The sequence below is a fragment of the Lactuca serriola genome, chromosome 9 (assembly GCF_051521515.1).
Source record: "Lactuca serriola cultivar US96UC23 chromosome 9, Lser_US96UC23_V15, whole genome shotgun sequence".
Taxonomy (NCBI): Eukaryota; Viridiplantae; Streptophyta; class Magnoliopsida; order Asterales; family Asteraceae; genus Lactuca; species Lactuca serriola.
The window spans coordinates 40,760,911-40,832,999 of NC_136416.1; the positions used below are offsets into that span (position 1 = coordinate 40,760,911).

Sequence of the window (72,089 nt, forward strand, 5' to 3'; positions counted from 1 at the left end):
TGAACACTGTGCTCACGTCGTGAGCTCTAACACGGATGGAAGTTCGTTCCCAGAACTTCGGAAATTCATATCTTTTGCATATGAGCTTCGTTTTCGACGTTCTTTATATCTACGCATAGGTGAGATTATGCTCTACAACTCTCGTTTCCTTGAGCTTACCCTGGCTATTTTGGTGATCTTTGTTGGTTTTGAAGAAGAAGAAGGTTTGGGAAGAACAAATCAGAAGAATGAGCTTGTAAATCCAGATGTTTTGCACCATTTCTAGCCCATTGAAGGTCTAAAGTATGAAGTTTGATCATTACAAGCTGAGATCTTGGTTTAGGATAGAAATTGGTATCTTTTGGTCCCATAGTTTTGGTTCTTGGAGTATGAGAAAATCCATGCCATATGAGTTGTCCTTGTGGGCTCTTGGAAGTGTTTTGTGTTATAAAAATCATATCTTGATGGTCAAGCCTCAACCATGCAAGTGTTAGTAACCATCCAAGTGTGCTTATGGACTTAATTCATGGTTTGAGCCCAATCCATGCATGCAAAAGCATAAAGTTTGCAACTTTATGGCTTTAGATGTTAATATGAACTTGGATATAAGTTTCGGATGTTAGGGCTTATGGATTAAGTCATGGAAATGTTTTTGGGTTGGCAGACCAGTACGCCATGCGTACTCCAGTGTATGTTGCGCGTATTGGGCCAGCATCCCGACTTCAAATAAAAAATCAGCGTACGTTGGGCATACAAGCCAAGTACGCCATGCGTACACGGTCTGTGGGTTTAAATGATTTCTAGGCTCGTTTGGTGTTGGGCTTTGGACTTGTTTACGTTGGGCCTCGGACCCAACTGATTGTAGGAGGTTACTTTTGGGCCTTAGGCCATGTTGGGGGTTCTTGGGCCATATTGGGCCTTAGAGGCCTTATAGTTGGGTTTGGATACCTTTTTGGACTTCGTATAGATTTGCGCCTTGGAAAGAGGGAGACCCAATAGGGCAAGGCTAAAGGAGCCCATTTTCCTTAAGTCAAGAATTAGGGTTTTGGACTTTCGAGTTAGAGTATGGCCTAATTCCTAATTAGGATTTTATGTTTGTTCGTTAGGAAGAGGATTTCGCGAGTCATCCGTCGAGTGCGATTTTATGATGTAATGTGATGATTGTCTTTGTGATAATTGTCAGATATGCATGTATTTGCTTGATGACTATGTGATTCTTGTTATGATATTATGTGGTAGTAGTAGGGATGAAATAGACCCGATATTCGGTTGAAATAGATCGAAGGGGTAGGCAATCACCCAAATATGTTTGATAGTACCCAACTGAAATAGATCGAAGGGGTAGGCAAGCACTAAGATATGATTGACAATATGTTTGTTTAGTATGTAGTCTTTTGGGGGAACTCACTAAGCTTTGTGCTTACAGTTTTTAGTTTTATATTTTAGGTACTTCCAGTTCAAAGGGGAAGGGCCCGACCTGATCTCACCGTATCACCCTATGATTTTTTGCATTTAGAGATTTTGGGAATTTGTACTATAATAACATTTGCCTATGACACTCTGTTGACTATTTTGGTATTAGTGCCATATGAATTGAATGAAATTAAAAACACAATTTTATCTATATTTTTGGGCTATTATACTCGGACTCGAAATCTTAATTAAAAAGTTCGCTTGTTTTTGGACTTTCTCAAGGCGCTTATCAACTGTTAGATGTCATTGATTGTCAACTGTTATAAAAACATCACATTAAAACCAAACAAACATATATTTATACAAAGAAAACTTATTTAAATCATAAGTATCATATAAATCACTTCGATCAGACACACGAATTTCAAAAAAATGACACCAATCAAGCAAAACCAAACAAACATACATTTATACAAAACAAACTTGTCCTGAATCTATATAAATCCTAAGTATGCGCATGTAAAACACTAGCAAAACCACATTCATAGATGTATAATTGTTTCTTACCAATTCCAAAATCAAGAACACAATGTAATGAACTATAAAAATCACATAAATAGATGCTCAAAACCAATTAAAACAAAACTAGCAAACCTAACAACCTTTGCATTAACTACTTGCCCTAGAGACACAAACGAACTAAACTTTTGAAAAGATTCAAAATTGAGTTTATATCCAACAACTAATATGAGTTGAGATTGAAAAACGAACCTTCGTAGATGATAACAACAGGTGTAGCAACGACGATGTCGAAAGTGAAATGTGACTGTAGCAGCAATGATGTAGGAGGAGAAAGGGGAGGGCCCTAGCAGCAACAACATCAGAGGAGAAATGGGAGGGCTCTAGGATAATGCGATGACGAGCTTGGAGGAGACAACGTACTGAGGGAAAAGGCGACAATGTGATCGGATTTCATAGAGCAAGAGTCCACAGTGAGCTTCAAGTTCTTCCTTCTTTCACCGTTGAGACTAGAAAGAAACCACATAAAACTTTTTTCCAAATACGCTGGAATGTGTCAAGTGAGTTAGAATCCTGGCAAAGTTTTCACTTTTTACATTTTTGCCCCTAAAATCTTTTGAAAACTTGTTGACCGAAGTTGACCGATTAAAACGCCTAGCATCGACTAGCTCCGATTAGGTCCGGTTTTGGGTGTTGACTAACCCCAATTACCTTGACCGATTAGCCATAAACGTCATCGGTTGTAGTCCGCTTAACGCCTAGGCCGATTTTCTGCAACACTAGGAAAATCCAAACAAAATTCAGAAAGCATTTTATAAGAGTTTGTAGTGGTCGGGAGAATGCTTAGGGTATGAACGACATTGCATACAGCTTCAACCTTAAATGTTAGAAGAAGAGAAGTTTGAAAGAGAGACGTGTGAATGATATTATTTTGCGAATTATAAGTTCAACTTTATCATTTTGTAGAGACGTGTAAAAAAAATAAAAAAAATGCAACGTAAGCAAGAAAATAAATGAGGAGTTCTTGATTATTAAATTTGTGTCTATTATCACATTGAAAAAAATAAATGCATTTTTTCAACTGATTCAACACATATGTAAAAAAATGGAAAAAAAAAACATATTTAACATGTAAATGAAACAGTGACGGGTTGTTGAGGCTCTTGGGATGGTCGATGCAACCCCTCAAATTTTGAGCCACAATGTATTTTTGAAAATTTTTCGGGATAATATGAGTTTTTTGGCATGCAACCCCTAAAACCATGTGAACAACCCTTGAGATATTTTTTTGCGTCCGCCACTTAAATGAAACACTCATATAAAACAAGAAAAACCATCTAAAATTAAAACATAATATTTGTATCAATAAGGACATGTAGCAAGCAATGTCGATAAGTTTAACTGAATTAAATCAATGGAAAATGACTTATCCGGGTAATCATCTATGTCGTTTTGTTCACATTTAGACAATTTTTTATATACATTTGACCATTTAACTTATTATATGTGTTCACATATTACCATTATCATTGTCTATCTCAAGTAACAATGATAACATGTGATCACATTTAACAAGTTAAATAGTCAAATATGTACAAAAAACATAAATTGCCTAAATATAAACAAAACGAAATTTAATTACCTTGATATGTCATTTTTCCTACTTTTTGATATTGATTTTATTTTCATATTTTTTGTATTATTTTTTTTTCAAATGTTATTTTTAAAGTATCCATAATGTCCTATATATTAATTAAATATTAATTAATTCTAAACTTTACTTTTAATTAATAAATATGTTTTTGCTTTGTAAAATACTTTATATTTCTCTTTTGTTATTTAGCATATACAATATTTTTACAGTAAACAATATTTAAAAATAAACTTAAATAAATTAAATATATAACAATAAGTATGAAGAGATTTTTAAAATTGTAAAATGAAAAAATTACATATCAAATAAAAACCAAAAGAAATCTATATAATGTAAATGTTTTAAAATTATTACAACTTTTTAATACTTTATAATTAGAAGTTTATAAACTTTTAATTTTTTTAATACAACGTTTTAAACTAGTAATTTAACAAAAGTATTTTAAAATCTTATAAAAAAGTATTAAATTATCATACAAAATCTGTGAAACACTTCAAAAATACTACAAAAAAAATAGAAATAATTATATGAAAGTTATAAAAAAATATATGAAAATGTAAAAAAAAAAAAAAAATTAATAATAATAATAATAATAATAATAAATTTCAAAGCTTGTAAGAAAAATCTAAAACATTTAGAAAATATTTTGTTTAAAAGTGTTTGTATTAAAATTATATGAAAGTATAAAAACATTAAAAATATATAAGCAAAGTTTAAAATATTGTATTAGAAAACCTATAGAAAAAATATCATAGAAATGTTATAAGAAATTATAAAAAGTATTAAGAATATTGTAAAAGAAATTGTTCACGTTTAAGCATTTTTCTTTTTTTATACATATTTAATTATTTAACTTGTTAATTTGTCAAATATATACAAAAAAAAATTGTCTAAACATAAATAAGACGAAAAAATAATTACCCAATCAAGTAATTTTCCCTTAATCAAATACATGGGCAAGGGTTGGGTTAGTTGGGAGAGAACTAAAGTGGAGAAGATGATTGGTCGGATAAGAAAAAAAGATGATATGACTCGATTCAATGAAAAAAAAGGAGGAAAATAGTGTTAGAGTGTTTGGGGGTACGTTGGACGAGTATGATTAAAAATAAATAATAAAAGAGATTAATAAAATATTTTATAAGGGTTCGGAAAAGCCTAGCAGACGGGACTATCAACCCCTTTCTATTAAGACTTCGACACCATCCTTACCCCCTACGAAAGATTTAGCCCTATTTATTTATAAGAGGAAAGCTCCCGGGTTCCACATCTTAAAGAAGTGCATGACCAGATTGGAAGCACGAAGGTTCATTCGCAATGGGACAACTCACCCAACCATGATGCATGACAGAAGAGATCGAGTTTCGTGCCAGCAGCCACGGTAAGACGGGGGGGGGGGGGGGGGGAGGGGGGGCAAGTGTTCTTCGAAATGACTGGGCGTAAAGGGCACGTAGGCGGTGAATCGGGTTGAAAGTGAAAGTCGCCAAAAAGTGGCAGAATGCTCTCGAAACCAATTCACTTGAGTGAGACAGAGGAGAGTGGAATTTCGTGTGTAGGGGTGAAATCCGTAAATATACGCCATAAAATAATAATTTAGACTAAGTGTAAAACAAATTAAATCATATGGAGCAATGATGTAACAAACTATAATAGCCAAAAATGCCCGAATACAAAGTTCAATTAAGCTTATGTTATTTTATAAACTATATGGACCATTTTTGTAATTTATTCTTAGGTGGTATGTAACACAACGGGTAGAGTTTTTTGGCATGTTATTAAAGCAAGACAACTAACTGCATTGGAGGGGATACATCAACTTCATGGTCATACCTTTTCTAGGGATTTACACAAACATATTATTTCACACTTAACCTTTGGTCTTATGTTTAGACTTTAATCACTTTATTGATATTACCATCTTCTGTTACGATTCATATTAAATATTAATTTCTTCTGAATAAAATTTAATTTATTCTAATTATATATAACTATAAAATTTTACTTTTTTAGAAAAAAAATTTAATTGATCATATATTAAAACACCATAATCTTTTGTTTGAGCTCATCTGCATCTTAAATCTTAAAATGTACCTCTAAACTTACATGTACTTTAGTCTCATATAAATTATTGATTTTTTTTTTTTCATATTTTCTAACTTATTGTACGTATATAATGTAATAACGTTTTGCTCAGATTAGAGTTGTTCATTAACCAGGAAGCTTTGTTTAAATGATGTTTATGGGGTATACATTTGAAATATATTAAAGAGTTAATATCATAGAATAGAATTATATTTAGTAAATTAGATAGATTAACTTATTTTTTTACGCAGGATAAATCTTTTCACTTCAAAAACTTTTTTTTTGGAACGGGCTGAAAATTATAAAGACTCGCCTCAAAAACATTTATTAACTAGACCCAGGTCACAATTCAAAAATGGGGTTGGGTCTAACGAATTTTGAAGCAAGTATTGGGCCCAACGAATATTTGAGGCTTTGGACAAATTTTGTTACTTATGTCACTTATGTGCTTACTTATTATCATGTTATCATTGTTATGTATAGTATTAATACCAGAAAATATTATAGGGTTTTTTTGGATTAAATTTGAATTTGATTTTTTAAAACGATCTTGCATTTTTTTTCATTTATTCTGATTTGACTCTTTTAGGAGGTTTACCAGTGATTTTCATTTTTAGACAATTTTTTTCCTTAAAAGCCTAAACTTTTTTGTTCCAAAAAATCCTTAGATTTCATTATATTTTTCTGAAAAGAACCCTCAAATTTTTTCCGTTAAAATTTGTCAAATATGAAGGTTCTTTCTGAAAAAAAAAAAAAAAAGATAAATATATAAAGTGTTTTATACTATTAAGTATTAACTTTTATTATTATTATTATTATTATTATTATTATTATTATTATTATTATGGACAAATTTACCTCTTTTAGGGACCATATATTGACAAATCTATAGGTTAAGATAACAAGATATAGAATTGTTGTCCAAGTAGTGTAATGACCATTGTCTTGGTATTATTACCAGTATTTGATTATTTCATAAATTCTCGAGCCACAACCATTCATGCCCTTTATGCTACAAGCCTAGCAATTTTTTAGTATGACAACATTTTAAATACCGCTAAACCTCGACAATTACCAATGTACTTACAGAATTATTTTAATGTATAAAGGAATGGTACTCGTCTAACATGTTTCACACTCTAAATTTATCGTTAAACATGGATGGTGTTTAGAATACACTTGAGGTCATCTGCAATGTCTTTGGTACATATGTAGATGGCAATGATTTTGCTAATATAATCAAATAACATTTTAACAATGTTATGGAAGCATTATATAACAATAATAAATAAAAATAATACCCAAATCCCATAGCAAATTGGGTCTAAGTGAGGTTAGATAGATACAATCTTACAATCTTACGTTTGGACTCCAAGGTTGAAAAACTTCTTCCATAAAAGACGTCCGTACAAGATTGAAAGACTTCTTCCATAAAAGACTTCTAGCAAGAGTAAATACGCGTCAAATGTCAAACATGGTGGGAAACAAAATAGAGGGGATTAAAAAGTTGATACTAGCAATAGTATTGTAAATATAAATATAATAAATAAAAAGATAAACATTGTGTTGAGAAGCAAATATAGATAAACATGTAACTAAGAAGTATATTATTTTACTATCCTGCCTAAGCTCACATTTCCTTCTATGTTTGGTCATATGTTTGGTCATGCCCCCCAAAAGTTTCTATATCTTCAAAGTTCAAAGTCTAAGAGTAAGAGCATACGGTGTGGGTCATGTTGCTTCTTGTTGTGGCTAAGTTGGCAGCCCATAACGCCGTTATAACATCAAAAACACCCCCCCCCCCCCCCTTGTTGCATCTTGTTGTGGTGCTTCTTGTTGTCTCCGTGACAAGTAGAAACCTGATCACCTATTAGGTGCCAAATTATCTCTCTCTATCTCTATCCTCTTAACATGGTGTTATAACACCATGAACACCCCCCCCCCCCCATCTTGTTGCTTTTTGTTATAACATCACTTCAAGTTGCCCATACCATATGCTCTAAGCTTAAGGTATCTTCTCACTTCCTTCTTAGTGGTCCTCTCATCTATGACCTTGATTATACCAGTCTCCACCATTATTAACGTATTTGTCGGGTGTCTCCTTTGAGTATGCATGAACCATTTAAATCTCTCCCATGATTTGTTGGTCATAGTTATAACTCTCAACTTATTTATGATTACCGGTACCTTGTCTAACTATTTTTACATCATGTCCAACGAAGTATCTCATTTCCTCGAAGTCTTTTGTAACACCCGTTCTCTTGGTATTTTTTTTGGATTATTTAAGTTGAATTAATTAAATTGGGATTTTTCTTAGGGAGCGACGCGACGGGTTTATAAGGTGTGGCAGTGACCAGTTCGTGACACGATCTTTAATGAAACTTGTGACATGAAGGGCTTATGGGCCAAAACTGTAACATCCATGAAATTTTGAAAATTTTAAAACCTTTACATAAATCCAAAAACCATCATTTATTACACATTGTTTTCAAAATAGGTTTCACATTAGAGCTTTTTCCAGAAATCATAACACAAAATACGAGGAGGTGTACGATCAAGCCTCCGCCTTTCCGCGATCATCTGAGGTACCTGAAACATAACCAAAAATTGTAAGCCCAAAGCTTAGTGATTCTTCCCCAAAATACCACCACGTAAACATAACAGACAACATCATGCATAAATGAGCCTTCAACCTGACGGGACTGCCACGTAGGGCCTTCAGCCTATCTGGGCCGCTCCCGAGCCTTCAGCATGACTGGACCGCCTCGAAGGCCCTACAACCTATCCGGAACGCTCATCGGGCCTCCGTCCTGACTGGACCGCCTCGCAGGCCTTTAGTCTATCTGGGTCGCCCTGGGTCTGTTGGCCTTCAACACAAAGTAGGACCGCCTCAACCTAACCACTCACACACATGTCGGCATATACATAACTCAAAAACACATAATCAATCAACATGCAAGCACATATCATACAGATCAATAAGCATAGCATTATCCTATCTACCAGGATACCGATCTAACAGATCATAACAACATAACAACATCCTAAGATAACCAGGATAACAATCCAAAAGGGCCAGCATTGGTGCCTTCGGCCCATAAGTACAGTGAGGAAAACTCACCTCACAAGTAGTGCTGAACCGACAAAATCCAACTCCATAACTCAGCTCCAGACTCAAAAGCCTACAACCACCATATGACCATTTCTATCAAAACCTAGAAATACCCAAAATGCTCACAAAGTCAAACTTGGTCAACCATGGTCAATGTCAAAGTCAATAGTCAAGGTCAACAATCCATGTTGACCCAGCTCGTCGAGTGCACATACCAACTCGTCGAGTTACTGCAGTATCCAGAAAAGCGGGAAAACCGAGCCAACTCGCCGAGTTGTCAAGACAACTCGTCAAGTTTTCCCAGCTAAACTCATTTAGTCCTTTTTCATCCATTGTAACGCTTAAGAATGTAGATCTGATACCCAAGAGCTGGAAAACCACTTAAAGTTGCTAGCTTTACGTCCATGCATGTCACCAAGAGGCTTCAAAGCTCAAAGAAGGCTTAATAAGGGACCTAAAGCATGAAGGGGGCCTATAACTTGATAAAGCTTGAAACTTTAAGCCTAAAGAGGCCACAAAACATCTAGATCTGAAGTAATAACTTCATGAAATGCCTAAACCCAAGAATGATCCAAAAATGAGCCAAAAATGACAATAAACTTCCAAGGAAGAGATCTAAGCAATAGATGAGAAAGTTTTCGACTTTTTACCTCAAAATAGTAGCTAAAATCAAGGAGATTCTGGATCTAAAGCTTCCCCCTTCAAGCTATGCACCACCAACTTCAAGCTCTTCAAAAGAACCCCAAGAAAACACTCTTCAAGCTCACACACACTCAAATATGAGAAAGAAAACACGAGACTAGGGTTTATGGACAGAGGAGGCGATTAGGGGGGCCATCAATGGGGCTTAATGCCTTTAAATATGGTGCAAACCCCTAAAAATTAGGGTTTCTTAATTAGCCACCAACCCGTCGAGTTTTTCCTCACCAACTCGCTGAGTTGATCCAAAAAGATATGTTACCCAAAGACTTTCAACACGTTAAGTTGAGGCCATCAACTCGACGAGTTCCAAGGAAAATTTGCCCTTTTTAATTAAAATTCTCATACCTAGGAATCAGGATGTTACAAAAACCTAGAGATATCGGGATTTGGGCATATTTAAAGGCACAAACCCTTAGGGGTTCGTCATTTTCTTAGCCCTCATCATTAGAGAACATTCCTTAACTAACCCTAGCCTCTCTCCATTGATTTTTTTGAAGTTATTTTGGTCTTGGTGTGAAGCTTGAAGGTGAAGTTAGAGCACTAGGGTGAATTGTAGCTTCTTGCAAAGAAGATACAGACACTCAAGTTTCTTCTGGATATTTTGTAAGTTGTTTGTTTTTTCGAAGCGAAAAACACCAAAATTTTGTGGACGACATCTGCAATAGAAGAGGTGGACCAAACAGTTGTAGTCTGTAATAAGAAGTCTGTTTTTTTACATCTGCAGACTGTTGCAATAAACTGTAATTAACCATATAATAGTTAAAAATAATTCTAAATCAAATTTTTATTTAGTTTAATCATATGCATATTAAATATAAATATCATTGTGGTCCTATGATTTTTAAAGACGTTTATATAAATTAATTTAACATAATATTTGCTAAGTAACAATAAATAAAATTGGTAATTTAACGAACAACATGTTCATTTTGTTAAATTTTCAAAGACGATAGTTACTTTTCCGATTAACTTCAATAAAGTTGATAATTTTAGTGATTAACTTTATAATTTATTAATATTTGGTTATAGACAATGTAAAATAAAAATATATTTATATGAAATTTACCAAATGGTTTTGAAATTATGTAAAATATATTCAAATTGTTTAAAATATTCTTCATAAAATTATTAAAATAATAAACATGTTGAAAAAATGAAAACTAATCTATGTTGAATAATATAACTTAAAGTAAGGTGAGAAGTGGTGTGCAGATGAGGGTCCAGTGTTGCGCTACGTAGCACACGTGCAACCGTTTTTAAGTTAGAAGTCTTCTAAAAAATAAAAAGTTGTGAAATGCCAAGTATTGCATGTGTGCTGTGCAGCGCAACCAAAATTGGTTTTTCTTAAAAAACAAAAAAAAACCCTAGGTGTAAAGTTCCTTCTTTTATGTTTTTTCCTCTCTAGATTTGATGGTAGAATAAAGCTTAAGTCCCTTAAGTTGATGTTATTGGAGTTTGAGGAAATCCTGAACTTTGTAATGGCATCTCTTGGTCTTTGAACTTTTGTGTTTGGATAAAAGGACCTTACATGCATTTTTATGGACCATGCATAAAGATTTGACCTTTTGGAAGTTTTATGGACTTAGGGTTAGAGATCTTGCTTGATTGAGGCATGGTTATGGATAAAGTTGAAATATTTATCCATTAAGACCATTAGAAGATTTAGATTTGAAAGTTGGACTTCTGGACTTAAGGGATTAAGTCCTAAAGGAGGAGGTTGTTAAGTAAAATTCATAGCACGATTTTTGAGTGGACTAATGACTAATTTGTCATGTTGTGTTTAGTGGCGTGTTGGGTCAATGGTCACGGTGTGACTATTAACTTTGACCATTGAATTTTTGACATGTTTGGCTTTTGGTCAAACTTGTTAGATTTGAGACTTAGGCTGAGGTTTGACCTCTATCTAGTTATAGGTGGTTCGTGATAGTCGTTTATTCTTCTAAGACTGTTAGACTGTTATTGTTAGTTTTATGTGAGTTATCTCACTGTATTATGTGTTATAGTGTATATCCTTGTATGATGGATATAAGGAATGATAGAGTAGACTTGTATAATATTTTGTATGATTGGTTGTCCATATATATGATTCGTTCATATGTATGTATGAGGAGTTAACGACAAACGGCGAGAGGTCGTGAGCCACAGTTTGTATGCAATGTATATGCATTGTAATATATGGTATTTTGGGAAACTCGCTAAGCTTTTTTGCTTACAGTTGTGGATTAAATGTTTTTTAGGTTGTGATTCTGGCAGTGGGAATGCTCCAGCTTGACTGTGACGCATATGTATCTCCTATGTTTATGAATTTAGACTTCTGCAACTTTTGATATTTTGATACTTTGTTTTTCACATGATTATGGTTTTTCGTGGCTGAGAAAAATTGGTTCCTCATCTTTATGGAAAATGGTTGGTTCACTTATGTTTTTTTTTTAAAAAAATTGGTGTGAAATTTGGGACGTTACAAATTGGTATTAAAGCCCTGGTTTGAGGGATTTGGATGAACAATAGTGTGATTCAAAACTCAAACTAGGATCTGAGAGTTTTTACAAATCTTTTAGAAAAATAATTTTTATGAAAATGAGAAAATGATGTGAAGCCTTACCATGGCGTGTTGAGGAACTTTTGGGTCGCGTGTTTTTATGGACCAACACGGCGAGTTGACGGCTAGATGAGAAAACCCTAATTTTGGGGTTTTGCACCCTATATAATCTCTGTAAGTCCCATGGGGTGGTCTTTTATCAGCCTCCAACTCCCTATATCGACCCTTGAGAACCCTAATCATCTTTCCCTCTTATTTTTGAGCTAGTGTGGTGTTTTGGAGCCAAAGAAGGAAGAAGTTGGAATAGGGATGAGCAAATTGACCGAACCGGCCAGAACCGGCTCGAACCGGACCGGACCCGGGAACCGGCTTCGGCCAAAATCAAGAACTGAACCCGCCCGACGGTTCTACCGGTTCCCGGTTCCTACCGGTTCTTGTCGTGTCGTCAAATGTTGGAACCGGTCCCTGAAAAATAGCATCATACGGTTCCGGTTTTTGCCGGTTCTACCGGTTTTTGCCGGTTCCGGTTCCTACCGGTTATCGGTTCCAAAAATCCACATAAATAACGTCCTGGTTCGGGTCCGGTTCCGGTTCCAGTCGGTTCCCCGGTCCATATGCTCATCCCTAAGTTGGAAGAAAGAAGTAAGGATCCAGCAAGCAAGCCCTCATCTTTCAGTTTAGCACTCTTTTGTACCTTTGTAAGTGTCCAAGATCCGATTTTTATTCCTCTATGTTGCTAGATCTTGAGTTTTGTCCCTTTTTCTTGTTGTTATTGAGTGAGGGAAAGGTTGGATCTCATAAACTTAACAACTTTATGAATCTTCAGGTCTAAGTGACCTTGTAGACTCTTGGATTTGGTCTATAGTCGAGTTTTGATGCCATGCATGGAGTGTGGGTCATAAATCCCCATTTTGACCTATTTTGGGTTCACTACATGCATTGGGCATGCATGTCTATAAAGCACCGACTTTTGGGATGTTTTGGTGCTAGTATCTCTTTTGGAAAGGATGGGTTTCAGACTTCAAGGATTTAGTGCTTATGGGTTACGCCATGTGGTTGGGTTTTTGGACCCTTGAAGTAGTTCCAATGAATAAAGTTGGAAACTTTATCCTTTTTGTTAGCATTTGGGTCTATATCTGAGCCTTGGAGTCCCTGGAATCGAAGAATACAGCTGAATGTATTAATTTGTTGGAACTCGGGCAAACATGGCGTGTTTGCAAGCCAACATGACGTGTTGACTGGAGTTTCCCGATCGTATGAATGCTATCGAAACATAACGTGTTTGCTAGTAAACACGACATGTTGGGTCATCATGGAATGTTGACCTTGACCATTGACTTTGACTTTGACCAAGTTTGATCTTGAGGTATTTTGGGTATTGCTAGGATTTTGATGGAATTGGTCATTTGATGGTTATAGGCATTTGAGTTTGAGAGTTGAGATTCGGAGTCAGACCTTATCAGTTATTCTTGTGAGGTGAGTTTTCCTCACTATACTTTTGGGTCGAAGGCACCAAGGCCGACTTAGTGGTTTGATAACCTGATATTTTTGATATACCGAGTATGGAATAGATACGCATGCTAGTTTTGATGTGCTAGTCTGGTAGATCTATAGGACCACCTGTAATACTGTCTATATCTATGTTTATGATATTGTTGTAGGGTTTTGAGCATTCTAACACTCCTAAGGTGTTCATGTAACCCTAGAAACCTTGGATCTATGTTTGACTAAGATACATGCAAAATTGATTTTCCAAGGTTTATAATTCTATCTAGCATACATGTGGAACTTTTAAACATAAAAGTAAGCTAGAAAATATACCTTGTAGTAATTTGGATTCCTTGAAAACCTTGTGAGCCTAGCACCCCAAGTGTGATGCCTCAAATGTCTCATAAAACACCAAATGCTATTGGAATAAACTTGAGAAAAATGTCACATTACCTGAAATCGGCTAGCACTCTTCTTTCTTGCTTAAGTGCTGATTTTGATGAACATAATGATCCTTATATAGTGTGTTACAATTAGGGTTACACCATGTAAACCCTAATTGTCATGACCTTTCATTTCCATGACCCATAGGTTCAATAAACACCATGGAGCATCCTATGAGTTTTAGCCCAACTTGATAATCCATGGAGCATTAGCCCACTATACAAATATGAGTGATTTACACAATCAACCCATATATATTTAATTAGTCACTTTTTTGATCACTTAATTAATTCTAAATTAATTCTTAATCAGTACTAATTAAATAATATTATTAATATATTAGAACTTATAATATATTAATAAACCATAAGTGTTATTTCTCTCATTTTAGTCTATCCAAATGGATGATGCCATGCAACCCAAATGGACCATGCCAAACTGGGTCAACTACATACCAGAAATAGTTATGGACTTAGACACTTTATCCAACGGTCTCACACTTGGATAAGTCTAATAACTATAGCTGCAAGTATGACTTCAGGAACCGATCATCAATCGTAGCTCTTTCAAGGTCTCTCGGGAACTGAGATGATGATGATACATCATTTAAGATAAGTGATCATATAATCCTCTGTTCTAGATATCAGTTGGACAAATACATGGAACAATGTCTTACTTATTATCCAGCAGTTTGTTTCTCGATTTCCGATTTGTTTGACAAAGAAATTAATCGAACACATCAATTTAGTTCTGACCGGGCCCGGTACATAGGTCAAAACAAAATCATCGAGGGGCCCAGATATCGCTTCTAATCCAAGAAGAAACAGATAAACTTTGACTCATATGCTTGTTCTACTACTTGTTGAATCACACACAAAAAACACGTTTTATAACATCGAGTTACCAATGCGTTTTCGTACAATCAATGTATAACCAACTAATAGGCAACAAGTTATATCTCTAGGTTTGAAGAGTTATATGATATTACCGTCTCACGATCACTCGAGATAAATTTCATGAAGTGATACCAGTGAGCGTTGGTTGAATCCAATACTCAGAACTTATGAGCACTCATGAGTGTTGTAGCTATGCCCAACATCTTAGACCTCTACAAGCCAACCCATGACAATATATGAGCGACTGTGGAGAATTCGAATAATATGGTATACCAAACATAATTATTCTGGAAGTCAAAACATGCAAAATGAAATAATAGTAAACGATTGACAAAAGTTAGCAACACTTTACTCATAAATAAACACAACTTTTATTCATCATCTAATGTCAATTACAATTTACAAATTTTAGAGCTATCTAACTACTAAAACTAATATCATCCTTCAGCCCTATGCGCCTCACATGCTAGATATGCTTAACCCTACCCATTCCCTTCGTGAGGGGATTTACTGGGTTCTCATATGATGATACCCTCTTTGCCACGAGGAGTCCTTCTTCTATTCGATGTCTGATGAAATGGTATTTTCTTTTGATGTGTCTGGATCTCCCATGATCCTTTGGTTCTTTCTCTAAGGCAACTGCACTTTCACTATCACAGAAAATTTCCATAGGCTCCTGTATAGCCGGTACAACTCCAAGGTCTCCAATGAAGTTCTTCATCCATATTGCGTCTAGGGCTGCAAACGAGCCGAGCCGAGCTCGAGCCTGACCAGGCTCGGGCTTGGCTCGTTTAACTATTTATAGGCTCGAGCTCGAGCTCGGCTCGTTCGAGCCTTATGGTACAAAACTCGAGATCAGCTCGTTAAGAATTATATGGGCTCGGGCTCGGTTTGGGCTCGACTTGTATACGGTATACTCTAATTTCCTAAAATGGTATTTATTAAATTATTATTTATTTAATATATAAAAATAAAAATAATTTTTTTTATTATATATATGTAGGCTCGTTTAAGCTCGCGAGCCTAATCGAGCCAAGTAACAGAGGCTCGAGCTCGAGCTCGTTTAATAAACAAGCCTAATATTAAGCTCGAGCTCGGTTCGGACTCGTTTAAAATCGATCTCGAGTCAAGCTTTTAACGATTCGATCTCGAGTAGCTCATGAGTAGCTTGGCTCGTTTGCACCCCTAATTGCTTCCTTTGCTGCCTCGATTGCCGCTATATACTCTGATTCGCAAGTTGAATCAGCCACTGTCTCCTGCTTGGAATTTTTCTAAGTAATTGCTCCTCCGTTTAAGGTAAAGACCCAGCCTGACTGAGAGCGGAAATTATCCCTATCAGTCTGGAAGCTAGCATCACTATACCCTGCAACTCTCAAGTCATCACTCCCACCGAGGGTAAGGACCTAGTCCCTAGTCCTTAGTCCTCCGCAGGTACTTGAGGATATTCTTTACCTCAGTCCAGTGAGCCTTGCCAGGATTCCCCTGATATCTGCTGATCATGCTCAAAGCAAAGGCTACATCAGGACGAGTACAAGTCATAGCATACATGATCGAGCCTACAGCAGAAGCATAAGGTACTCGACTCATTTCTGCTATCTCAGCCTCGGTACTCGGGCTCTGAGTCTTACTTAATCTGGCGTTACTCTGAATGGGTAACTCTCATTTCTTGGAATCTTACATGTTGAACCTCTTCATCACCTTATCCACGGAGGTACTCTGACTAAGTCCAATTAGTCTTTTACTCCGGTCTCTCAGAATCCTTATCCCTAGAATATAGGCAGCTTCTCCTAGGTCTTTCATAACGAAACACTTCCCAAGTCAGGACTTAACTTCCTGCAGAGTTGGGATGTCATTTCCTGTGAGTAGTATGTCATCTACATACAGTACCAAAAAGCTGACTATACTCTCACTAGCCTTGACATATACATAAGATTCATCTTCACTCCTCAAAAAACAAAACTCTTTGACTTTCTCAACAAAACAAAGATTCCATCTGCGAGGTGCTTGTTTCAATCCATAAATGGATTTCTCAAGCTTATACACTCTATTAGGGTGTTTTGTACTGAAAAAATCCTCTGGCTGACACATGTAAACATCTTCAGCCAAACTTCCATTAAGGAAGGCGGTTTTGACATCCATTTGCCATATTTCATAATCATGAAATGCAACAATGGCTAACAGGACCCTAATGGACTTAATCTTTGCTACTGGTGAAAATATCTCATCATAATGGACTTAACCTTTGCAACCAGTCGCGCCTTATACGTGTGTACATTACCATCCATGTCGGTCTTATTCTTGAAGATCCATTTGCACCCAACTGTCTTACGACCTGGTACATTGTCAACCAAGTTCCAAACTTGATTGTCATACATAGACTCTATCTCGTTGTCCATTGCCTCTTTCCATTTAGTAGACTCGGGGCCTGCCATGGCTTCCGCATAGTTGTTAGGTTCATCCAGACTTACCAGTGTCTTATCACTGATAAGTGTCTCACCTTCCGGCCACATCAACCGTTTATCGGGGTGTATCCAGCAAATGATATTTATGCAAAATCATGAAATTTTTTGATTATAATACACCAAAAATGATTTTAGGAATTAGGATACCTCTTTTTATTAAACTTAAATGCTTTTATGCCATTTTCCTATATTTTAAAGTCTAAGAATATGATAGTTATCGTAAAATTATCGTGTTTTAACGATGATATATTATTCATTTGGTAAGTGGGAAATGCCGAATTCCGATTGCACCAACCATGAGGATTACCTGCTATAGCCGGTTGCCGGTGGCGGGGTAGTTGGCCAGAAGGGTTTGGTAATATGATGCGACCCATTGCCACGTCTTGCCACGTTGGAGCGGTGGTCGACACACAAAATAAAATTTAAATTCTCATAATGACCAAAATACCCTCAACCTCCTTCTCCTATTTCATCCCTTCCAATGCCTCCATTCTCACCAACCCCATTCAAATCCATCGATCAATGACGACGCCGTTAATCTCATTGATAACTATAGTAGCTATTATATGCGATTGCTGCCATACCCATTAACTAATCAATCTCAGTCTGAATCGAAGTTTCTGCCATGGCCCCCGCAGCCGGAAACGCTGCCGTTACTTCTAAAGCTCTTGCATTTGGTGCAAGATCTTCAAAACTGTCGGATGCCCATTTGAATTCGATCCGTTTCAGGAAACCCCTTTTCGGATTTCGATATAATATTGAACGGAAATGGGGGAATTTGTCACTGCAAGGTGGCGGCGGGAGGAACATGGAGGCGATTGTAGAGAAAGGAAGAAAAAGAGGGGGGTTGGTGAAGTGTACGGCGGAGGGTATAGAGAGAGGAATACTGACAGGAGGAAGAGGGCAAGAGGGTACTTTTGTTATGCCGGAAAGGTTGAAGGTGGTGGCGTTAATGGCATGCGTGATGTGTTTGTGTAATGCTGATAGAGTTGTTATGTCTGTAGCTATTGTTCCTCTTGCTGCCAAACATGGCTGGAGCAGTTCTTTCTTGGGCATCGTTCAGGTAATATATATTCTTGCCTCCTTTCCCCTTAGATGATTAGCTTTGACTTTTTGTTACATTGAATTCTTGATCATATTTAGATTATCACCATCCTAAATCAATCGATCATAGTTAATTATCACAACAATAAAGCTCGTGTAAAAAGGTGGAATCTTTAAAATCCAAGTGTCCTATCGGTTTCTGTTTTCAAGTATCAAATATCAGTGATATTGACCTATTGATTGTTGATTATGTTGAAATGAATTAGGATCAGCCCACAAAATGCATTTGCAGAAACTATAATTTTTCATGATTGATTCTAATTCTTTGTAGTTGATGAATATGCTTTAGTTCAAAGGGTATTGTTGACTTGATTTGTTAACTTGTATAGTTGTATGCCAACTGGATGAAAATGATGTAATTGATATTGTTATGAAAATCTAAGTACTACTTGAATGACAATATTTTGTTGCTTCTTTTCTTTATGCATTTCTCATATAAAAAATATTATCTAAACAAGAAAAAAAAAGAGAAGATCTATCTAATTGTTTGTGTAAAGGGTGATACCTCTTTCATTGCCTAATGAGTGTATGCCTTTTTCTTTTAGAAATTTTAGTTTTTGGTTGGAATTATTACCTCTTTTTGGTAGTTTAAAATTAAGGTATTAATATTGAGAAGAATGTAGTATTGGTATTAGGTTTGTGAATTGATTTTTATTTTTGTGGTTGTTGGACTTAAAAGAGATTGGTTGGCACCCACCTGAAAAGATTACAAGTTGGAAAATATATGGCCAAATAAGACATTAAATAAGTAAATGTTGCAATAAATAATATAATATGAAACATTTTAAACAACGAAAATTGTTGTGGTTCATATGATGTGAATTAGTGTGGTGAATGCCAATAGGGGCGGATCTAGGGTGGGCACATGCTCTTTTAAAATTTTGTGCTTAATATTAATTTTTTAAATATATAGAAATAATTGATAACTTTTTGTTGTACTTATTTTATGTATTAACAATATAAAACTTAAAACATGTTTATTGTTTTGAGTTTGCTCCCGTTTGGATTTCTTTCCTGTTGTACTTAATTTTATAGTGTTTTTCGGAATAAAAAATAAAATAAAAAATTGACTGGAAAGAAAAGAATTATTGTAATAATTGATGAAAAATATTGAATCTACCTAACCCTTGCATTGGATTTCAAGCATGAAAAGTCATTAGCAGCCATCTCCTATTGAATATGTTGACTAGACACATGTCAATATACTTTTCAAAGGACCAAAAACTCCTACTTACCAACCCATTTATGACATTGAGCCTTTGTGACTTTTGTTATTAGCTTGTTTTGTATCTTGCAAGTTGCAAGTTTATTTCATATTATTAGGGAAATCCAATAATCATAGAAAACTAACCAAGATTTATGTAATTATTGCATCAATAGTCTTCTTTTCTATGGGGATACATTTTTTCATCGGTTATTGGAGGAGCATTAGTGGACAAATATGGAGGAAAACGGGTGTTAGCTTGGGGTGTTGCCTTTTGGTCTTTAGCAACACTTTTGACTCCATGGGCTGCAAATCATTCCACAATTGCCCTTTTAGCCATGCGTGCTTTCTTTGGTCTTGCAGAAGGAGTCGCTCTTCCTTCAATGACAATTCTTTTATCAAGGTAAATAAACTATATTCTCTATTGAAATTTAAGTAATTAGAAATTACTAATTACAATTACTGTTTCTTAGGTGGTTTCCATGTAATGAAAGAGCGACAGCTGTTGGGTTATCAATGGGAGGATTTCACCTTGGGAATGTTGTGGGATTAGTGTTGACACCTATCGTCATGTCATCAATTGGGCTTTCTGGCCCTTTTATTCTTTTTTCAAGTCTAGGGCTTTTATGGCTAACAACATGGACACTTCGGGTCACAAATGATCCACAAGAAAGTCCTTCAATAAGCAAGTCGGAATTGAGGTTAATTCAAGCCGGAAAGTCTGATTCCGTTCCTCTGAAGAAGGGTGAATTCCCTCCTCTTCGATTATTGTTGTCCAAAATGCCCACTTGGGCTATCATTTTCGCTAATGTAACTAACAATTGGGTAAGTTTTTGCTTTTTGTTTTTTGATTCTTATATGTTTCAAGTGTTTATGAATTACAATGATGTATTTTTTTTTCTTTTATGGTTTTTAGGGATACTTCGTTCTACTCTCATGGATGCCTGTCTACTTTAAAACTGTAAGTGGCTAAATGACCATTTTACCCCTACACTTTTAACTAACGATTTTCACAATACTCATCAATTAAGTCAAAAAGCTCGATTGTTGATTTATGAAATCTTTTTATTTTTTTTTGGTGAAAAAGGTATTTAATGTGAACTTAAAGCAAGCAGCTTGGTTTAGTGCTGTGCCATGGGGAACAATGGCATTCTCAGGGTATGTTGCAGGAGCTGCTTCTGATTATTTAATCAAACGAGGATACTCTTTGACTTTTGTCCGAAAAGTCATGCAGGTAAATCTTCTTTTTTCTTTTGTCTTGTCTGTGTAAAAAGACTAAAATACCCTCCGTATCATAAATTAAATAAAGACGTAAATACCCTCTTGCAGTCGATTGGTTTCATTGGGCCAGGATTTGCTCTACTGTGTTTGAATTATGCAAAGACACCAGTGATTGCTTCTGTGTTCATCACTGTAGCACTCAGCTTGAGTTCTTTCAGTCAAGCTGGATTCCTGTTAAATATGCAAGTAAGATTAATCTTATTCTTTTTAAAAGCAAAAAAAAAAAATCAACAAACTTTGGACCCTAAATTGTTTCCTCTTTTTCCGATCTTTTTCTAGGATATTGCACCTCAATATGCGGGATTTCTCCATGGTATGTGTTTTCAACATCTTTAAATCGTTCATCATTTTATATTTGGAGATTATTTATTATTATTATTATTATTATTATTATTTTAACATTTGTTTATAAATAATTAGGGATTTCAAATTCTGCGGGGACATTGGCTGCAATAGTTAGCACAATTGGAACAGGTTACTTTGTTGAATGGCTAGGATCATTTCAAGCGTTTTTAACTGTTACAGCTTGTTTATATTTTGTTACAGCCATTTTTTGGAACCTATTTGCTACTGGTGAACGAGTCTTTTAGGTTTTTATCACAAAAAAAAAGTATTTTATTGGTAGGGAGATCAAGTTTAGTGGGATTCTTTTGTGATAAAATGAAGGGTGGAATGTTTTATGATATAAGTTGTAGGTTGAAAGGAAGAAAAGAAAAGAATATTTATTTAATCTTTGTGCAAAATGTAAAAGTTGTAGAGGGAAAAATTGGAAAGAATATTTGTTTCGTCTTTGTATTATTTTGTAAAATAATTGACTTTAAATAGTTTAAAAATTACTTTCAAGCCTGGTATTTATTATTATTATATTATTTTATACTTCTACACGTTTTGTTGATTGTCGTTGTCTTGATTGTAAGCTTAGAAAATTATATAAACCCAAAATAAACAATGAAACAACAAAACGTCAAGTCAAATCAAACCGAACTTGTTGGTTTAGTTTTGTTGACTAAGAGTTTAGGTTTATAGAAAGTAATGTTTGGTTTAAGTAATGATCAAACCACTTACAATTAAATTGGTTTTAGGATCACATTGAATTTATCAATAATGAACTATTTTATACATGGGAAGTGATTCGTACATAACATTTTTTTTGTCATACACAACAATTCATGTCAAACATTACTTTAAGATAACCAACCATGAAAATTGTCTCAGATCGGCCTATGTGATATATGGCACAAGATGCTAATTTTTTTTTTCACAATACTTAAAAAGTAAATAAATATGTAAAAAAAAGTTAGAAAATGAAAAAAATAAATCTAAAAAAAACATGCATAAGCTTATGTAAGAAGATATTGGGAAACAAATATAAAAATAGTTGTACATGTCGGTTTGAGCATAGTGAGTTAGTAACTGTTACAAGTTATCATTGAAATTGATTTTGACACATGAATTTATTAATAAATTTTAATAAAATACTTCTTTGAAGTATTGGATTGTTGTTTAAATACTCTTATTATATATGTGTCTAATTAAATATTACAATCTTTTTCCTAAACAAACCTTTACTTTTAGTAAGCGACCATGTCGTTTCGGTTCCAAACCCATTTATGTTTTCAAGCGGGACATGCATGTTGAAAACCAATTGGATTGAAATCAAATTGAAGCCAGAGGAGAATGAAATAAATACTAAATGGTTGTGCTATGCAGATTAGTTGAAAAAATAGTTTTTGCGTGATAAACTAAGGTGACATTGATAAAATAATAGTTTTGATAAATATAAATTGATATAAACTACATTTAGATGTACTGGGAAATAAACATATAATGATATATTTGGAAAACTTATGAAAAAATATCTGACTTATTAATAAGCTATCTGAAATAGTATGAAGTATCAATTAGTTATCAGTTATCACAAATAGTTTTTTAATAAGCTATACTGCTATAGTTTATAAGACCATCATGTATACTTACAACGAAAACATCTGTGGTCTATTTGGCCATGCACCACAATTGTGAACATCACTATATGTTTAGTGGTAGCTAGTGGTGGAAGAATTCATGGTAACTGTTGTGAGGAGGATGAACCACCACATCCAATGAGCTTCTTTCTCTCTCTATCTTTCTTTACATCTTAATTAATTTTTTTTTATTTTAATATTAAAAAAAAGAGGGATAAAAGGCTGGAGGGAATGGTGCCACCGAAACCGCACTTCCTCCCCGCCACATAAGCGTCATGTCATTTTTTACTACACAAGTGTGGTTTCTTGTCACACCAAGGGAGTGGTGCCACACTTTTATTTATTTTATTTATTTTTTTGTTTTTTTTAACTATTGTAATTTAATAAAACTTCTTTTTTAATGAAAAACATAATTTTTCATTACTTGAAAATTAAAAAACATTACATTGCATTACCAAAAAAAACGAAAACCACACACATGACATTTAAATAATCCTAGAAACTTAAAAAACACAAATAAAATAACTAAAACAAACTACATAAAGTCGTTCTCCGAGAACTCGTCTTCGGAGTCATCCGGTGGATCCAAATTAAGGTTAATGTTTTGAATCCCGTAAATGTGTTCCACCAAGTCATTGCGAAGATTGTAAAATGTTTCAGTGCAACGTATCTCTGTTCTCATGTTCATATATTCTTCGCCACAAATTTCTATTGATTGTGTCTCTGGTATGGTTTCTTCCTCGTCAAACGCACATATCGCTCTTCCTTCGTCTTCAATAATCATGTTATGCAATATGAGACATATATACATGATTTTTTGAAGTTTTTCTTCGCCTAAATAAGCTGTTGGTTTTTTCAATATGAACCACCGTTTCTTTAGAGCTCCAAAAGCACACTCAACATCCTTCCTAGCTCTTTCTTGAGAAGATGAAGAATATGACATTTTTGAAAGAGTGGTGATTTTTTTTTTAAATTTTGAGAGAGAGAAGAGATTGTATTGTGGTTAAAAACAAATGAATTGGATATGTATATATAGGAAAGAAAGGCAAAAAAATAATAAATCCGAACGCAAAGGACCGTCAACTGTCAAAAGTTGAACATCCAATCAGATTGCACGGTTGTTTTAGCTGCACTGCGGTTTTGGCCGCAGGAAACCGCACCCTGGGGGCGGTGTTTGCGGTCCACGTGGCTTCACTGCGGTTTGGAACCGCACCCCACACCGTATAGCCTAATGGTAGGTATCCCAACATTTTAGTGGTTGAATGTAGTGATGAGTTGAAACTCATCATTATAATCATTAGTGGTTGATATAAATGATGACCCAAGCATATTTAGGGAGTGTTTGGATAGGAAAAAAAGAAGTGTTTATTGCTTATTTCCACAATAAGCTAATTTTGAGTGTTTGGATAAAATCCAGCTTATTAAGTTAAATAAGCTAATTTCAATAGGCATCTCTCCCCATGTTTATTGTTTATTCCCACCATAAATAAGCTAATAAGCTAATCCAAACACCCCCTTAGTGGTCTTACACAATAGACAAACATTATACGACAATAAACTAAAAAAATAATAATAATAAAGTAAAAATAAAAAAGCTAGCTTATAAATGGCATAGCCTTAAATTTGAATTTGATTGTCGCTTACAATCGGCCTATAAACACATACTCATGTTTGTTTCGGTGAGAGAAAAACAAAAGGTAAAATAGTGCTATTTTAACTGTGGAAGTTGAGAAAAAAGGGTTTGGTTCCAAAATCCAAATTCAAAACGGATCTTGGTTGCTGGTTGGGTGGCTTTAAGACCCAAATCTAAGCTATTATGTAATTGTGTTCTTCTCCGCCTAGTTTCTTGATAGTCCGGTTTTTCTTTTAATAAAATTCTGTTGTTAAAAAAAAAGCGGATCAAACTGAACTAATTTAAAAAACATTTCCAAACAGTGAACCAAAAATATAGGATGCTGAGAAAATTACGTAAAAGAAAACATTTCAATTGGATGGAACAACTTAAAACTTACCCAAAAGTGTATACAATTTCTTAAACTGCTTACTTCAAACAAATTGAATGAATACTTTAATAATAACTATTGTACTAACATTATAGATCTAAGTTTTTTTGTTTAGGAAAATAACAAGAGGGACTCTCTTAATTGAGAGGTCATGTGTTCAAGTCTCTATGGAGAAATAAATAAGAATTTAGAAATAAATTAGTTTGCAACTAAAAAAAAATTAAGCTCTTCCATCCCACCATAGACAAATGGATTTCAACATCCCATCGTGAGGCATATTAAACTCTTACCTGTACAAATTTATGTTTTTTTTTTTTTTTTTTTTTTTCTTGAATTTGCACATAATAATATATATAAGGCAAAAAGATGGCGCTACAAAACAAAAATATATAATTGCACTTTATAAAAAGAATTTAATAAATATCTTGCTTTAATGCAATGCCTATGTCATTTAGTCAGGGGCTATGTTCTAAAGAGTTAAATAAAGAATAAAAAAACATGTGTATATGGCGGTAGACATGGATATAGACATGGGCGTGAGGTTGTGGGTGTAGGTGTGAAGTGGATAGATGGTACTAAATAGGGTGTGAGAAATGATTATAATTAGTTTGATTTCATGAATCATGATTAAAATAATAATAATAATAATAATAATAATAATAATAATAATAATAATAATAATAATAATGAGAGAGTATTTTTGTCTTTTTAATAAAACATAAACAATTGTATTTAAAATCTTTGACATTAGCTGAAGGATGACAAACTCATTAAAATACAAAATTTAATAGAATTTAAAGAATTATAATTTCTTTGATTTTGTCAAGCAAACACAATTTTTATTGCAATTTACACTATAATTCCTCAAAACTTCTTCGAAATTTGTGAATCAAAACACCATTAGATATAAAGTTTTAGACCGGAGGGTTTGGTAAAAATTTGTGAATCAAACCATGCCTAGCACGTGGTTTGGGTTGTACAGTTTGGTGATCTCTCTCTCTCTCTTCTCATGGTATACCATGCTTAGTGCATGGTTTTTGAGGTGGAATGCGGTAACGATGACACCACACCCATCCGCCTAAAAAGAAAGAAATGTTTCAATGAATTTTAGAATAGACATGAATTAGAATTTAATCATATGTTTGCTTGACATGAAAAATAATGAGTTTTTTGTTGTGTTTTATAAGTTTGCAAATCTATTCAAAGAATTATAATGTAAAATTGTAAATATTGATTTTTGTAAACTTTTATTCTATAAAAATAATGACATTTTTTTTTTTTTTTTTTTTTTTTTTTTTTTTTTTTTTAATTTATCGAGTCATAAATTTTAAACTCTTTTAATAAAATGCACTTGTTCCACTTGGACATTTGATTTCAAATCTGGAGAAAATAACCCACACCAAAACATATATTTTAAATAGGGGTGGGATTGGTACGGTATTAAGTTTTTTTTTTTCTTCAAACCGTGTACCGTATCAATTATAGTTGGCATAAGAGTTTAACTACCAGTACCGTACCAAGTATACTTGATACCAACTAATTTGACTACCAACAAATTTCGTTGGTACATATTGGTATTTGGTAAATACCAAAAGATTTAATTAATATATACATATACGTAAATATGAGTTAAATTTGTGGTCAATGAGTGGTTGCTTCACTTGCTTGTGTTACTATTTAATCTTTTGGAAACAATACAAGGAATGAGAAGCTTTTGAGTTTTAGCATCATGTGTTTTTGTATCATCGATTTCGTGCTCTTTAAAAAACAAGTATCAAGAAATTTATTAATCAATGTGTTAATTTATTAATTCCAAGACTTCTAATTTGTTATTCTAATTAAAACATGCATTTATGAGAACTAATATTTATTTATTTTTATTAATTGATATATATATATTGGTTGGTACGGTACAACCATGATATTCAAAATTCCATACCGTTACCGTACCAATACTACTTAATTGACATGGTCTTACCCGCCAAACATATTGGTTACCAAACAACTTGACTATCGATTTTATTGGTTCAGTTGGTAACATGTTGGTTCTCCATGGTACATATTTACCAGGCCTAATTTTAAATATGTTTTTGGAATGGTTTATATGGTCTTTAAATTGAGCAAAAAACTGAATATTTACAAAATTTTGGATTCTTGGTTGTTGATTTTGGTAGTATTTGTATTTTTGTTAGAGACATATTGCATGGAAGGATACATTTCTCCTTTTGATAAAATAGGGAGGATGGAATTTAGATAAAATTCCTTTAAACATAAATTTCAAACAGAAAAAGAGAGCAAATTATTGGCGTTCCCCAAGTGATCAGCAAAATTTACATGACATGCTAGTTTTGTCTGTCAATGACAAAAAAACACTAAACCATGCAATTAATTTATATAAAAAAAATTCCAAATAAAAAGTCTGACAAAATAAAAACTAAACCAAATATCAAGCTTTCAAAGCACCCAAGGTAGGTAGGTAGGTCTTTACCCCCCAAATATAACCTCTCTTTAACCCCACTCCCAAATGCAAATGGTATGCTTCAAATAACCTCCCACATTCATTAATCCACCTTCAAGAATTCATTCATTGCACTTTCAACACATTTTTATCAACTGTCAATATAAACAACATCACTTACTTTTCCAATTCCTGAAAGAGTAGTAGTACATTACATTTCTGGTCCCTGAGTTTATCTGTTTTTTGAAATTTTGGTAACAAAATATTTTACTATTTTATAATTTTCAGTCCATATGTGAGGTTCTTATAACTTTTTTGGTCATTGTTCCAAGTATGAAAAAATCAGTTATAACGAGGGACCAAAACTGTAATTTAGTCCAGAAAGCGAAAACTTACATTAAACATAGCTGGGTTCCTTGATCAAACTTCCATCGGATCCACCAGAAAGTTCCTTAAGCTCAGCCTGCAATCGTTCATATTTCTCTTTAACAGCAGCAGCAGTCATGACATAAGCAACCTCCTCTTTCAGTTGAATTTCCAAATCCTTGATCTTCTCCTTCGATTCCTTACTAGGGTTCTTTTTGTCTTTTATCACCTCGAATTTCAACAGCTCAATTTTACTTTTCAATTCCGGGGTATTCTCAACAACATCTTGAATTATCTGATTAATTTCCGCATTCAGTTCATTAACTTTCGCCTTCACCATCTCCATAGAAGCTTGACCCATCCGTGAAGCCACATGGACACCCGAAGCTTCTAGAGCATTCAAAAATTCCGTTTCCACTTCTGCCTTTACCTCCATCATCTTCTCCTTCAGATCCTCATCCAGACCTTCGCCTCCCAATTTCTCGATTTCCGCTTTCAGTCCCTCGATCTTGTTTTTCAGAATCGGATTTTCCAAAACTTGTTTGAACTTCTCGTTCACTTTAGTCTTCAACGGAAGGGTTTTTTTGTAATTTTCAGCGAATGCTTTCGCTTCTTTGATTTCGTTCAACAAGTTTAGTTTGTATTTCAGCTTACCGTAATTAGGAGCTGTTGATAACTTCTCGTTGAATTCCTTCTTTAGATTCTCGAGATCCTCGATTTGATCAGAAGTCAACTCTTTTTCTGTATCGAAATTGTCACGCATTTGATTTATTTTGTCCTGGACTCCTAAAGCTTTTGCAGCTTCAGAAAATTCATATTCAATTTCTCTTTTGAGCTTATTGATGAGGCCATTTTGGTCCATATCGGGAGCTATTGAAGATGATTCTTTTGCTTTCATGATTTGCTCTTTTAGCCTATTGACTTCACTCTGCAAGGCTTGATTGGAAATAAGTCCGGGTTTTGGTTCTTCCTTTTGTTTCATGTTGACTTTCTTTTCTGGGTCAACGGGTAGACCTTCTTGGAATCCACCAATCTTTCGAAATTTGAGCATTCTATGTTTTAATAGCTGTGGAGTATCCATCTTTTGAAGTTCCTATTTATAATAAATAATAAACAAAAACACACATTAATTGTGTACTAATTTCTTAATATAGAACAAAGCATAAATGGGCTTAATGTACTTACATCCATTGATTCAAGAATGACTTTTTTAATTTGCTGAGAGGTCCACTGTGGATCAGCATGAGCACCACCAAGTGGTTCCTGCAATTAAAATTATAAAGTTTACCCTCAATTAAATATAAATTTAAAAATATTATTTTTTTATTAAAATTAATTATTCTTACAGGGATGATGCCATCAGCAATTTGTAGCTTAGTAAGCTCAGTAGCAGTGATCTTGAGCTTCTCAGCTGCCTATACACAAGAAGAAATTATATAAACTTTCAAGAATTATATAATATCCGTGTACAATTACAAATAAATAAAAAATAAAAATTTTCACTACCTTTGGAGCAGCTTTGGCAGTCTTCCATAGAATTGCTGCACATGCTTCAGGGCTATATCATAAGAATTATAAGTTATTTCAGTAATTAGTAAGTGCAAAACTAAAAAATACAACAGATATCTAATGATTTTAGAGATCAAATAACACTAGTGTTTTTATAAAAGTTTCTTATTTCAACAGAGTGCAATTTGATTCATCTATTTTGAAGGTTAGAGATTCACTTTGGGCTGAACAAACAGTCTGAAAGACGGTAAATGACCATTTTACCCTTCTACTTGAAATTAGCGGTGAGTGGTGATAAAAAAAAAAAAAGTTAACATCCATCAACCCATTGCACATTAATTAAAAAAGAAACAACACCTAACAGTTAGTTCATTTATATCACCCTCAATCTTTGACTTGTAGGTTTTTGACAATTTTGTGTAAAAAAGTGTGATCAATCAGACTTTTTGGGAATTAAATTAACAGTCTCCAAGAGCCAGCTATTTATAAAATTGAAAATGGTGTAAACAAATAATGAATTCATATAACCCTCATCATGTACAAAAACAAAAAATAAAAAATATAGTCACCTGGCAACATAAAAGACAGCATTTTCAAGCATTAGCAATTTATTAGCACAACCAATGGCCAAAGCACCTCCAGATCCACCTTCACCTATCACAATGGATATGATTGGTACCTCTAAACCAAACATAGTCCTTAAATTATGAGCAATGGCTTCACCCTGCATACACATAAATGATGGTTTTATTAATAGATTAGGCCAAGTTTTTTGACTTACCACATTCAGACATTCATAATACATTAAGTCAAAAAGAAACACCCCTATCTATTGTATCCATTAAGTCCATTAAATCAAAAAGAAGCAGCACCTAATACCTATGTCCTCTCATTAAGTCCATTAAGTAAATAAAAACAAATGCACATATATTTATACATACCTGACCTAACTCCTCTGATTTAAGGTCAGCAAATGCCCCTGGAGTGTCAATAAAAGTGACAATAGGGAAACCATGGTGATGTGCATAGTACATCATACGTAGAGCCTTTCGGTATCTGTAAAAAACATAAATTTATACAGCAAAATGATTTTAAAAAGGGTAAATAAAAAAGTATCATATATCATAAATCCATAACATACAAGAAATTACTTACCCATGTGGTGTAGGCATTCCAAAGTTACGTTGAATATTTTCTTTGGTATTTCTACCCTTTTGATGACCAATAAACATGAATCGCCTTCCTTCTATTGTTCCAATTCCAGTTACTATTGCAGGATCATCATAACCACCTCTATCACCATGAAGCTCAACAAACTGTACATTTTGGAATACAAAAAGGGTATATCCGGTATTTTTCATAATTCATATCATATTCTTTCAATTTAGAAATGTTCTAATCTAAGAAAGCATAGAGTAACAGTAACACACCTTTTCAGTAATGTTGAAGACATGGTCAAGAAAAGTTGGCCTGTTAGGGTGTCGTGCAATATTAACACGCTGTATTGGAGTCAAGTGTGTATAGAGATCTTTAAGAGCCTGTAGATAATAAAATAATAAAAGTCAGCAGACATGACATTATGACAATTGTAATTTATATTTATACAAAAGGGTTGTTTTTTCCAGTTACAAGTAACTGAACCTGTTGATATTTATTCTCTAAAGAGATGATTTGATCACTGAAGTCCAAACCGGTTTCATTAGCCATCTTTTGAACCTGAAAACAACAAAAATGAAAGTTTAAGACATGTTCCAATTGTACCCTATAGAACAATCATATCACAGAAGTTTAGGAGGATTTACATCAATGATTTTCTTCTGTAGATCCATAAGAGGTTTCTCAAATTCCAAGGTGACAGGTTTTGGCTTCTCCTTTAATGGCTTGAATGGGGATAGATGACTAAGAACTCCACCCTTCACGTTGGGATCAGGATCCTGGGGCCATGGGTAATCGTGTTTCTTCACCTTCCTTACCTTTGCAGTGATACTTAAGCCCTTCCTTCCTGTGTTTACATGCCCTTTGCCTAATGTTCGTAGGGGTATGCCATTGATGCCATTACTTGAGCTTCGAAGAAGATCTGAAGCTGATGTTCCAGAAGACAAGCTTCCAGAAAAGGTAACAGGAGACGGAGGTACAGAAGCCATATCTGTACCCAAAAGTATAGTACTTCAAACTCCAACAAATAGCAAAAGAAATGATATAAAAAGGGGCAAATATACAGCAATCTGAAACCAGTTTCTGATATATAAATATTGGGAAAAGTCAGCATTTTAGTTGAACTCCCACCAAATCCCAATTTCTTTTCCATAAATCCATCAATCGTAGACTTATTCATTAAGAAATTAAAGTCGTTTAATAAACACGTAACGAAAGCACGATGTTTGTATTTTTCTAATCTCGTTGCATGCTATATTGATTTTCTAACAAATCAAGCAACATAAACGTAAGCATTCCAGTGCCAAATCAGTCTAAACGCGACTTGATTCCAAGAAAAGTAGAAAATCAACAACTATAATCACCAAAAACCACTCCATTAACCTACTTCCGGCGATCCTCGAAGATGATTAAAGTAGAAAGAAATCCGTTTAAACTAGCAATATTATTATGACAGAATGAATAAAAATTCAATCAAGCATTCATCAATTAAGAGTTTGATAATGCATCAAAAGAAAAGAAGCTGCAGGAATCAAATCAAGTAAATTGAAAATATTACCTGCGATTTTCGATCGCTAAGAGTAAAAAGATCTGAAATTGAGCACTTGGAGAGAAGGGATTTTGAGCTGGAAGCGAAGAGAAACAGAGAAAGAGGAGATTTATTACGAAGTGAGGAGAGAGAGGGGTAGCATCGAGAAGATCGTCAGTGTTTTTTGGGTGTTTATGTGAACTTCAATTCTTCGATACTTCTTATGCATTTGGAGGCGGAGGGATTTGAGCCAGCTATGATCTGTTTGGCTTTGGCAGTTGAAAGTGGGTGAGCCAGTGAGCCGGTGAGTCAGCCATGGGCTAGACCAGGGTTGGACCTGATTTCACACGAGTGAGGAGATGTTACACGTGTGTGGTAGCGATGTCTTCGATGAAGGCTCCCATTGGGGTCTACTTCTACTACATGAGATTTGTAATGAATTTCAGAATTTGTATATGCATTGTTTGTTTATACTTCACACTTGTCAAATATGCAATTGGATAAAACAATCTTGATTTCTTTTTCTTTGTTGATTGCTCGGAATATTTTAGTATTTTTCTAATTTAATTACAACTAGTGTTTAACTTATATTCTTTGTAATTAATAAAAATGAAAATTATAAAATAATAATAATAATATAATGGAACAAAAATATAACTTAAAAATATAGTATTAAAAATATAATAAGAGATTAAAATTATAACTTATTAAATATTAAAATTATAAGAGATGAAAATTATTAAATTAAAATTTCTTTTAGAATAAAGATTTAATATGAAAATCTGTTATTATCAACAGTTAAATTAGAGGTGAGCATTTGGACCGGTGGACCGGACCATTTTTTTGGACCCCCGGGCCGATTCTCGGTTCTAGGAATCTATCAAAACCGGTTCAGTTTTTTTCCCGACCCGGTCTGGTTTTTACCGGGTTTTAAGTCGGATTGACATGTGGTTTTTTCCAATATTTAGTTTACAGTTTGTAGATGAATTTAGACTATAATTTTGTTGATTTTAGTATTATATTCAGTGAATTACAATACTTCAAAGTTGAGCTATCAAAGCTGAAATATTTCAATTTTTTAACTGTTATTTTAGACTATAATTTTTAATTTTATGTATCTTTGAAAGATATATAATATGAAAGGGATCTTGGTGAACTTGATTTATATGTTAGTTGTTTTTATTTGAAAAATTAATTATGCAAGTTATAATATTATAACATCAAGGTAGATTAGTTATGCATGAAACAGAAACGTAATCATTTTTACAAGATGTATCGTATCAAACCCAATAACATATTCGTCTTAACGAGTTATATCAAACCCAAAAACTTATTTTAACGACTTGTACTTTATCCAATTAAAGTTGTACCGGTCCAAACGGGTCCAAGAACCAGAAAACCCGGACCCGGGCACGGACACGGGCACGACTTATCCAGTCCGGTCCACGGTCCACAATATTCTCCATAACCAGTCCGGTCCGGTTCGGTTCAAATGCTCACCCCTAAGTTAAATCGTTATTTAAAGAAAAAATATATTATAATGTGATGTGGAAGACTAAAAACTAAAAATAGTAAAAGAAAATAAATAAATAGTGATTTCCTCACAGATCACTTTTCAGATCACTTTTCATAATTATATAATTTTAAATGCTTTTAGATTATCATAAATAAAGATCATTTGTTTTTTTTAAAGATCTATATATTTTAAAAATCAATAACCCATTAAATGTTAAATAGATAATATTATTGTCTTTTAGATAAAATTATATATTTGGTTCTTGTAGTTACGTTCATTGTAGTTTTAGTTTTAGTTCAATTTTTCAATTTTTGATATGGATTGTGTTTTCAAAAGTTGTACACGTGGTTTCTGAGGTTGTTAACATCTAAGATGCATCGTTAAATACATGTAAAATGACTATTATACCCTAAATTTTATTTTTATGTTATATTAGAACTTCTTTTAAACTCATGTACCATTTATGTAAAAAAATAAAAAATATAATAAAAGCGGTAGAAGAGCAACCATGATCACACCTTTAACGGTTCATCCTCAATATCATATAGTGGCGGCCCTGGGGTGTGTGGGCGGTGCGGGCGCTCTGGGGGCCTTCGAATTTTAGGATATATATATATATATATATATATATATATATATATATATATATATATATATATATATATATATATATGTGGTATTGATATTTTTTTAAAAGACATTTGTATGTGTTATAATTAAAGAAATTGGTCATATGTGTTGATTTCTTATATATAGATTGTAATATTTGTAGCAATCTTGAAGCAAAATCTAATATAAATTTAAAAATTTATCACCAATTTAAGAAAAATGTCTATGCCAAAAGAAAAAAATCAAATTTGTTTCTAATATAAATTCTAGAAAACGATTTCATGTTTTCTAAAACACACTTTACCCAAAAATCATTAATATAAAAAATTAAAATATAATCATAAATTCTAAAATACACTTTGCTCAAACAAAGTGTCACTTTAAAATCTTTTTCAACTACAAAGTGGGAAAATAGGATTGAAACTGTGAAAGCAATAGTGACTCAAACTCTTGAAGTAATATAAGCTTTGTACAAACTTGTTCATGAAGAGACTTATATAAAGTCAAAATTGAAGCTACTTGTCTAGTAGAGTATGAACTTTGCACATTAGACTTTATAACTAGTATGGTTAGATGGTATCATCAATGTTTTCAAAACCGGTTTGAACCGGCCGGTCGAACCGGTTGGACCGGAAACCGGGGAGGGGAGCGGTTCAACTATCACCGGTTTTATGTCTATTTCTAAACCGGATCAAATTGGCCGGTTTTTACAAAAATTCGGTTGAACCGGTTAAATTGAATAAAACACATGAAATTAAAACCTTCAGCATAATATACTTTGGTAGTTTTTTCACATTTATTAAAATTTTTCTGAATAAAAACACATGATAAATGTTATGAAGTTTTTTGATGCGTTTATATTCATCTAGGACTTTATTTTTCTTTTTAATGCACGTGGGTTGATGTAAAACTTATGTGCAACGCCCCGTTTATTTAAATAGATTAATAAATGTAAGTCCCAGACTGATTTGCGAAGAATTTTAGATGTTGAGGGTTAAAAGTGTAAATTCAAGATTAGTTTTGTAAGTATTTGTGAAGGCAGGGAGTAAATGGTAATCTATGGGACTTCATTTGAGGAGATTATGGAAGATAGGGGACTGTTTGGTAATTTCCGTACCTAAGTTGTAATGGAATCTAATATTTAGGGTTTAAATTGTAAATATCGGGTTAGATTTGAAAAGATCCCAAGGGGAGGGACCAGAGTTGTAATTATGGGAAAGATTTTATAAGGGACACAGGTATATAAGGGTTTTGTAACCCTAACCCTAGCTCAAGAGTTGTAGTCGTCACCTCCTTTTCCCCCTTATGCCTCCCTCGTCGGCGCCACCTCTCCTCCACCGTTCCCTCCCGCCGCTGCTTTATCGCCGTCTTACCTCCTCGCTTCTCCGATCAACCATATCACTAGTGAACCTCGGTGCTTTCTCGTCTCTGTCGAAGGTGGAGACCTTAGTGTGGCACTGTTGTTCGATAAGTAACGTTGGGAGGCGGATCGTTGCCACCGCCTCCGACCATTAGAGCCCACAACTGCCTCCACTACCGACGATGACACCTCGACTGCCCCTGCTGTTGTTGTAGTTTGAGGAAGCAACTCCCACCGCCGGGTGTGGGCATCCCATTCGCAGTGCGTTTTTCCGATGGGTTGAGCCACCAAGCATGGCAGCCTCTATTTCCCGTTCGAGATCAGTCAATGGCGTGTTGGTTGGGTCTAAGTGCGTCACTGATTTTTCCGCCACTCTAAGTAGTTGAGGTGTGACATTGCTGCCGCCTCCTTGGGGATCCTACCATTGCCAAAAGCCCCGACCACCGTCGTGCTGCCGTGTTGTTGCTGTTGTCGGACCACCGTGAGCCACCAGGTGGGTGGTTGGGTCCTTAGTGCAAATAAGGAAACATGTTTGGGGCTATATTTCCATAGTTAGTCTGTGTGTTTTGTATAATCAGATAATGAGAACAGGCACCACCACCACCGTGAGGTGGTGGCTGTCGCCGAGCACTACCCCCGGCCACCATGGTGTGGTTGTGTGTATGAGTGTGTTAGTTAGTGTGTGTGTGGATTATGTTTGGATGAATCATTGTAATTGTAATTAGTTTGGTTAATAATAGTAACCACCACCGTAAGGTGGTGGCCACCGACGTGTGCCACCGTAGACTACCACTACCCGAGGTGGTAGTGGGTGGTGCCCCACTAGCAAAACCCTAATGGGCATAAGGATTAGTTTTGGGCCTTTTGGGCCCTATTTGGGTGAAAAACCCTAATTAGGGTTTGGAAAACCCTAATCTTGAGTAATTGGGCCTTGGACTTATTTGGACCTACATTTGGGCTATTGGAAATGGAATTATGTATGAAGCCCAAATTAGTTCATATCATTTATCTAGTAGAGTAAAGGACTTAATGGATTAAGCCCTTAATGGGTTAAGTAAGAAACACTTAACCCTAATTGTCATTTTATGTGAAACCCTAATTTCACTTGGGCTTTGGCAATTGGTTTATTAATGGGCCATCCAAGAATAATTAAATGGACTAGAGTAATTAGTTGGGCTTTAGAGTAAGGCCCATATGAAGGATCTTTGGGCCTTCGTCTTGACTGGACCGCCTCGTAGGGCCTACAGCCTATCCGGACCGCCCTAGGTCTCTTGTTCGTTAGCACAAAGTAGAACCGCCTCAACCCAACAAACAATAACATGTCGACATATACAATAACAATCAATAACCAAAAAGTACTTGTAATCATACAGATATACCAGTCTAACATATATTCAACGAATACATGTAATCATACAGATCTACCAGTCTAACATATATCTAGTGAATACATGTAATCATACAGATCTACCAGTGTAACATATATCCAACATAACATCATCTAACCTACCAAGACACATAATCCAGTGGTCAGACATTGGTACCTTTGACCCACAAGTACAATGAAGGACACTCACCTGAACAACTCAATAGAAGCTCAACAACTACCATAAAAACAACACAGCCGACCTAAGCTTCCTAAAGACAAGCCGAGACCAATCCTTAGCCCAACATTCAGTTGTACCCAAGTTTGAACAAAAGTCAAACTGGTCAAAAAGTCAACGGTCATAGTCAAAGTCAAAATTTCCAATCAGCAGCCTTCCACGTCATGGCCTTCCTTGGTCATGTTGTGGGCACAAAATGCCAAAACAATCGCTAATCCCCCATTCGCTACACTGTGGAAGCCTAAGGTCACGCCGTGGGGACTAGTATGAACAACTTAAACGACTTAATATATTTTCTTCCAATTCCAAGAGCTCAAAAGCTTAGATATTATCCTTTCCAAGTTCTTAATGGATAAAGTTTATAACTTTATCCATTAGAAAGGTCCAAACCACCAAGATCTAGACTTTAAATCTCAAAGCAACCCAAAATGCATCTTTCTCAACTTAATCCATTAAGTCCAAGTCTCCAACTTTCAGATCTGAATCATCAAGATGCCTAGATGGATAAGGTTTCCATCTTTATCCATAATAATGCCACAATCTTTCAAGATCTAAACTTTAATACACCAAAATGGCCTTAAGGACCAAGATAACTTGCATGGCTAAAAAGGAAAGCAAACGATCACAACTTTCCTAGCCCATGAGGTCTAAGAAGCATTCTAAAATAATCAACATATGTTGGAGTGCACTCAACACCAAGATCTCCCATATAATGGACCAAAAGTGGCAAAAATCCAAAATGACAATATCTAAGGAACTATATAGCAAGATTGGAACTTTATACTTACAATAGTCCAGGAATATAGTGCCTTTGATAGATCCAAACTCGAAACATCTTTCCTTGAAACCAAAAGAACCTTCTTGATCTTCAAAATTCATCAAAATATCATAAAAACATCCAAAAAAGGAGAGAGGAGAAGGGAGAAGATCAAATCTTGAAGGTGGAGGCTAGGGTTTCTCCCAAGGGGTTCTAGAGGTGTTGGATGCTGATAAAATGCCCAAAAAATGTGGAACATTAAGCTTAAATACGTTGAAATCCCTAAAAAAAATTCATGGGCTTAGGTCTGAATGATCGCCACGTCGTGGCCACAACTTTTCACCCAAACTCACCTCAACTTAAAACAACCATAAGTTCTTCGTTTCAACTCTGTTTTTGGTGATCTTTATATACACAAAAAGGTATTGACAAGCCCCACAACCCTATCTAATTAATTTTGACTTAATACATGTCGAATTAAAACCATAATCCATGCAAGAAGCCTGTAATATTACTTTTCCCATATCACCCTTTTTCTTCCAAGCACAAATCAAAGGCTCTAATCACTTAATCAACATTATCATCATCCAAATAGGTCTAAATGTCATTCCCTTGAAGCCTAAGGCCTTTACGCAATCCATTTATAGCCCGAAACCCCGAAATAAGAAACTTCTCAAAACAGGATGATACAACTCTCCCCCACTTAAACTGGATTTCGTCCTCGAAATTCGTCTTGGTTTGAATCTCTAAAAACAATGCCAACATATTTCATAAAATCCCTATAACCACTTCAAAATCAAGGAGTATATGCAGAGAAGTCGAGAGATCACTCGAAAACCCATAATTGTCAACAAATAACCCAATATCTTTAAAATACTCAACCGCAACCACTATCCTCCTGTCCCTAACTGCAAGGCCTAACTCTTAGTGAAAACTACTCAAACCAGGAACTCTAAAAACTAAAACCACAAAACAAATCCATGAATATACTCCCCAAAGTCGGGAACCCCTCATTCTAGGCTCCATAAACCATGCCCTAATCCTAATGATCATACATTCGTCGCACTTACCCTCAATCCCTGTGTAACAACCCAAAGTTTGGAAAGTCAAGAAAAGAAAGAAGACCTCAATTTTAAGGAGAGACTCGGCGAGTCCAAGGAGGGACTCGGCGAGTCCGAGCGGGATCCGGGTTGAGGTGTTAGCGACCGACTCGGCGAGTCGGCCAAGGAGACTCGGCGAGTTGGGTCTGAACGAGGAAAACCCTAAATCCGGGACTTGGAGCCTATTTAAGCGTCTCATTCTCTTTCTTAGGGTTCCTTTAGTGCCTCTTTACCCCCCAGAACATCAACCCTAGCCGCCATATCCGTTTTTGAGCTAGATTTTGCATCAAAGAGAGCACTATAAGCGTGGAGAAGGAAGAAAAGCCTTGGAAGAGCAAGAAGGGACTGTAAATCCGAGATTGAGAAGACATTTCAGATCATTTGGAGGTAATAAGCTGTTGATTGGACTCCCTTTGCATCTAGATCTATTCTTATGTGTGAGTTTTGGTCATTATTGGTATGTTTTGTAACCAATTCGGGTTGGAGGTTCAGATCTGGGGTTGCTACCTCAGATCCATGTTGGTTTTGGTCTTGAATCCCCTAAAGTATCAGCCCTTGGTATGTTGAGGAAGCATGTTTGCCATAAACCCTAGTTTAGTGTGTTTTGAGCATAGATCTCTCAATCTACACGTAAAGTTTGCCACTTTACGTGGGGAATAGGCCCTAGAAGTATGGATCTATGAGTTGGAAGTTCTGTTTGGCTCGAAAAGCCACTGCATGGATTGAGGACTGGATAGACTCGGCGAGTCCTTCGAGTGGACTCGGCGAGTAGCTTGAAGATGAGGAGGAACTCGACGAGTAGGATGAACAGCTCGTCGAGTCGGTTGAAGTTAGGCATGGACTCGGCGAGTTGGATGAACAACTCGACGAGTTGGTTGAAGATTGTCTTGGACTCAGCGAGTCTGTTCTTGGAACTCGGCGAGTCAGATCGCGAAACCCTAAACCCTTTTGAGTTGAGACTCGAATCAGTGAGTCGGGTGGTGACTCAGCGAGTTGGGCAGGACAGGACTTGGAACTAGTTGGACTCGGCGAGTCATGGACTGACTCGGCGAGTCGGGTCGCGAATAAGAAAGTCCCTGAGCTTATGAACTCGGCGAGTCTTTAGGAAGACTCGGCGAGTAGGGTTGACCTGGAAGGTTGACTTTGACCAGAGTTGACTTAATTGACTGTCAGACTAAGTGTCATATGTATATTGATAGCTCGGAGAGCTAGAGGAGCAGCGGTTCAGGGGATTGTCGAGTAGCAGCCAGAGGTTTATCAGCAGGGCTCAGCAGTTCAGGTGAGTTTCCCTTCAGTAGGAACGGGTCTACGGCCGCAATGTCGGCCCGTTTAATTATCAGTAGTCCCGGACTTTGGGTCTGATACAGTAGCTATAGTGCTTGATGTCTTTGTGATTCAAGCATGTTTGTGTTATGTGTTCCGGACTATGTTCCGATGCAGTATGCAGTTTATGTGGTTATAATAGTTGTTATGTTTTATGCTATGCCATGATCAGTCAGTTCCGGACTTCGGTCCGATGCAGTTAGTTCCGGACTTCGGTCCGATGCAGTCAGTTCCGGACTTCGGTCCGATGCAGTCAGTTCCGGACTTCGGTCTGATGCAGTTAGTTCCGGACTTCGGTCCGATGCAGTCAGTTCCGGACTTCGGTCCGATGCAGTTAGTTCCGGACTTTGGTTCGATGCAGTTAGTTCCGGACTTCGGTCCGATGCAGTCAGTTCCGGACTTCGGTCCGATGCAGTTAGTTCCGGACTTCGGTTCGATGCAGTCAGTTCCGGACTTCGGTCCGATGCAGTCAGTTCCGGACTTTGGTCCGATGCAGTCAGTTCCGGACTTCGGTCCGATGCAGTTAGTTCCGGACTTTGGTTCGATGCAGTTAGTTCCGGACTTCGGTCCGATGCAGTCAGTTCCGGACTCTGGTCCGATGCAGGGGACAAGGTCCCAGTCAGTTCCGGACTTCGGTCCGATGCAGCTAGTTCCAGACTTCGGTCTGATGCAGTGGGCAAGGCCCAGTATGTGCTTATGTGTATTGTATGGTATGTGGTAGTTTGGGGGAGCTCACTAAGCTTCGTGCTTACAGTTTTAGTTTTGGTTTCAGGTACTTCCGCTAGCAGAGGGAAGAGCTCGGGATGATGGCATCGCACACACCACAGCTTCAGCTTTTAGCCTGGGAGTTGATTTAGTTTTTGATTTTTATATGACATGGATATGATACAGTTTCCGCGCAGTGTTGTTTTTATTATGTTTGGGGTACATCACTTATGGTTTTTATGATATGACACTCAGATTATGGTTTTGGTTATATAAAAAAAAATGAAATTTTTGGGTCGTATTTTTGGGTCGTTACACCCTGATTAGGAACACTACCAAATCATACAGAAAGAATACTCGAAACATACTGATCATGAATTTCAACCAATCCCAAATCCAGAAGTTGTGCCCAAAAACATTATATACACATTTGACTCCTTGAAAAGTCATCACTAACATGCTGCTCCCAAGAGCATAATGATGGTAAAACCAAGAATCTCACTTTGCATCCGAATCCCTCATCAGGTGTATATTCACCTAAAATCACTTGACACATCTACAACAAACTTCACGACTCAAGATTTTAGAACCAAAACCTAACACTGGCAATCAAACTCCTAATAAAAAACCCACAAGAAAAAGGTGTCCACCATTGCAAACATTCATCAAGCAACTTCTAATGTACAACCAATACATCAACCAAAACAAACTTTTACTGACCATAATGAACCCAACCATCTGGTCACTGAGCCTTCTGCCCCCGAAATGTCCTTACACCTAAACAAGCCAATAAGACTAATGATTCCAGACCTAAGAGTCACAATTAAATGGATACAGGGTCCCGCCCATAAGAATCATATAGTCACTGGTTCATGATACATCGTGACACCTTCTAACCAATAAAACGATAAGCTCACAGTACTATACTAATCCAACCATCATTACATTACTGGCCTGAACATTCATGACCAGCGCCACAGGGGCCTAAAGATACCCAACCATCAACCCACCGACTTGCAGGAAACCAATCAACATCCCTCTCAACACTAACCAAACACAACACGATCTATACCCTTAAATAACGCATAATTCCTTTAACAGAACCGACTACTACCAATGCAAAATCAGACGAAAACATGGTCGCACACAACCATAGAATAAGATAGGTGGTTGTACTGTTGTTCCAATTCAAAGACTATAACCCAAATAAGAACCATGTTAATAATGTTGGGTTTTGAGCATTCTAACACTTCCTAAGTGTACATGCAACCCTAAATACCTTGGATCTATGTTTTCTCTATTATACATGCAAATAAGAACATCCAAGGTATTATCCTAATCTCGCATACAAAAACTATGAATGTAACAAGATAGAATACATACCTCTTGATGTAGCTTGATGTCTTCAAGCTTTAAGAGCTTAGCCCCAATAGTGTGGAAGCCTCAAGTGGAATCACAAATCACCAAGACACCTTGGAATACTTTAGAGAATATGATTACTTGGTTCTCTCTAGTGAAATTGGCTAGCCCTTCTTTTGTGTATCCACACTAGTGCCAATTTCACCAACCAAAGACATCTTTATATAGTATGGAGGATTAGGGTTAAACCCTGATACCCATGACCTTTCATTTCCTAGGATCCATGGGTTAAACACTCCATGGACTATCCATGAAAGCTTAGCCCAACCTAAATGAACTTGGCCCATTCCATATATATAAGAGTCCATATTTAATTAGTTCCTTTTGATCACTTAATTAATTATAAATTAATTCTTGATCAATACTAATTAAATAATATGATTCCATATTAATATATTAGAACTTATAATATATTAATATTAATCATAAACATACTATTCTCAAAATATTATCCATATAAATTGTGTCGGTGAAGTGCAACCCAAATGGACCATGCCGGGTCGGGTCAAGTACATACCAAATATAGTTATGGACTTAGACATTAATCCAACAAATAATACTAACCAGGTGTTCTCATGTTATCTTAATCAGTTCACATACACCCCTCATGGCCATATTTGATACACTACCACAATATACACCCCTAAGGAAAAGTACATAACCAACCCTAGATCTAATGCTTTTATTTCTCCTCACAACATTACCCAATGGGTGAAGTACTAGTAGATCTAATGAAATACGAACCTCAACGGTTAATAAAACCATCCTTATGATTGACTAAAACAAGATCCCACACCTTGATTGAAACTGCACAAATTCCACCGATACGTAACTAGCTCATTAAAACTTTTAAATTAATCCAAAAATGTTGCTAAAACGCTGGTCGGATCAATCCAAATACCAACTCCGCCAACTCGACATGCTAAAATTGGATTATGCAAAGATCCAAAGCTATACCTGAAAAAACTAACAACACGGCTTCAATGTCTGACCTCCCAATAACTAGGGACAACTGCCAAACCCGAGCCCTCTATGAAAAATACTCTGATAACCAGCAATTGAGGGTACCCGTACCCAGAAGCCAGAATGTAAGGCATACAGAACTTGATGATAGGTTAACACATCCTTTGAACTTCAACTAATATAGCTTGAAACTTTCGAAGAACCTCCACTATTGACGTTGAACGAATGACTAACAATTAAGAATGCATTGACAACTAATCCAATGATCCAATACACTACGGAAAAAGCCCATGCATAACTAAACACACCAAACTCTAAAGCTAGTATACCGATCAATAACTGCCCAGCCTAGACTATAGATATAAATCTATACCACGAGCTGATGAGTTCCTCAAGACCCGATACTCAACCTGAGCGATCCAAACACCTCTTGATCTATTCTCCGACATCCCAAAGGAACCACTGGCTGCAACGAGCTCCTTGTCTAATAGCTTCCTGTCGCAAAGACAACTCATGCATTCTTGAGCACATACATCTAACAGAAACTTGCTCTGCACCCCCGTACTGACCACATCTTGAACTAAAGTTTTGCATACCTGAATCGCAACTCCCCATGACTCATTCTTCTGAAACCATAAACTCGAACAGATCAATGATCCTCCAATTAGAATATGTAGTTCTCTCCCCACTTATGGTTCGAACTACTACCAACTGGTGTTGCAAATAAATGACTTCTCAAACCGGTTCAACAAGGTACATACCATCCCTGACTCTTGGAATGTATAACATAACACAAGATGATCTTATAGAAAAAGACCAAACAAACTCAAAGAGATTTTGAATCTCAGACGGAGACCTTAGAAACTCCCCGATCATAACCGCTTCTAACATAAAAAATCTGATGCATATGCACAAGCAATAATTTTGATAGTCCATTCGTAGCACCAATTCTCTATCTAGAAACAAATGGACTACCACTTACCTCGTCTACAAATCCCAACTATCAATTCGTCGCGAGGATCATTCATATATATATATATATATATATAAATATATATATAAGAAGCATCACTCTCATAGTCAGGATACATCAGAGACAACAAAAGTTGTCACTCCCGATTCACTTCCTTAATCACTTGAAACCATCAACTAGCACCTGAATTGCCTATATCCAAAGAAACCAAACCATTGATCTCTACTCAAGGTAACCATACCACAAGAATCCTCTTGTGTATTCCCATACTGCGATACTGCCGCCAAATATCGCAACCATCTAGCCCCATGCTAGGTCTACATCCTAACTCTGAAAATCACATGTCTCCTTTCTCTTTCCTCCAAACACGCAAATTTGGAAGAACATAACCCCCGCTATAGATAGTGATATTCCAATCCATCTGCCAATCACTCAGCCTCCGACTGCAATCCTTGAGCTGATCATAACAATCACTTCTTTTTTGAGTTCTTCAACTCCAACGGTACTACCTCGAGCAAGGCCACCGAGACCTCATAATCAACTAACTTACCTAGGTCTGCACCATTCAAACCTAAACTAACATGGCCACTAAGGCCCAAACAATTACCATACCCATCCTCATCTTGAATAATCATAACCAAAAGATCGAAAGATACAGAATAACTGCCATGAATCTTGGTATCAAACCATGTCGTCTACCCTCAACATGTTCCTTAGAATCCTCGTGAATTCCCTCGATTCGAGTATGGATCATGTGCTTCCAGTAGTACGTGCCCGATACTACCTTCCATACCTATCCATACTTTCCTTAAGAATCATCACGTATCCTCTAAGTAACTATTCATGCTAATATTCCAAAGTCCCACTAAACAGTGCACTAATCGCACTAAAGCACTTCCTAGGATATGCATACATCCTATACTGACTCTCTCAAGAATGGATAATCTTTCCTCATGTTGGCCGACTACAAACCATACTCATTCATAGAATTTCCACCAACCTTGCAGTCACTCACAGTGTTGTAAAACTCGCCGAGTTGGCCGATTACTCGCCCGAGTACTCGCTACTCGGCCCTTTACCGAGGCGAGTTACAGAATCTGAGTACTCCTCAATCGGCCACTTATTAAAGTGAGCAATGTTGTAAAACTCGGCCAACTCAATGATTAATACGTATAATATACTTAATGATTTGTTATTTAACACACACACACACACACTTGTGATTATTACTGTATATATATCTAAAATTTTCAGTAATTATTCTGAAGTGAGACCATTGTGTGTTTCTAAGTTTTTGTGAACTCATATATATCTAATTTTGTTATATATTTCAATAAAGTTTTGTTTTTAACTTATGATTTTGACATATATAATTTCCTTAAAAATATCTCTACATGAATTACCGAATCTGAGTACTCCCCAAGTACTCGTCACTACTAGAGAAAAGGCCTTTTACGACGCTCATTGCGCGTCGTAAAACGCTCAGACGACGCGCAAATGCGCGTCAAGGAAGGCCCTGTCATAATGAGAGACGACGCGCATTTATGACACGCAATTACAACACTCGTTTACGACACGCAATGCGTATCAAGGAAGGCCCTGTCATAAAAGAAGACGACACGCATTCGCGTGTCGTAACCTTACGACGCGCGTGTTAATGACACGCAATGCGTATCATTAAACCCGCTGTCAAGAAAGGCCATGTCATAAATGAAGATGACACACATTTTTGCGTATCGTAATTGTAAATTTAAATATATATATATATATATATATATATATATATATATATATATTTATAGACTTACTAATTTTCAAATTAAATTTGCATTTCATGTCTCATAATAGAAAATAAAATATCATATACAAAAAATACAATCCATTGCACAAAAGTTAATGTCATACAAATACTCATTCTAATAGTAGACAAATGTAATACATCAAATGTGAAAGAGATGAAAGTCTTCAACAAATAACAGTTGAGCTAAAAAAACTTGTTGCCCACCTTCACAACATCTCGAGCTACTTTGCTTGACACTATGCACATCAACAATACCTACAAATTTGAATAATGCAACCATTAGATTCACATAAACCAACAAATCCCAATATGTAAGCATGAAATTTATGCATCTATGTTAAAGGGGTAAAATGATCATTTACAGTTCAGAGCAAAAAAGGAACAACTTTTTTCATTTACTACTTACTTCACCATACAGACCTCATTTATCTCAACAAATGCATCATACTGATAATGGCATCATTAGATAAGTTAAGTAACTAAGTTAGGTAGGTAACTAATGAGACATAAAACTGATGAAATGACTAAAATGCCCTTATAGTAAGCTTCAGAAGAAGATTAAGTATGACTTTATAAATTGGACTAATATCAATACTTGAACATTGATCAAAAACTTACATGAGAGCAAATCCCATTTTCTCCACAACACCTCTGAGATTTTTCACCATTTTCAAGCTCAATTGGATAGTGTTTCAAGGATCCCGAGCCTCCTACTTTTTGCTCAAAGTTTCCAAGATTCTTAGCAAATGTTGGACCTAAAATGAAAGAAAAAAATGGTTTTCTGAATATATACTTCAATTACTAAGAAAATAGTAAGTCAAAAAACTGAAGATGTTCAAAATAAGATGCTAGTAAAGCTTTGCCATAATGGTAAGATGTTATGATATACAGAGCAAATGTAAAATTCAATAAGATGCACATAATAATATTCTTATGATCTTATAAGATTTCCAAATAAGATACTAGTAAAGCTTTTGCACAATGATATAAGATGTCATGACATACAGATCAAATTTCAAGATTCAATAAAATGCACATAATAATATGTTTTAGGGTAAATTATAAAAAAATGGTCCCTAAGCTTTCTGATTTTCCCATTTTTAGATCAAAATTGAAACATTTGTCAGCTTTTGTTCTTATTTTTGTTCCAATTGCAGATTCTTTTCTCTTTCCAAGTCATATTTGTGTTTCCATTCTATAGCCTCAGCTTGAGCAGCAGCTTTAGCTTCTGCTGCTTCTCTTAAAACCTTGCCAACTACTTATGAGTGACATAAACCACAAGGATCAGACACGAACCTTATTATTAACAAAAGCATCCTACTTTTATTTCACCCGAATGAAAGCAATCATACTTCTCATGGCTATCGAAAACTCCACAAGTTGATCTTCAATCCCATCAACAAGTGGAAGTGGTTGATCATCAATTTCTTTTACAACTTTCTTTAAGTTTACAAGAGGAAGGAAGTCATTTACAACTTTCTTTAAGTTTCCATAAGATTATGTACATTAGTAAAGCACTTATCCATATGCCCTCGGTGTCCTCAAACTCTGCCTGGAAAAAAGAGAAGCTTACTTATTAGAAGTAACAAACAGATGTTATTTAACCCTAATGCATGAACTTCTGTTAGCTAATATTAGTTCATTCACTTAAGCCCTGTTTTTTTTTCACATCAAATGCTGTCTGGATAAAGATGTTCAAAAATATTTGAAAAAATGACAGCACACTTACGGAAGAAGAAGGAAAAAATAAATTAGGCAAACTTGTAAAAGGTTAGGATACGTCTTCATGGAAAAACCCTGACATTCTCCATTAAGTCGTTTTTTACACATTAACACCCCATATATAACTTATTAGACTAAGTCCATTCTACATTAAGTCTATTAAGTCAAAAAGAAACAACACGTCATTCAATTTCTGAAAAAATGCATTAGCACTTTTTCAGAGGCTTGTCTTTGACATGTATAAATACATATACTCATTAAAATTTTCACAAAATAATATTTCTCATTACCCAATATAAAGATGATTATATAGGGTTACTTCCAAGAAAGCCCTTACATTTTATCATGTTTTATTTATTTATTTTTTATTTTAAAAAGACAATTTTTTTCTTAATTTAAACCTGTAACTATGAGGAAACTTGTTATTTTAAGGATTTTTTACTCATTGAACCGGCCGAGATGCTAACCTGATTAATTCCAAGAAAGCCCTTAACAAAGACAAAGTTATTTAGAAAAAGACAAAGTTATAACAACCCATAACTTTGTGTATTTCTTATAAAACATGTCAAAGTGTAAGAGCTTTCTTGGAATTAACCCTTTTATAATCCACGTCACGATCTCAAGCAGTTGAATGGGTAAAAAAATCCTTAAAAGAACAAATTTTTCAGAGTTGCAGACTATAATGAAGAAAAAATTGTGCCTTTTTCATAAACATGTCAAAATGTAAGGCCTTTCTAGTACTTAAACCTTTTTTGTATTTGAATGAACTGTTTTTGTCGCAACCATACAATCTCAGTGGGTGGTTAAGTGCTAGTAATTTGGTTATGCTTTTAAAAAATGAGACATACGGGAACCACCTGTGAATTTAAAGTATATTTCTCTAGCTTGTCTGAGGGAAATTCAAGTACCCCAACTTCCACTACAATATGCCTGTTTCCCTCACTACACGAAGAAAGAATTGATAACAACCACATGCCAGTTGTACCTCCTAATAGAGCACCTGGATCAAGCACATCAAACTCACCTCCATCATGGAAGCCACTTCTGTTAGCCAAACCCCTTGGAATTCTAACAATAACTTCAAGAGGGTAACAACCTGAACTTTGTTTTATTATATCTACTAATGCATATATAACAGATTTTAAGTACCCTGAAGCATCAAGTGCTTCCATGGTTTCCTTTCTGTGCTCCTTCAAACCACAAATGAGCAGTGAAATTCCCCTAACTCTCACTATATGAATACCTTAAAGAATCAAACCCAAGAGAAATAGCTTGATAGTTCTGAGTACAACCATGTGGGAATACCACTAAAATCTGTGAAATAGTCAGCATAAAGAGAAAAAGTATGCACATAAATGATTAAAGCTAGAATATTTTCTTACTGTAATCAAGCTTGTATAGTTCATGAGTTCATCTGTGTCAAGGACTTTAGTCCTAAAGGCAACGCCTTCCAAGGACATGGGAACAAGTTTGACTTCAACAGGACGTAAGAAAACTGTTTTTTCAGCCACCTGAACACAAAAGGTAGTGTGGTATTAGAAGAAAAAAGAATGATGTCATTGAACGTGAGTTTCTTATACCTTCTGCCAGTCAACAAAGTCAATGAGTTCAGGGTCCATGGTTTCTTTTGCAGCTATTTGAAGTATTTTTCCCCATCTTTTTTCTCAAACCTGCATGATCAGAAGGGGAATTCTTGGATGGAATCAAAAATTAATTAACTATAACAATTATTTAACTATAACTAAACTTTTATTATACTTCAAATGATTACAAAACAAGTAAGCAACAAGACCGAGAAAAATGTTTCAAAAAAAGGTTGAAAATTATATGGCATGGGACAGGGGCATTTTAGGCATGAGAGAGAGCTTGCTGATTTCCCAAATGCCCCTGATTCCCTTTACTTGATGATTTCCCAAATGCCCCTGATTCTCTTTATTGTGAACATATAATTCGATAACTTATAATTCAAAACAAACCAATTAGCATAAAGAGAGAGCTTACCGGTGGAGTACTTACATTTAACATAAAACAAAGATTTCAAGCAAATAGATTTAAAAAAAGATTCAAATCATATCCCAACATCAGATTTCAGCATGAGATTTTAGCAAATATATTTCAGCAAGTATGTTTGTTTCAACAGTTCATTAGTAAACATTTCAACACAAAAAATTAAAGGCAGCAAAAAGAATTCAACTAGTATGTTTTATCTCAAGATGAAAATTCCAGCAGAGCACCATAAGATCGACCAGCATAAAAACGATTCAAACAGACAAGTATCTGTTACATCAAGAAAATATAATTATTCAAAATCAACAACTAATCACTTTCTATTGAAGCATATATACACACAATTCGGAAACAAATAAGTCAAACCTACATACATTTAGTCCATAGCTCCAAGTCTAGAATCTTTTTATTTGGATTTTTCATGTTGGGGAAAAGGAATACCTGTAAACAACCCATTTCATATCAATACAGATCATTGACCTAGGATTTCATTGTAGATGGTGAGCACGAAGGAAGATTGATGGGTACGAATTTATCATCACCAAGTAAAAAATACGCAGATAGAAGACATGAATTAGCCCATCTCCAAAACGAAGGATTTATGCTAACGGGTTCAGGTTCAGGTCTAAGTCTTCATCTTGTAGCGGTGGATGTTGGGGTGGCTGAGCAGTGGTGGTCCAGGTTGAGTTCATCAGTTCAAAGAGAGGGGATAATCAACTTCCTGTAATTGATGCGAAGGGAACAAATAAAAAAAATATTTGCTTTGCCCCTGGACAATAAAAAGGGTTAGATACAATTAGTGGCATAAAGGGAACAAATCAGAAAACATGTAACCTGTAAGACGTGAGCAAGTTACAAGAACTTTCTCTCTATTTCTAAACCCTGGAGTGGTTATAGAGTCTTGTGTGTTTTCCAACTAGTCTTTCCAACCAATAAGAGTCCTTTAGTTCTCTCCTGCGCCGTTTCATCCTTATTTGCCACCGAAACCTCTACTTTGGTGTGTTTTCGCAGGAGAAAGTTAGCGGGAAAATGAATGAAAGGGGAGATGATGAAAAAGATCTTGATGTTTGAGAATTTTGGGTGTGCGAAAGAATTTTGGGTGGGAATGAACCCTAAATCTCCAAGGTGGGGTTTTCTAATCGAAATAGGGAGATCGATCGCCTTTTTTAGAGTGAAAACCTGGTGGAGGATAGAGATGAGAGAAAACCTGGTGGAGAAGGAGAGACGAGAAGGTTGAGGTTTCGATTAGGGGTTGTTTAACAGGTAGCTTCGATTGACGGTTGATGAGTCGTAGTTGTCGATCAGTGCTACAATCGAAAGGAGTTGCAGTCACCGAACCATTTAACGCGAGGATCGAGTTTGAGACTAGCAGAGGCAACGAGGATTGGAGGCAGTGGATGTTGGTGAGGGTGGAGACGAGGGAGAAGAAGGCGGGGGTTTAAAAAATTTGGGGATTTCATTTTCCCTTTAAGGAGAAGTGAGAAGCGCGTTTCTTAAAAAAAAATATAAAACGACATTCATAGACGACGCACCTTTTAGCTAAAGTGCCATCTGTGTTTTTTATTTTTTTACATTAGACACTAATTTAAGGGCACGCAACAATGCGCGACCTAAATCCTTAAATTTTTTGAAGAGATGACACTTTTTTAACGTTACTCTCTTTTGCGTAACATATATCTCCGAGTGTCGTTGTTTGCGCATCGTAAAAGGGTCTTTTTCTTGTAGTGCGTGAGTACTCCCGAGTACTCGCTACTCAGTAGTCGGCCGAACAGGTGCCGAGTAGCGAGTTCTACAGCCATGGTCACTCGTGTATGCTAATCATACATAATCCTGGATTCTATAGACAGTCGGATACTTAATTCTACCCTAAGCCCACAACCAGACTAGGAATAGGAAATAAGGCTAAATCAAACATTATTAGGCTATAAAATCTTAGTTATGTACAACTTTGATTCACACACCAAGCACCTACATTAATTATGTCAATTCCATCTAGAATACAAGAGATTCTCCTAGGCTATCAGGCATCACACATCAGATAATTTTATCATGCAATTCCTAGGGATCCCTAGCCTAAAAACTAGCATGAAATTCTATCATAATCATCATAAGCAAACAACAGTGTGGGTGTCTTGGGGTAGACTTTCTTGCTCTGACGGATTGTACACATCTCATCCTTCATTGGTTACTTTTGAAAACAATTTTGAAAACTTTTATAGATCCTTAGTTTGAGTCTGAATTCACAAGAATGCCCAACCAATTCTCTCAAACCAGGGTTCTGATACCAACTTGTAACATCCCAAAAATCAAGGTAAAATTTTCATTTTTTGAAACCAATCCAAAAACCATAAATGTTTATAAATCATAGTTTCCAAAAGTCATAACATAAATCAGAGTATCCCATGATCATAATCTTATCAAAATCATGGATGATGTGCACAATAAAGCCTTCGACTTGCCCCTTTCCTCAAAGGTACCTGAACCTATAACAATCAAACTGTAAGTCAACGCTTAGTGAGTTCCTCCAAAGTACCACACACACCCAAACAGATAACAACACGTATATATGAGCCTTTAGCCTGACTGGACTGCCTCGCAGGGCCTACAACCTATCTGGACCACTCTTTGAGCCTTCAACCTTATTGGTCCGCCTCGCAAGTCTTACAGCCTATCCGGAGCTCTCTTCAGGCTTTCAGCCGACTAGACTGTATTGCATGGCCCACAGCCTATTCGGACCGCCTCGGGTGTCTTGGCCTTCAACACAAAGTAGAATCGCCTCAACCCTACAAAAACAATAACATGTCAATATATACAATAACAATCAATAAACAACAAGTACATCTAATCATACAGATCTACCAGTCTAACATATATCCAGCGAATACAGGTAACCATACAAATCTACCAGTCTAACATATATCCAATGAATACAGGTAATCATACAAATCTACCACTCTAACATATATCCAACATAAAATTATCCAATCTACCATGATACATAATCTAGTGGGTCGTAATTCGTGCCTTTGACCCACAAGTACAATGAAGGAAACTCACCTGAACAACTCAACAAAAGCTCAACAGCTATCTCAGCAACAACATAGCTAACCCAAGCTTCCTAAAACCAAGTCGAGACCAATCCTTAGTCAAATATTCAATTCTACCCAAGTTTGACCCAAATTCAAAATAGTCAAAAAGTTAACAGTCAAAGTCAAAGTAAAAATTGCTAATCAGCATCCTTCCACGTCGTGGCGTTCCTTGGCCACATCGTGGGCACAAAATGCTAAAATAGTTGCAAGTCTCCTAGTTGCCACGTCGTGGCAGCCTAAGGCCATGTCGTGGGGACTGGTCTGAACAACTCAAACGACTTAATATATTTTCTTTCGATTCCAAGAGCTCCAAAGCTCAAATATGATCCTTTCTAAGGTCTTAATGGATAAAGTTTCTATCTTTATCCATTAGGAAGGTCCAAACTACCAAGATCTAGACTTTAAGTCTCAAAGGGACCCAAAATGCATATTTCTCAAATTATCCATTAAGTCCAAGTCTCCAACTTTCAGATTTGAATCATCAAGATGTTTAGATGGATAAAGTTTCCAACTTTATCCATAATAATGAAACAATCTTCCAAGATCTAAACTTTAATACACCAAAATGGCGTTAAGGACCAAGATAACTTGCATAGCTAAAAGGGAAACAAAATATCAAAACTTTCCTAGCCCATGAGGTCCAAGAAGCATTCTAAACTAATCAAAAGATGTTGGAGTCAACTCAACTCCAAGATCTCCCATACAATGGACAAAAAGTGCCAAAAATCCCAAATGACAATATCTAAAGAACTAGATAGCAATATTGAAACTTTATACTTACAATTGTCTAGAAATGTAGTGCCTTTGATGGTTCCAAACTTGAAACATCATTCCTTGAAACCAAAAGAACCTTCTTGATCTTCAAAATTCATCAAAATATCATAAAAAGCATCCAAAAGAGGAGAGAGGAGAGGGAAGAAGATCAAATCTTGAAGGTGGAGGCTAGGGTTTGTCCCAAGGGGTTCTAGATGTGATGGAGGCTGATAAAATGCCAAAAAAAAAATGCAGAAAATTAAGCTTAAATATGTTGAAAACCCTAAAAAAGTCATGGGCTTGGGCCTAACTGATCACCACGCCGCGGGCTCTGATCCCTACGCCGTGGCCACGACTTTTCACCCAAACGCACCTCAACGTTAAACAACCATAAATTCTTCGTTTCAACTCTGTTTTCGGTGATCTTTATATCCACGAAAAGGTATTGACGAACCCCACAACCATATCTAATTACTTTTGACTTAATACATGTCAAACTAAAAGCATAATCCATGAAAGAAGCCCATAATATTACTTTTCACATATTACCCTTTTTCTTCCAAGCACAAATCGAAGGCTTTAATCACTTAATCAACATTATCATCGTCCAAAAATGTCTAAACCCCATTCACTTGAATCCCAAGGCCTTTACTCAATCCATTTATTGCTCGGAATCCCGAAATAAGAAACTTCTCAAAATAGGATGTTAGATCCATTATCCATATTTGTTTCCTACATTGAATATTCATATCTAAGAAGATTGTAGATGAAGGTGATGGTGCATGTGGTTGTTACACTCGAATACTGGTAATTTTCCCTTCTAATCATTTAATTTGTGAGTTTGGCTACTTTGGCCCTTACGCGGGGCGTACCTGGATGGTACGCTGGGTATAAGGGGGTTTAAGAGGAACGATACTGTTTTAGGGAGTACATTGGGCGTACTCTAAGTACGCAGGGCGTACTCTGCATGGACATAAACCCTAATCTTTAGGGTTTGGACCCTATATATTGAACCTTAAGTCCTATTTCCTTATCCCATTTCCAACCTCCATCACTTGAAACGTTCTCCCTTGCAAACCCTAGCCTCATTGTTGCATTTTAAAGCTTGAAAGTGTGTTTTTGTGTGTTTGAAGGGAAGAAGAAGGTGGTGGTGAAGCTTGGAAGCTAGAAGCAAGCTTAGATCTGGAGGTCTTGCATTATCCTCAATATCCAGAAGGTATAAAGTTCATACCTTGGTGATTAGTTTGATAGATTTTGTGCATATGCTGATATTATGAACGTTTGTCCCCAAATATGGCCTTGTTGTGCACGAAATGCTATAGAGCAAATGGCTTGTCCTTCTGGATGTTTTTCTAGGCTTAGAGTGATAAAAATGTGTTCTTGACCCTTAGTTCTTCCCCATGCATGGGTTTGGTTTCTTAATGGCTTAAGATGTTGGGGTTTTTAGTGTTAAGCACATTAGGGCCATGAAAGACCTTAAAGTTGGAAACTTTCTGGTCAAGGACAACATTTGGGACATGGATCTGTATTTCAGACGAAAAAGGTTTATGTCTTAAGCACTTAATGGGTTAAGAGCATTCAACTGTGTACGTTAGGCGTACCAGATGGTATACTGCGCCTATGTGGTTAGGCCCCTGTTTTCTGGTCATGAATGAGCACGTCTGGCGTACGCCCCACATACGAGGATGGGTCGAATCGGCTGAGTTGACTCGCTTGATTTATTAATTTTGACTAATGTTGACCTAAGGGTATTTTGGGTGATTTGTTATTAATCAAGGTTGGGCAATAATTTGCATAATAGGTGACTGGTAGAGTCGGTACACATAGTCGAGACTTATTTCAGATTGTGTTCGAATCGAGAGGTGAGTTCTCTCACTATGCCAATGTGTCTAAGGCACAAAGGCCGAACCATTTATTGTGTTTACATATCATAGGATGTAGGATTGTTATGATAGTTATATATGTGATTTGTTGTGTATGTGTTGACATATGGGTGGTTGGGTTGAGGCCGCATGCCAACAAACCCGGTATGGTTGGATTGAGACTGGAAGTCAACATACCTGTTATGGTGAGGTTGAGGCCACACACCAACTAACCTGGATGGTTGGGTTGAGGCCACGTGCCAACAAACCGTGGTTGGTTGGGTTGAGGTGTTACTTTTGTGCTGTAAACCAACAAACCCGATATGGTTGGGTTGAGGTCAAGGACCAATAAACCATGTATGTATGCTTATATTATATCTATAATTGTTTGTATTATGAGGTATTTTGGGAAGCTCACTAAGCTTTGACTTACATTTTGGATTTCAATGTTTCACGTATTTCTGATGAGCGGGGAAAGACGAATGTGTGATTGTACACATCATCCCGCAGTTTATGTTGATTGATACTTTGACTCGAGGTTTTGACTTAAAATGATTTGTAAACAATGTTTAACTTTTGGGCTTATGGATTTATGTTTAAAAATGAAAAATTTTACTCTGATTTTTGGGATGTTACAGTGATGGCGTGGTTGGTGATAATAGATGGTGATATAAATTAAAATTTTCTATAGTAGTCATGGAGTTGCTAAATCTAGTAAACTGGAGGACCAATAAAATAATTTTGCTAGGATATTTTTCATTCACATAAACATTCAAAACATTTCAACTTTTGTTCACTAACATAATCTTTTAATTAAAAATAATTTTTAGTTATAATCAATTTTTATTAGTTTTAAGATCATATTTATAAAAAATATGAACAATTTATTTTATTTCTTAAAAAACTAATATTTTATTTTATTATTATGAATATTTAAAAAATATCTATATCGATCCATCTCTAAGTGTTATAGATTTTGATGTATTTTGCTTTTCAATTTTAAATAATAAAATAATTTATAATTTATTAAAGTTGATTAAAAAGTAAGAAGTAGACAACTAGTTATAGATAAACACGTGACATGAATGAGAAAATTCAAGATGGGCATACAAGCTCAAATACTAGATGACCGATTATGAAAATTTTAAAACAACCTACTTTTTTTTTAATTATTTTTTATAGGATTAGAGTGCTAGTCTTTTAAGAGTAAATATAGACGGGTACCCGACTAAATTTGATTGAATTAGAACGTACCACAACCGGAAACCGACGGTTTTTAAGATGTTGGAATTGAAACCCAAGGTCGGCCCTAAGGATTCAAATGCCTAGGACGAGCCGAAAAAAAGGCCGTTAGACCCATGGTCAAAACATGAGCAATAGAAATAAGGGGCCCAAACATAGAAGTACCCAAATTGTTTTCAAACGAGAGCAAACTCTAAACAATAAGCATATCCTATATGATTAACATTTTAGAAACATAGAAGTACCCAAATTGTTTTCAAATAAGAGCAAACTCTAAACGATAAGCTTATCCTATATTATTAACAATTTAGTAGTATACGATACCATTTTGTTTGTTTTAAGATTGATATTCTAAAAGCAAACTTATATATTGTTTATATAATTTCTAATCTTAAATATTAATACAAATGTAAATATAAAAACAATCATGTACCTACATTACAGTTAAACAAACCATTATGTACTTGATAGAAGGGTTCATTGGAAAACTAATTAAATTAAACATAAAAATATAACACTCAAACTTATAATTGAGAACACTAGACCCTTTAGAAAGAAAAAGGAGAACAAACACTAACATATATACCTAAAAATCAATCAAGGCATCAATATGGACAGTTGGAGAACATTCGATACAAGCAATCCTCAAATAGAGTTCAGTAACAAAAAAAAAGGCAACAGTAATTGATTAAACACAAATTTAAGACGAATTAGCCAGACAAACTGAAAAGAACAAAACAAATTAAAAAGACATTACCTTTTTCAAGGTCATCCTAAAAGACAATAACTTAGAAAGACAACGACACATTTGAAATAGATGCAAACAAAGATTGGTGACTAGGGAGACTTCAATGGTAGAGATTCAATTTGAAGCGGATGATTATGGTGGCGACTTCTCAGGAGCAGTTATAGATACATAATCTTTTATTCTCCCATTTGATTTGTTTCCTTTTATTTTGTTATAATCACAGATCTCAGGAGCAGTATTTAGAATTGGAGTTATTTTCTTTAAATTTTGGTCATAATGATTTGCTTCGTCAATTCTCAGAACTAAAATTGATGAAATACTAGTACGAGGGATATCTAAGAAAAATTTAAAGAATAGGCTATATTATCATTTGAAGCTGTATCATGGAATCTAGGAAGACAATTTATTTCTTAATTATAAAGAAGACTTGACTTGATACAATTGTCATATTAACGATTTAGTTTTCAGGAGACCCCGGTTTAAGAATATGCTTTCTCTGAGAGAAGAACTAAAGTAGACCCCGCCAACGAATCTTGTTGGATGTTCTACTAATCTTAATTTCGTATATGCTTAATTTGTCTGAGAGGAAAGAGAAGTTTTAATTCCGGCTTTCATGGCGATTGAAGATGAGAATATGAGATGAAGTGTGAGTAAATCAAGATGGAAATCATGGGTTTTGGTATTAGTACTGATTCCTATAATCTTGAAGTTATTCTACCTTTTGGGAATCTATTTAAACCCAATGAAGAACACCCAATCTTTTTATATATCTGTGTCAATTGTTAATAGAGGAAAAGGGTTGTCATATAGCTACAGCTGCTAATTGAGGATTCTGCAAACTTCAAGGTGTATTAATCCCCTTTCTTTCTCATATTCTATCAATATGCTTTCTTTTATAACATGTTTTTGTACGTATATCATAAAGTAAAGTTCAATAGTGTAATTAATTAGAAGCACCATCATTTTAAAGACATACTTATTGCTAAATTTATTAATTGATAAAACAAACACATAAAAAACTGTTATCAATATTAGAGTATCTTACTTGGATGTGATCTTCATTCTTTTATTATAAAGGTTTAAACTGAACATGCTATATATATTTCGATGAAATTTGCCCATTGTGTAGAAAATATATAGAAAGACAAACCTAACCTTGTTTCATAATTATAACATATATGTGTGTTGATTACATAATCTATCACTAGAATCTATATGAGATATCTTGAATACTAATTTGGTTATTAAATCTTCATAAATTTACGTATATACATATCTATAATCAATCAGTTTGTGTGCCAGTTTCCGGGGATATTATACATTAACTAGATCAGATCGAGACGATGGGAAACGATGAAAAAAAAGTTCAACTTAAAGTATATGTTGACAAAAAGAAGAAAAAAGTGATGTTCGCCGAAGCTGATGAAGACTTTGTGGAAATCCTCTTTAGTTTTTTCACTTTGCCTATGGGAACAATCGCAAAACTCTCAAGAAAGCATGTAGACTCGAATGCTATAAAAGTCGGAAGCCTAACCTCTCTGTATGAAAGTATCATAAATCTCAATGAAAAACATTTCTCCAACGAGCATTGTAAGGATGCACTGATTAATCCAAGCAATTCATCAGCATCTTTTTGCCAGAAGCTTAAAGTAAATCTAGATGAAACAAAGCCCATTATATCTTCTAGTGTCCCTCAGGAGCTTAAAGTAAATGTAGATGATGCAGTGTTTTTGAAAAAGAAAGCTTCTTTCATCATAACTGACGATCTCAATGTAGTTCCTGTGATGCTGGATACAAGCATCGTACTCCTTTGTTCACTTGGTGTTGAATACATTGATCTGCTAGAAGAGATAATCATGCCTTTTGGATTGGAAGAGGTAAGGTTATGTGGTGATAATCAACGTTAATTAATTATTATATACTATAATTTAAAGAAATTATTCGTTTTAATATATTCTCTTCAAATTATTATTTCAGTTCTCGAATCTACTTAAGTGGTCATTGTTAACGAATAATCCTTTGACAAATCTGGTGCTTGGGGGAAGTAAACCATGTCCATGTTCATCGTGTGACAAAAACTCAGCGAGTGATTCGGCTTTGACTTCCGTTGACTCTAGCGAGACTCAGACTCGGACTCAGACGACTCAGACGCCTAAGACTCAGACTCAAACTCAGACAATGAAATTACTAGTACAAAAGTCAACGAAGAAGGTATTATGTGCACAAGTGGAGAATCATTTCGTGGAATTGCTCTTCAGCTTCCTAACCATTCCGTTGGGTGCTTACGAACGTTTAACGAAGGATAATAATTCTTCTTCAGTGGGTATAAGTAATTTGTACAAAAGTATTTCATCTTTGGGAGATGGAAAATACTTGAAATCTGAGGATGTGAAGAACATGTTACTTCGCCCAAAGCTTGCACCAAATTATCTTCGTGTGACTAACTTTCTGCCAATTTATGAAGTAGATACACGCCCAGGTCGTTTCCTTAAAGAGCAAGCAACATTCATAGTTTCTGATGATTTGGAAGTAACAGTCTCTCCATCTGTAGCTACAATTACAAAGTTCAACACACTTGGTGTTGCCGTTTGTGATATCGAGGTTCTGGAAGTGACTGTAGGTGAACAAGAGGTAATTAATTAAGCTGGCTTTAATTTCCAAAACAATGAATACTAAATAAATATCGGACAATCTGGATCCATGGACTTTGCATTAACCAAATACTAATATACATAAGCTAAGAGAAAAGGAATTAAGATTGAACAAGAGACATTATTCGATTTTATAATGTATCATGATACCCTTTTCTTGATTATGCAGGCACTTTTAATTCTCAAGTCTTCTCTTACCTCAACATCTGCTTTAACCGACTACCTCAACGCATTGAGGAAGAAACCAAAGGCATGATCATCGATTTGAAGTCCATCTTAATTGGTTATTGATGTATATATATAGTCATGATATATATATATATATATATATATATATATATATATATATATATATATATATATATATATATATATATATATATATATATATATATATATTTGTTCTAGTAACGGTATTGTTAAGTGTACATATAGGCACTTCGTGAGATTGTGTATATTATTCATTTGTAATGCACACGTTGTACTTGTTGTCGTTGAATTGTTTGCATTATATTTTATCATTGAATTTGTTTTAGTTAAGAAAAACCATGATGACACTACTAGAAAAATGGGAAATACCGACGGCGAAATCCGTCGATGATAGCCAATATCAAGGTAAAAAAGGGCGTCAAATTTTTGGTCGTGGGTAAATTATACAGGTTACCAAAGTAATATCAATACCAGGTAATGCAGAATGCATTACCGACAGATTAATAGCACCTTATCATTGGGTGCTATTTGACCGAGTTTGACCTGTATACCAACAGATTTTCCGTTAATAATCGGTTAGAATTTTCGATTTACTTATTATTATTATTATTATTATTATTATTATTATTATTTTGCAAAATATAAAAATTTCTAGTGTTTTTTTTTTGTTTTTTGACAATAGACATAAAAGACCAAACTAAAAAGTTTATAGTAAGCATATTCAAACACAAAACTAATTAGACATTACAATTAAAGTGTCGAAAAATACAAAGAGTGTCTCAAAACGAAGTTTTACATAATTTTTACATACCAACTAAAATTAACACAAAAGAAACAATACCAAGTATTTGTACATTCCATTGTTCCAAAATACTTATTCATTATCATCGGGTGGATTATGAGGTTGATTATGAGGTTGATTACTGGAGATATTCCACTGTCTAAAAAACATCGGCATTTGTTCTTGAATTTGATGTTGTTATTGCATGGTAGAAAGTTCTTCATGCAACCTTACAACTGAAAAAATGGTAGCATAATTAAATACTTAAACCATAATAGCAATGTACTTTAGTTTATTATAACAATGTATTTTTGTTAATAATTATAGCAATATACTTAACTTTTAAACCATAATAGCAATGTTCTTTTGTTTATTATCATTTTAATCCATAATAACAACATGCTTAACTTTTAAACCATAATAGTAGTGTACTTTTGTTTATTATCAATTTAATCAATATTAACAAAAAACCACCTAACTTTTAAACAATAATAGCATTGTACTTTTGTTTATAATAAACTATATCCATAATAACAACATACTATTAAACTATTAAACTATAATAACTATGTACTTTGGTTTATTATCAATTTAATCAATGTTAACAACATACTACTTAACTTTTAAATAATAATAGCAATGTACTTTGTTTATTATCAATTTAATCAATCTTAACAACTGCCTAACTCTAAAACCCTAATAGAAAATTTACTTCTGTTTTTAATCAATTTTATCCATAATAACAACGATTTGATTAACTTTTAAACCATAATAGCAATATACTTTTGTTTATAATCAATTTTATACATAATAACAACACACTACTTAACTTTTAAACCATAATAGCAATGCACTTTTATTTACTATCAGTTTTATCCATAATAACAACATACTACTTAACTTTTAAACCATAATAGACTTTTGTTATTATCATTTTAATCAATATTAACAACCAACTTGTAACATCTGGTTTCTGGTTGTTTCTTTTGTTGGAAAGTCGGACTTGAAGTTAATCATGAGAGGGTCTCGGGTCATAAAGGATGAAGATCGGAACTGAGTTAAGAGTATAAAATTTTAGACTAAAGGTTTAGTTTTGGGTTGAGAAGTGGTTTGGGCTTAAGTTGGTTTTGGCATTTGCTGGATCAAGACTTTCCCGAAGAGACATAAGGGTTGTCGCAACGCGAAGTTTGTACAACCCAAGCTATAACGTCGTGATTTTCATTATAAAATTTTCTTTATTTTAAGTACATTTTTTAGCAGAATATGTTAGAGGAAGACTTTTATTTTAAAACATTTTCAAATCATAACGTTACTTCAAAATCAAAAGTCATTATTCCAAATCATTTAAAACATAACAAAAGTAAAATTTTGAAATGGTAAAACATCAAATGTGTCCAAAGTGGTATCATTAAAACCAACATAACTACCCCCATAAAGTAACCAATCTTACTATGTATAGACTCCTAGGTTTCTTGCACAGACCAGAAGGCACAAAAGAGAGAAGAAATAATTCTCAGCACCTGCTGAGTGAGTTCATAAAGGTTGCACATAAAAAATACAAACCCTAAATGGGTAAATCATTCATTTTACGATGAAACATAAAAATGAGACACAAATACCTCTTAACAAACAAGTAAATATCATAATCATTCAATCACATGCTCAACCAAGTACATGCCTTAATGTTCAACCGTAATGTCTCTGTGGTTGTCAATTAGTTTTTGTTTTGCAAATCAATGTTGTTATTATTTTGCCTCTTTGAATCTTTGTACTTGTTAATAGGGTTAAAGTATTTAATTGCTAATCGGTGCGATTGCCTTTTTTTTTTTTTTTTTTTTTTTGCAAATCAGTTTTGAAACCTTGTCTCTTCGTAGTTGTTAATATGATTACAATATTTAATTGTTTTGTTTGTTAAAGTTTAAGATGTTTTTTAAATATATTTGTTGCTATTTATGATTTTCTTAAAATGTTACTTTTTTATTAGTTTTTTTAGCAAATATGCTTGTTAAAGAGTATTTGAAAGCTTAGCAAAGTATTTTTAATGGTTTTATGCACAAGTTTAGTCCAAATTAAATAATTAATTATTATATTAATAGGTCCAAATCCAATTTTTGAAGTTGTTTTTGCTTATGTCATTTCTATTTCTGTTTAATAAATTATCCAATTTTTTGAAGTTATTTTTTTTCTTTTTATTTGAAGTGTTGTACTATTTCAATTATAATTCTATCTTCCAATCAATGTGTTTTCCTTCTTCTTAGTAAGATACAATGAATATATGATTATGTCTCTTTTCCAGTTAGATAGTTATAAATAACAATATACCATTGTTAGTAGGGTGTAGCTCAAACTTATACTTTTATTGGGTTGAATAAACACTATTCTTATAAATCATATGAATATATGATGTCTTTTGAGCAATCTAATCAATAAGAGCTTCAACCAGTACATGGATGTGACACTCTAACTCTTTGCATTTACTATTTTTTTTTCATATATATTTTTTGTATTGAATGAATTATAGGTGGATGATCTTAGAGTGGATTATATTATGTGAGTATTACAATGAAGTGCAAAACCATATCGTAATAGTAGAAAGACAAAAATAGTGATCTTGTTGTGGAAAATCACAATTTTCCAACCGAGAATTGATCAATAATTTGGCTTCTTTGAGTAGGGGTGCCACATCTCTTTCCATATGTATGTTAAACACTTGTTTTTCTCAATCATGCTTTCTATTTGGGTCTAAATGTGAAATATTGAGCAATATAGTTTAAATTATTTGTGTATTATCATATCCTACTTTCATTTTGATATTACAATTTATTTTCCTTATAAAGAAAGCATTATAGTTTGAAATATGTATGGAACTATGACAATGCACTTTCAATCTTTTTTCTTATTAGGACATTATACATCGAAGAATCTACCCCTGATGGAAAATACGATGCTATAATAACCAGATCAATGAAAGTATGTTGCTATGTGGTAGTTTATGGTTAAATAAATCACGTGGTCTGTTGTTGAAGATGCAAACATGGTAGTCATTTCCTCAGTATTTTATCAATCATTGGTTGTTTTTATTAATATATTTTACTTCTTCGGCATTACAAAAATTTCTCCCACTTTAAGAAACTTTGACATCACTCATATCATTAATCAAACATTACATAGAAAGGCCCAACTCGAAGCCCAAACACGATTAGGGTTTTCTAAACCCTAATTAGTGTTTCCAACCCAAACACGAGCCGAATAGGTCAATAGTTTATAGGTTAATTAGAGTTTAATAGGTCAGTCACCACTCACTGCCACCTAGGGCGGTGGCCGTCGACGGTGGTTCGTGGCGGCAGCCACCACCTCGTGGTGGTGGTGATGGGTTTTAAGTTGAAATCTGGCACATAATTACCCAACACGTTATAATGCTGAAAAGACAGATACATACATTTATACATCTCCTCTCATAAAAGTTCATACACAACCTATATGAAAATTTTATAAAGTCTAATTTTATTATCGTGTATAGAAAATGTTTTGACTCTAGAATTGGAAATACTAGAACTTTAGCTGCCTTTAGTATAATCTAGTCTCGAGTATACTTTTTAGTGTGCAACTTGGTATAAGGTTCAACGCCTGTGGGACGACATTTAAGCTTTGCTTTCTATATTGTCTGTTAGTAATACATTAAAAAACAAAACAAAAAAATAACAATTTAAGTGGAAACTAAGGTGAGATGCAAACATCTTACCATTTTTTTCCTATGTTGACGAATTGATATAGAACCCAATATGCTTGGAAACAGATCCATCTTCTAATTTTTTTATCTTTTTATTTCCATGATTGTGACAAAACATTTCCATTTGGATATGTTCCACACTTCATTGATCATTTTTCCTGATGCTTATTTTTATCCACTTTGGGCGATAGTCTTTTAACAATGTTAAATAACCTTCTAGTGAGACATTCATACTTGCAGCTTGGGCAAGTTTTACAGATTTTTCATGGGCCCTTCGTATTGTGTCAGAAAATCGTTGCTTTAGATAATTATCTCATACATTGTGTGCAAGAATATTAATCTCCTTGGGCAACCCATATAAACCCTACACATTGATCACTCATACAATTATCTATTTTATTTAACACCAAATTTTACTTTGATGAATCACAAAGCTACGAAGTAAAAACGTTGAAGTGTTTCCATATTGCGTCATGATGTTCTTTGTCAACCCTCTTCATGTGGCCCACGGGCCACCAAACATTGTTTTTAGTATACATGTGATGTCTCGAGTCACTGAAATCTGATCGAAAAATCTTGACTAAAGAAACATTTAGAAAATTAACATCAATACTATCATTAAAAAGAAAATTCATATATATATATATATATATATATATATATATATATATATATATATATATATATATCAGAAACAATTGTGAAATTAACATTACTCTTTATTAGAGTCGACTTCAATGAACTTCCTTTTTGATGGGTTAGTTGGAACTTGTTTTAAGATGTTTCCTCTTCTAACCGAACAAGGGTGAATTTTTGTATTACTGTTGTGTGATGGAGATGCATTTTGATCTCTAGCAACACGACCATCACTGTGACCACCACTATGTGCATCTCGGGGTGTCACTGGTCAATAAAACAACCTTTAAAAATGAAGAATTAATAAACTATTGGTTAAAATAAGTGTGTATTATAATATAAAAATATAAAGGGGAAGCAAAAATAGCATGCTATAATACACAATTAAGTATGTATTACACAAATGATCCCTATGCTTTGGGTCAATTTGTGTGTTTGGTCCCTAACATATTTTTTTAACTCGGAAGGTCCTTACTATTTGGTTTTTGTTACACGCTTGGTCCCTACTGTTTATTTTTGTTACACATTTGGTCCCTGTCTTTACCTAAAAAGACTATTATTTAAATAGGAAAAAATTGAAGGGTATGTAAGGTAAGATGAAGGGGGTGAGTTGGGGGTGTGTTTATTTAAATAAATTAAAAAATCAAGGGCAAAATAATATTTTTTAGGTAAGACAGTGACCAAGCACGTAACAAAAACAAACAGTAGGGACCTTTTGAGTTAAAAAAATAAGTTATGAACCAAACATGCAAATTACCCTAAATTATAGGGAGCATTCGTGTAATTTACTCTATTAAGAAGGTCCACCATGGGTTTATACATAATTATAGTTCGATATTCAACTTGTTTCTATGACTAACAACTACACCCGAATATAATATATAATTTATATAAGGCCACCCTGGTTTTAACACAAATCTAATGCAAAAATCACTTTTATTGAGAATTACATTTTCATGGTTCAAACATAAATCCTTGTAAAAAGATGAAAAATGGAGAAAACAAAATTCCATCACGTTGCAGTGACCATTTCATTCTTTTAGGCCCTGTTTGGTGGCTTGAACTAGATGGGACAAAACAACACTAGATTTTTTGGGAGGTGTTTGGCGTAATCTAGACAAGAGAGCTTTAACCAAGTCAAAGCGACAATTCATTGGGAGAGAAAATGGGGGGCCCTAAAATGCCTCGGGATGACTGCACGTTACATCATATCAGCATGACCAAAAGGAGGCGGAAAGCCAATTGGGCGCTAGCGCTTTATATTATACTAATATAATATGCATTCAATTAAGTTAAGGGCTTTTCCCTTATTAGTAAAGTTGCTCGAGGCCGGAAAATGAGAATACAATCTAGAAGATCTGGTCTAATGGTAGAAGAATCTATGGATTTGTTAGGAATTGATAGTCGTTGGCTGGACATACGAGTCACAACCGGCCGGGAAGAGGAGGGATCAACGATGGAGCTACTAGCTACTAGTTGTAAAGGAAAGGACAAGACCACCTTTCGTACATTTCTACTGGTCCAGACATTTGAATAGTGAACGAAAGAACATGAGATTAGATCTAGAATGCACTTCCAGCAGGGTTGACGGCTGTGTGGTCCTCATTCAACTGGAAGTAGGAAAGAAATCCCGGCACGACCGACGACTTAGTCTCCTTCTCCGCTTCGACTCAACCACCTACATAACCTCTTAGAAAAGATCCGATAGATAGCAGCTACCTAACTTTTAAGCCCTGCTTAAGGATTAGCTAGCTAGGAGTCTTTCTGTATATTCGAGACTTTATCCCTCGGTTCTAAGTGCAAGGCTTCCTTAGCTGCGGTAACCCTGCTATGCAGGAATTCTTACAGTTATCTCAAATCTAAGCTTGGAACAACGAACCGGGAACAAGCTTCCTTCGTTTTTGCTTACCTGTTTAACCTTTAGCTGTTAAGGATTAGCAACACCGTCTACTAGCTAGAGTTGTGAAACCTGAGAGAGCCAGGTGGGAACTCAAGACTAAGGCAGTAAGAAAGAGCTAGGATTAGTAGTTTGAGTTGGATAGGCGGGATTTGTTCACCTGTGTCGGTTTGGGGTACGGTCAGTTCACCGGGAGGATCGCCCTCCCAATTCAAAGTTTTTTCTTGGAAGTTTCAACCTTGTTGACTATGACAGCAGTCATGACTATAAACAGACTCGCGACTATGACAGGGCGGTATGCTCTACTCTCTCGTGACCCCTACTCTAATCAAAAGACTAAAGGCCCCTACTGAAGATTCAAAGGGCGAGCACTTAAATGAGAAAGGCTTGTAGACTCGTGACGCTGAACGAGACATTCGAAAACTAAAGCGCACACTAGAAAGTGCTTCGAAAGGTGTCAGCAGGTGCGCGAAGCCGGAGCCCGACATGTCCGTCCGCTGGGCCGGGTGTTCGCCCACTTCAGTGTCTTCGCCTTTAGATAATAAAAAGTGTCCACCCCTTAGGTCGCCAAACTACGACGAGAGTTTCGCCTTTTGAAGCGCCGGTCGCGTCGGGCGACCGAGCCAGGCCGATGCCTTATTTGTACGATATGATGCAAGCAAGTAATCCTATTAAAGTGATGCAAGTCAGTCTATAAGATGAAACCGAAGATACTAAGCCTGGAATCAATCGCTCTCTATGTAAATTTCTCTTTAGCAAGAAGCCAATGTAGTTATTCCCCCTTTAATTTAAGAGATAGGGCAATCGTCCTACGAAATCTATGGTTATGCTTTTCCCATGGCTAGGAAGGTATTCGGCTGATAAAGCCCCAACTTCCTGTTGGACGACTTAGATGTGATGTATAGAGCATACACAACTCATCACCGTTGGACATCTGCTTCTATCCTGGGCCAATAATAAAAAAATGACTTTCCAGGTGAGCCAGAGTTTGATCAAGTCCAAAGTCTAATCCAACTCTGGTGTCATGAAGGACCGCGAGTCACCTTTCTTTGCCCGACATACTCTGCCATCGATGAAGACATGAGTAAGGGGGATTTGCTGGCTTGCTGGCTAGCGAGTTAGTATGCCTATTGGCTTAAAGCTCTTAGCCTGTTTCGAATGCTAGATCGGTTTGGTGTTCAGTTAGCAAAGGGAGAGCGACTAAGCACCTTGCTCTTAGGACCCTTCAGTCAAGCTTCTCCAGAGAGACCTTTCTTTTAGGCAGGCGATAGCCTGATTCAAAGATTGGTTCAAAATCTTTCTCTTGTTATGTAGCTAATTAGGAGTTACCGAAGGTTGTTAAACTAACTCATTAGCTAGTCCAAGGAATAGAATCGGTGAAGGGGTAGAGCGTTCCCCGGTCTCTCTTGGCAATAGTTTACCTTTCTAATGTTCTGCCTTGATGAGTGGGAGAGGTAGCCGAATGAGGATATCACTACTGGAACGGACTGCGCAGGAAGTTGCGATCCTAAAATGAACTAGAAAACTGAATCGCCCATTACCAAATTAGACTCCTAGTTTAATTAACGTCGGCTTATCTGTCAGTCGTGCTGGGTCTGCCGCTCAGTTGAAAACTATGAAACAAGTTTGCGGTAGTTCAAAACTGGAATTGGCACAATTATGTTTATTATAAGTGGACAATCGAGTGGTTGTACCAGCCAAAAGTCATCTACGTATCGTCAGACCGCCCCCGCCGACGAATAATAGGTACCCGAACGAAACTCTTTTCAAATTATATATATATATATATATATATATATATATATATATATATATATATATATATATATATATATATATATATATAAATAAGCTAAGGGGGCTGGGAATCGCAAGAATTGAAAAGTCCTCCATTGAATGGGATGAGAAAGACAGGTTCGTAAATGGCCGAATTAGCAGGAGGAAGGGCGGCCCCACCCTGAAACAAAGGTGTACGTATATAAATAAAGAGACTGGTTATGGCCTTGATAAGGCTCTTTCCCATCTATCTTGACCAGGAAGAGGGGAGGCTCTTGCAGAAGCCCTGCCCACCCTTCTCTATTCTATTTTTAGGATCCATCTGAGGAGGCTTTCCGGACTCGTCTTTTACTTCATTTGTTTTGTCAAGGTGAAACTACCTCTCAGGTTTGGTCTTATTTGAAAGGTGTTCTTAATGATAGTTTTGTTCAAGATAGTATGTCTGCTTTCACCAAGACCTGGTTGCAAGGCAGTTCTATCAAATCTAAAATTGGATTTTTAGGGTAGTTTTATCTTCTCTGGTTGCTGGGAGATTTGGCTTGCTAGAAATGCATCTGTTCATGATTCAGTTGCTATGTCTTCTTCATCTATTATCAATGAAGTCAAGCACTGGTGTAAGGATTTATTGCATTGCAGCTTGATTTTAGAAAGGCATTTTAAAGTTCTCACTTTTTCCTTTGTAGACTGAGAGATCCACTAAGTAGGTATCTCGCTAGTGTCAAAATGAGACTTTCACTCTTTCATTCTATGAGGACCCTTCAATGGAAAAAGTTTCTATCTCATAGAGTATAGGGGCAAGTTGAAATCGTATTGATGCTTTTAAGGCTTTCAGCATCAGGTCAGCGAGGACTCACTCACTTACTCCTTATCTAATACTTTCTTCTATCTACTGAATTAAAAAGGTGGCCCACCGCACTGGGATATAAGATAAGAGACAGCTGTTGTACTACTTGACTGGTAAGAAAGAGGTTCCGTAAGAACTGGAAGACTCTTGTATGTATGGTAACCCTATCTTCCGCTACTGGTGGACTGTTGTACATAAAGGCTGACACACCTATAACGTTCGTAACTGGCCTCCTCAGTTGTGTATCGATCGAAAATTGGGGCGGCACAGCCCCCAAACAAGGGAGTGGTTACGTTCAATATGTCCCCCTTATTCCCGACATGCTATGGTGCCCCGGGGTGGGTAGGAGCGGGTCGAGTCCGCATCGCCGCGGAGCAACAGCTGCGTCCGGATCTGATCTATCTACTCGGCAATTCATTCGGTGACTTCACAGTCGCCAAAGAAGCCCCAAGAAGCATCAAACATTTCCGATGAGAACCATGGAGCTTGTCGGGCTCCTTCCCCCCAAAAAAGAAATTGTACGTGAGAGTTTCCCTTCATACGGCTCAAATCATTCTCAGATGCCCCGATAGGCATCCTTTCCTTGCTTGTTGGGTTGGTTCACGAGCGCGCAAACGATCACCGGCCGCAATAGCAGGAAACTATGACCAATAGAGTCAAACACTTAGTTACATCCACACGCAAAAGGAATGTGGTTCTGGTTGAGGCTTTCTTTTCCTTATTAGTAAACGGGGCTAGGGACGTTCGCGGAGTTCGTACCTTCCGTACCACCGAAAGGTCGTTCTTGGGCGGATCCCGCTCCTAAACATAAGGGATAGGGATCCTAGGGCCAAGCCTACCATATAAAAAGGGTCGTAGAAAAAGAACCCGGCCACCTATTTCATTCGGCGTTCCGAGGCAGGGGCCCGACCGATTCGACCTACTTTTGCTTTTAGATAACAAGAAGGTGAGGTTCTTTGCAAAAAAATAGTCCCACCCAAATAGGTGGAACTGAACGGAACACATTGATTTCTTTTCTCTGTTGGATGAAACTACCCCTGTTATGAACGTGTCTCCAGCCTTCATCTCCTGATTTCTAGCTATACATACCTAATACATGATTATTAGATAATCATTCCAACCCATTTCGATTCACATCAACCTCAATTTCTCATCATTGCATTTGACTTCATCATCTAGGTACGATTTTTTTAAAACTTCTTCTCTACTTACCCGATCGATTTTAATTTTCCTTGTCTACTATTGACCTGTATATGTTAGTTATTACTTGATTTCTTGATAATCAATTTATTGAATTATTGATTTCTAGATATACAACTTCTTGGTAAAGATTTATGGTTTATTGATTTCTTGATAAATGACAAATTCTTAGTTAGCAGTAATCGATATATGTATGTTACAAAATTTCTTGATTTCTTTGAAATGATTGATTTTTTAGCTCATGTTAAAACCAGACCTTAGTTCTTTTTCTTCTTTTCTTATACCCATTCTTTTTTTTTTCTCATGCCATTGGTTGTTTTGCTTCTTTGCTATGGTGGTTGGTGTTGAAGGGAAGGTTATGGTCTGTTATAAGCAAAAAGTGTTGCAGTAATTATAGATGATGGTTTCATCTTTTTGGTTTTATTTTACAAATTAAATGTGTTAGTGTTTTTCATGTCTTGGTATATTGTAGATTTCTTCATTGCTCTAGTCAAGTTTTTTGTGTCTGGTTTTTTTTCAACATTTCTTAACATTAGATTTTGTTGCTAATGGGGGTGTTTAACATTGAGGTTTAATTAAGTTCAATTCCATAAAATCGTATGTTTTTATGTGGGTGAAGTTGATGTTTTCACAAACCACTAAACCCTTCTCAATTCTTGATACTATTCAATTTAGGAATTGTAGACATATGTTCCAAAGACTAGTGTTGATCGATCAATCAAAGGTAAGGAATTGTGAATAATCATTTACCTTAAATATGGACCAATTTAGACTAATTCCATCATATGTAACTATATATTCTTTAACATCACTCTTTTACAAAGTGCAACAATCATCACAAGCCTCACCCTTTGAGCTTCCTTAACAATGTACATAATGTAGCATGAGAATAAACGAAAATGAAACTGTAAATAACACAAAATTTGCTTATGACTCTTTGTTCTAGAAAACG

At 35.5% G+C, this 72,089-nt stretch overlaps 4 protein-coding genes across 6 annotated transcripts; 2 read left to right on the top strand and 2 right to left on the bottom strand.

Moving 5' to 3' along the window:
• Positions 1 to 17,770: 17,770 nt before the first annotated feature.
• PHT4;2 (phosphate transporter 4;2) lies at positions 17,771 to 21,719 on the top strand. The gene is made up of 8 exons (XM_079019401.1): positions 17,771 to 18,350; positions 19,772 to 19,998; positions 20,069 to 20,420; positions 20,512 to 20,556; positions 20,683 to 20,829; positions 20,925 to 21,062; positions 21,156 to 21,189; positions 21,297 to 21,719. Exons 1-8 carry the CDS (start codon positions 17,913 to 17,915, stop codon positions 21,464 to 21,466), a joined length of 1,551 nt encoding a protein of 516 aa, XP_078875527.1. The 5' UTR covers positions 17,771 to 17,912; the 3' UTR covers positions 21,467 to 21,719.
• A 1,656-nt stretch (positions 21,720 to 23,375) lies between these two features.
• On the bottom strand, positions 23,376 to 23,783 carry LOC145075583 (uncharacterized). Its single transcript, XM_079021778.1, has one exon. It carries the CDS (start codon positions 23,781 to 23,783, stop codon positions 23,376 to 23,378), a length of 408 nt encoding a protein of 135 aa, XP_078877904.1.
• Positions 23,784 to 27,118: 3,335 nt separating this feature from the next.
• CAC3 (acetyl Co-enzyme a carboxylase carboxyltransferase alpha subunit) lies at positions 27,119 to 32,049 on the bottom strand. 3 transcript variants are annotated; one of them, XM_079022770.1, is made up of 12 exons: positions 31,890 to 32,049; positions 30,979 to 31,322; positions 30,818 to 30,892; positions 30,607 to 30,714; positions 30,332 to 30,492; positions 30,118 to 30,232; positions 29,746 to 29,900; positions 29,174 to 29,225; positions 29,014 to 29,082; positions 28,853 to 28,930; positions 27,698 to 28,760; positions 27,119 to 27,456 (listed from the first exon to the last, which is right to left on the bottom strand). In XM_079022770.1, exons 2-11 carry the CDS (start codon positions 31,318 to 31,320, stop codon positions 27,699 to 27,701), a joined length of 2,217 nt encoding a protein of 738 aa, XP_078878896.1. In that variant the 5' UTR covers positions 31,321 to 31,322; positions 31,890 to 32,049; the 3' UTR covers positions 27,119 to 27,456; position 27,698. The 3 variants fall into 3 exon arrangements, with proteins under 3 accessions (XP_078878896.1, XP_078878897.1, XP_078878898.1); XM_079022771.1 differs by having other exon boundaries at positions 27,275 to 27,413; XM_079022772.1 differs by having other exon boundaries at positions 27,399 to 27,493.
• A 25,480-nt stretch (positions 32,050 to 57,529) lies between these two features.
• On the top strand, positions 57,530 to 60,556 carry LOC145075060 (uncharacterized). The gene is made up of 4 exons (XM_079021349.1): positions 57,530 to 58,258; positions 58,715 to 59,289; positions 59,390 to 60,043; positions 60,233 to 60,556. The coding sequence occupies exons 2-4, from the start codon at positions 58,756 to 58,758 to the stop codon at positions 60,317 to 60,319; spliced, it is 1,275 nt and encodes a 424-aa protein (XP_078877475.1). The 5' UTR covers positions 57,530 to 58,258; positions 58,715 to 58,755; the 3' UTR covers positions 60,320 to 60,556.
• The last annotated feature ends 11,533 nt before the right edge of the window (positions 60,557 to 72,089 follow it).

Bases quoted from the DNA above. Each gene is read 5' to 3' on its own strand.
- CAC3 (XM_079022770.1), bottom strand. From the start codon at position 31,320: ATGGCTTCTGTACCTCCGTCTCCTGTTACCTTTTCTGGAAGCTTGTCT. The intron at 30,715-30,817 runs GTTCAGTTACTT...TATTATCTACAG, and splicing joins TAGAGAATAAATATCAACAG to GCTCTTAAAGATCTCTATAC. The intron at 30,233-30,331 runs GTAAGTAATTTC...TGTTTTTTACAG, and splicing joins GGAATGCCTACACCACATGG to ATACCGAAAGGCTCTACGTA.
- LOC145075583 (XM_079021778.1), bottom strand. From the start codon at position 23,783: ATGTCATATTCTTCATCTTCTCAAGAAAGAGCTAGGAAGGATGTTGAG.
- LOC145075060 (XM_079021349.1), top strand. From the start codon at position 58,756: ATGGGAAACGATGAAAAAAAAGTTCAACTTAAAGTATATGTTGACAAA. The intron at 59,290-59,389 runs GTAAGGTTATGT...TTATTATTTCAG, and splicing joins TGCCTTTTGGATTGGAAGAG to TTCTCGAATCTACTTAAGTG. The intron at 60,044-60,232 runs GTAATTAATTAA...TTGATTATGCAG, and splicing joins TGACTGTAGGTGAACAAGAG to GCACTTTTAATTCTCAAGTC.